Source organism: Pseudophryne corroboree, chromosome 3 (genome assembly GCF_028390025.1).
Source record: "Pseudophryne corroboree isolate aPseCor3 chromosome 3, aPseCor3.hap2, whole genome shotgun sequence".
Lineage (NCBI taxonomy): Eukaryota > Metazoa > Chordata > Amphibia > Anura > Myobatrachidae > Pseudophryne > Pseudophryne corroboree.
Window position 1 is genome coordinate 93,602,899 of NC_086446.1, and position 72,089 is coordinate 93,674,987.

At 46.4% G+C, this 72,089-nt stretch overlaps 1 protein-coding gene across 1 annotated transcript; it reads right to left on the bottom strand.

Annotated features, from left to right (window-relative positions):
- Positions 1 to 3,813: 3,813 nt before the first annotated feature.
- Positions 3,814 to 59,897, bottom strand: LOC135057514 (NACHT, LRR and PYD domains-containing protein 12-like). The gene is made up of 9 exons (XM_063963373.1): positions 59,737 to 59,897; positions 56,918 to 56,983; positions 51,296 to 53,003; positions 49,935 to 50,021; positions 47,018 to 47,188; positions 38,737 to 38,907; positions 33,485 to 33,655; positions 15,780 to 15,944; positions 3,814 to 4,279 (listed from the first exon to the last, which is right to left on the bottom strand). The coding sequence occupies exons 3-9, from the start codon at positions 52,927 to 52,929 to the stop codon at positions 4,195 to 4,197; spliced, it is 2,484 nt and encodes an 827-aa protein (XP_063819443.1). The 5' UTR covers positions 52,930 to 53,003; positions 56,918 to 56,983; positions 59,737 to 59,897; the 3' UTR covers positions 3,814 to 4,194.
- Positions 59,898 to 72,089: the final 12,192 nt, after the last annotated feature.

The window sequence follows — 72,089 nt, forward strand, 5'->3', positions numbered from 1 at the left end:
TCCTAAAAAATGCAGTTGTACCCAATGTCCACTTAACCACGGACATGTGGACAAGTGGAGCAGGGCAGGGTCAGGACTATATGACTGTGACAGCCCACTGGGTAGATGTATGGACTCCCGCCGCAAGAACAGCAGCGGCGGCACCAGTAGCAGCATCTCGCACACAGCTGAAAACCTCTTACGGCAACTGAGGAAGATCATCGCGGAATGGCTTACCCCAATTGGACTCTCCTGTGGATTTGTGGCATCGGACAACGCCAGCAATATTGTGTGTGCATTAAATATGGGCAAATTCCAGCACGTCCCATGTTTTGCACATAACTTGAATTTGGTGGTGCAGAATTTTTTAAAAAACGACAGGGGCGTGCAAGAGATGCTGTCGGTGGCCAGAAGAATTGCGGGACACTTTCGGCGTACAGGCACCACGTACAGAAGACTGGAGCACCACCAAAAACGCCTGAACCTGCCCTGCCATCATCTGAAGCAAGAAGTGGTAACGAGGTGGAATTCAACCCTCTATATGCTTCAGAGGTTGGAGGAGCAGCAAAAGGCCATTCAAGCCTATACAATTGAGCACGATATAGGAGGTGGAATGTACCTGTCTCAAGCGCAGTGGAGAATGATTTCAACGTTGTGCAAGGTTCTGCAACCTTTTGAACTTGCCACACGTGAAGTCAGTTCAGACACTGCCAGCCTGAGTCAGGTCATTCCCCTCATCAGGCTTTTGCAGAAAAAGCTGGAGGCATTGAAGGAGGAGCTAAAAGGGAGCGATTCCGCTAGGCATGTGGGACTTGTGGATGGAGCCCTTAATTCGCTTAACAAGGATTCACGGGTGGTCAATCTGTTGAAATCAGAGCACTACATTTTGGCCACCGTGCTCGATCCTAGATTTAAAACCTACCTTGGATCTCTCTTTCCGGCAGACACAAGTCTGCTGGGGTTCAAAGACCTGCTGGTGACAAAATTGTCAAGTCAAGCGGAACGCGACCTGTCAACATCTCCTCCTTCACATTCTCCCGCAACTGGGGGTGCGAGGAAAAGGCTCAGAATTCCGAGCCCACCCGCTGGCGGTGATGCAGGGCAGTCTGGAACGACTGCTGATGCTGACATCTGGTCCGGACTGAAGGACCTGACAACGATTACGGACATGTCGTCTACTGTCACTGCATATGATTCTCTCACCATTGAAAGAATGGTGGAGGATTATGTGAGTGACCGCATCCAAGTAGGCACGTCAGACAGTCCGTACTTATACTGGCAGGAAAAAGAGGCAATTTGGAGGCCCTTGCACAAACTGGCTTTATTCTACCTAAGTTGCCCTCCCACAAGTGTGTACTCCGAAAGAGTGTTTAGTGCCGCCGCTCACCTTGTCAGCAATCTGCGTACGAGGTTACTTCCAGAAAATGTGGAGAAGATGATGTTCATTAAAATGAATTATAATCAATTCCTCCGTGGAGACATTGACCAGCAGCAATTGCCTCCACAAAGTACACAGGGAGCTGAGATGGTGGATTCCAGTGGGGACGAATTGATAATCTGTGAGGAGCGGGATGTACACGGTGATATATCGGAGGATGATGATGAGGTGGACATCTTGCCTCTGTAGAGCCAGTTTGTGCAAGGAGAGATTAATTGCTTCTTTTTCGGTGGGGGTCCAAACCAACCCGTCATTTCAGTCACAGTCGTGTGGCAGACCCTGTCACTGAAATGATGGGTTGGTTAAAGTGTGCATGTCCTGTTTATACAACGTAAGGGTCGGTGGGAGGGCCCAAGGACAATTCCATCTTGCACCTCTTTTTTCTTTCATTTTTATTTGCGTCATGTGCTGTTTGGGGAGTGTTTTTTGGAAGGGCCATCCTGCGTGACACTGCAGTGCCACTCCTAGATGGGCCAGGTGTTTGTGTCGGCCACTAGGGTCGCTTAGCTTACTCACACAGCTACCTCATTGCGCCTCTTTTTTTCTTCTTTGCGTCATGTGCTGTTTGGGGAGTGTTTTTTGGAAGGGCCATCCTGCGTGACACTGCAGTGCCACTCCTAGATGGGCCAGGTGTTTGTGTCGGCCACTAGGGTCGCTTAGCTTACTCACACAGCTACCTCATTGCGCCTCTTTTTTTCTTCTTTGCGTCATGTGCTGTTTGGGGAGTGTTTTTTGGAAGGGCCATCCTGCGTGACACTGCAGTGCCACTCCTAGATGGGCCAGGTGTTTGTGTCGGCCACTAGGGTCGCTTAGCTTAGTCATCCAGCAACCTCTGTGCAAATTTTAGGACTAAAAATAATATTGTGAGGTGTGAGGTATTCAGAATAGACTGAAAATGAGTGGAAATTATGGTTTTTGAGGTTAATAATACTTTGGGATCAAAATGACCCCCAAATTCTATGATTTAAGCTGTTTTTTAGGGTTTTTTGAAAAAAACACCCGAATCCAAAACACACCCGAATCCGACAAAAAAAATTCGGTGAGGTTTTGCCAAAACGCGGTCGAACCCAAAACACGGCCGCGGAACCGAACCCAAAACCAAAACACAAAACCCGAAAAATTTCAAGTGCACATCCCTTACAGCTATATATTGTATTGAACCAATGTGATGTATAGTGATCAGTAACAATTCGTTTTTCGTTATTTACATTAATGCAGCCCATAGTCTGAAAGTTCAAGTGATTAATAATCATTATCATAATGCTAATATCATTATAATACAGGGGGTGTGGAGTAAAAAAATAAAAAGAGAAATAACAGCTACATACCAGTAAGTTTAATAATAATAGCATAAAAACATATAGAAATAAATATCTACAGGTATATCAAATATTTTTAGCACTATAAATTAAAAATAGTATATATGTAGAGAAGCAAATCAGATTGCTGGGGTTACGGTTGTTAGGTCGACACAACTTAGGTTGACACTTATTAGGTTGACCACTGAAGGTCAACAATGCCATTAGGTTGACATGGCCGTTAGGTCGACATGTAGTAGGTCGACATGTCAAAAGGTCGACATGAGTTTTTCACATTTTTCGGATTTTTTCATACTTAAAGATCCACGTGGACTACGATTGGAACGGTAATCTGTGCTGAGCGAGGCGGTAGCGGAGCGAGGCACCTTGCCCGAAGCATGGCGAGCGAAGCGAGCCATGTGAGCGGACACGGTGCACTAATTTGGGTTCCCCTTCACTTTACAGAGAAAACAACACCAAAAACAGTAAAAAACCTCATGACGAACTTTTGACCTGTCGACCTACTACAGGTCCACCTAATGCCCACGTCGACCTAATGGCAATGTCGACCTTCAGTGGACGACCTAATGAGTGTCAACCTAAGTTAGGTCGACCCAACGACCCATACCCGATTGCTGTATAGCAGTACCGTATAATGACAAGAGTTCAAATATACTGTATGAAAAAACAAACAAACAAACAAACAAACAATATAACAATCAACTGATCAAGTTATCTAGAACACTGACAAGTTAAAAGCTTAATTTAGAGTGTGTGTTATTTAATGGTCTTCAGAGCTGGCTTTATGGACCATCCTGTTGGGGAATGGGCTCTCTACTGCCCGCCATTGAAGAAGTTAAATCTTAATTTGAAGGGGCTGCAATGCCCAAGGCTTGTGGGAGGTATACACCTTAGACCAGTGGTAGCCAACCCTGATCCTCGAGAGCTACCAACAGTTAACGTTTTCCAGGCCTCCTCACAGAATCCATCTGTGGATCTTTTAAAATGTGTCAGTGAGTAATGACTACACTTGTGCACCTGCTAGGTGAGCTGAAAAACGTGAACTGTTGGTAGCTCTTGAGGACCAGGGTTGGCTACCACTGCCTTAGACATTGGATGCCCGAGAACTTTTGTATTCCATTGCCCTCACCAACCAGCCAGAAGGTAACCCATTGGTAAGGAATGCCCTCCACCAAACATGTAGTAACTGGATATAGTAGCACTCACTTGCCCAGTGTAGGTGGCAGTAGATTTTGATATAGCTCCAGGATGGGGTCTCTGAAAGCTATATCCCAAATATTCTTTGCTTCAACCTAGTAGCACCCTGTACTTCTAATCATAGCACATTGGAATGTCTCATATGCTCTCCAAAAACAAAAAAACATAGAGTCAGTCTCTTGTAGTCCTGCGGAAGCGCCCCGTTACAGCCCTGAATAGCACAATAACTATAAGTGAGATCACTGGCCGCATAATATGTCACTATGAAATCTTCAGCGTCAGACCTGGTCTATGCACTCTCTTCAGGTCCTGTATTTGTTGGTCTGACCAGCCAAGGCCAGGGAGTCTAGAAGAGAGAATCAAATGACATTGGAATTACTGTTCATTCACAACACACATCCTCATTAAGATCATAGTCAGGATATAAGCAAGCCACCTCTATCCATGCATGCTGTTACATTGGGATGCAGTCAAGATCCCACCGGACGGGATCCCGGCGGTCGGAATCCCGACTGGCACAATCCTGACATATTCTCCCTCTGTGGGTGTCCACGACACCCACAGAGGGAGAATAAATTAGTGTGCCTGCAGCGTGGCGAGCGCAGCGAGCCTGCAAGGGGCTGGGATGCGCTTGCCCCCCTGTCGGGATCGTCCCGGTGTCAGTATCCCGACTGGCGGGATCCCATTTCATTACACTGGTTCTATATTCGACATTAAACGGGTTATTGTTACTTGCTACCAGACATGAGCAAATCAAGTTTAGCCGAATCATGTATTTTGAGACTCAGCGCTGGCAAATTAATTAATGGTTGATCTTGGTTCTCCCAAAATGTAAATAAACTAGAAATTATCCCGCACCAGACTGAGATATAGAGATTAATTAGAAAAAAAACCCAACTAGCACAAATAGACCCCAATGGATGGCTATCCGTTATGTTGGAGGTGCTCCAGGAATAATGTAACAAGTACACAGTTAATCGACGTATGTGGTAGGACCCACACACGGACTCCCCACTGCAGGGGGAGCCGTGACTAGCAGCGCGAGCATACAGCGGGTGAAGCGGCACAGAACGGCTGAGATCGGTATCTTCCTTCTCTTCTCTTCCTTCCAGTTTGGACGGAGGCTCTGGCCCCGGTGGCGCATCCGGACCCTGCAAGGCTGTTGGCATCAGGGTCCGCATAACACCACAACGGGACCACGAGCCGCCGCCTGTTCTCTTTCTTTCTCTTCAACGGCACAGCCCGCGGTCTCACTCTCATCTGTCCTCCGCTCTTTGATGAGGTCAGATAGCAGAAGGGATTTTTTGACTAGAGTGCCTACTGTTTCTTTCCCTATTGCTCACATCTTTTATAGTTACCCACACCCCATTGTTTTTTATACCTATGGGTACCAATGTTCCCTTTGATATGGTAATAACCAGTGGCTTACTCAATGTCTATACATCAGTATTTATCTGTTATTCTATATTCAGCTGACACTACCATTTAAGAGGAACCTTGCTGTGGGAACACAATAAAAACCCCTTTTATTTTTCTAATTATACTTCATTGTTCCAATTAGCGAATTGTGTGCATAAAGTCTATGTGTTATTTCAGTCAGCCAAAAATACTGAGGCTGATTTGGGTTTCCTCTATATCCTTCTCTTCCCCTCTCTCTCCCCCTCTTTCTTCTACATGTACATTGACCCTTTTCCCAGTGGTGCATTTGGACCCTGCAAGGCCGGTCGGGCATCAGGGTCCACCTAACACCACGACAGGAATATAGGTTTTTGTCCATCTCTTTATTCTTCTGGACACAGCTCACGTTCCCACTCTCATCTGTCCTCCGCTCTTAGATGAGGTCAGACAGCAGATGGGATTAGTGTAACTAGAGTGTCCACTAATTCTATTTTTCTGTACACTGTTTTTGATGAAAATCATTGTTCATGGTTACAATCCCGTATGCACTCAAAGGTGCATAGTGACATATATCTGTTATCCTACGGGAGTCATGGTATATTTTCTATGATTTTGAGTGGCTACTCACAGGGCATTTATATTTTGACCATATCTCCTATATATTAGCCCAGATCTGTGACTTTGTGACTCATTTGCTAACGCTGGGCGGAGTCACAATGCTGGGCGGAGTCACAGATCTGGCCTAATAGGTTACCACACAAACCCCCATCACCCCGCCTCCTACTGTCCGGCTCTCGCCCCGACCAAGGAGACCGACTCCCCTGCACCGCCCCGTCTTCCTCACCCATTCGTCTCACGCGGGTGATCAGCGGTGTGTGGTGGAGGGAGCCGGTAAGCGCCGCCCGCCGCCTTCCTCCTCTCCTCTGCTGGCTTGCCTGCTGCTGTGTGTATGCTGGGCACTGTGCAGCAGGAGGCGGCAGCCACCGCTCAGGTGAGCACAGCGCACAGCGAGAGCAGGCAGCCCCCACCCCGATGCCTGCGGCCCATCGCCATCCCTGCTCCCGGCCTGGAGTAGCCGGACCTGCAGCTGCACGAAGGGAGCGCCCGGGTCCGGCCTCGGCCCCGCACAATGAGCTGCCCCCATCATTCTCTGCCTGTTGCTGACACAATGGCTGCGCAGGGGGCCCTGCCACTAGATGAGGATGGCCATTACTTATATCCTGCAGCTAGGGGGACATTGTGACATGTGGGGTGTGTACATGTGTTTGCAGCTACATGTGTGTGTATGTAGGGCAGTACTCTCTGGCACCCCCGCATCCACCCCTCCCCCGCCCGCGCCACCTCCGAACCACCTGCCCCACCCGCAGCACGCCCACACCCGCCCCTCCACCAACCGCAGCGTCTACAGACCTCCTCCCCCATCTGCCGCACCCATGTCCCTCCCCCACCCATCCCACCTCCAGAACCTCCAACCCCACCCGTGGCACCCCCGCACCCGCCCCTCCACCAACCGCAGCGTCTCCATACCTCCTCCCCCACCCACGGCACCCCCGCACCCGCCCCTCCACCAACCGCAGTGTATACAGACCTCCTCCCCCATCCGCCGCACCCATGTCCCTCCCCCACCCGCCCCACCTCCAAAACCTCCTACCCCACCTGTGGCACCCCCGCACCTGCTCCTCCACCAACCGCAGCGCCTCCATACCTCCTCACCCACCCGCGGTACCCACGCACCCGACCCTCCACCAACCGAATCTCCAGATCTCTTCCCCCATCCGCCGCACCTACATCCCTCCCCACCTCTGGAACTACCTACCCCACCCGTGGCACCCCAGCACCTGCCCCTCCACCAACCGCAGCGCCTCAATATCTCCTCACCCATCCGCGGCACCCACGCACCCGACCCTCCACGAACCACATCTCCAGATCTCTTCCCCCATCCGCCGCACCTACATCCCTCCCCCACCCGCCCCACCTCCGGAACCACCTACCCTACCCGTGGCACCCCTGCACCCGCCCCTCCTCCAACCGCTGCATCTCCAGACCTCTTCCCCATCTGCCGCACCCATGCCCCTCCCCCAACCGCCCCACCTCCGTAACCTCCTACCCAATCCGTGGCACCCCCGCACCCGCCCCTCCTCTAACCGCAGCATCTCCAGACCTCCTCCCACATCCGCGGCACCCCCGCACCAACCCTTTCCCCACCCGCGCCATCTCCAGACCTCTTCTCCATCTGCCGCACCCAAGCCCCTCCCCCACCCGCCCCACCTCCGTAACCTCCTTACCCCACCTGCGGCACCCCCAAACCCGCCCCTCCTCCAACCGCAGCGCCTCCAGACACCTTCCACCATCGCAAGGGGCTACGCCCCCTTCACCATCGGACGCCCCTTCATCGTGCATTTCCTACATAATAGCCCAGAGTGATGTGTGGCTAACGTGGCTAGGAGCACTCATTGGGTTAGCGATAGCGTAGATCCGCCCCCTGGTGACATCAGAGGTCACTTTACAACTTGGTGTTAGCGGCAGTGTCGGATAGCACTGCTGCGGCTGTGTGTAGGGCCCGCGCCTCCGCCACCAGAGTAACATGCACGTGCTGTGGTGCTTCGGACCACCATTTAGCCTCTGCCGAGCAGCTCCCGCAACCCGGAAGCCGTGCCGTGGAGGGAGCACCGTAGCGTGTCACCGCAGCTGGCTCAGCTGCATACTGCGCTACAGCACCAAGGAGAGGAGGCGTCTCCACACAGGAGACTACCGGCTGGACTTCAGTAAGTAGCGCGGCTGCAACAGCGGACGGTTGCAGGAGGCCGGCAGTGTGCTGCCGCTCTCCCCTTTTCTGGCCTGCACAACACATGGCCCGGCTCTGCGCTGCCTGTCTCCGGGAGCTCTGCTGCTGTGTCGCGGCTCTGCCGGTCATGACCTTGCGGCGCCATGTGTCACCTATGCTGTGCCTGTGTCCCCTATACTGTCACCTCTGCGGTGCACCACCTGGATGCACCTCATGCAATCCTGCACCACTCCCAACCGCAGCACCACCACACCCTCCCCCACCCGCGGTGGCTCCGGCCCACTACCCCCACCGCGGCACCCCTGCATCCGCCCTTCCCCCAACCACCGCACCCGGCCCACCCCCCCAACTGCACCCCCTCAACCACCCTGCACGCAGCACCCCCCCTACCACGGTGGCTCATGACTCTCCCCCGCTCCCCGCACCCCTGGACACCCTCCCCATCCGCGTCTATCCCACACCCAACACCCATCCACAGCACCTCCGGCCTCCTCTCCCATCCGCACCCCCTTCACCCTCCTCCATCCGCAGTCCCCACCTCATCCGCCCCTCTACCGCCCTAAGTACTCCTGCAACCACCCCTCCCCCAGCCGCGACACCCCCAGCCCCCCTCCACCATACTAGGTGATTCATCATGCCTTGCATGCGCTGTTCACACAGTCGCAAGGGGCTACGGCCCCTTAACCATCACACGCCCTTTGTCCACGCACTATTTAACCAATCACACAATTATGTGTGGATGTAATACTCCATATAATCAACATATTGCATGCCCAAAGGCCGTGCAAGGCTTAAGGGGGCGTAACCCCTTGCGACGGTGTGAAGAGCGCCCGTAGGGCACGATGAACCACCTAGTACTACATGTAAGGGTTATTTCTGCTGGATTTGGTGTGACTCATGTTCGCCTCTGTACAATAACAACAGTCACTTCTATTATACACAACCAAATTATTCCAGGGATCTTACTTAGTAACCTTTTTGTGTGATACCTTGTGACACCAACATTTAGATACATACTCTTAGGTTGTTACATCAGTGCTCTATCAAAGTTCTATGGTTACTTTTGAACTGCTTTGCCTATGGAATACTCTGTTGTATGGTGTGTCAAAGTCGAAAAATATAGCGACCTATGATGCCTTGTATTAACCCCATGCGCTTGCCCGCTGCACGTGCACATTCTCTCCCGTGCGTGCGCATATTCGCAGTTGCGTGACGGCGCCTCCACAGTCGTGCGCTCAGGCGCGTGGTATGTGCATTTACGGTAGAGTTTGTGTGCGTCTGGTGGGCGACTCGATCGTTACACATTTAATCCAAATAATGTATTTTATAGGTAATATTCCCTTTAATAATATCTGTAAGTATGATTAGTGTAACTGGTTCAGGGACAGAGAGATTCCTCTTTGCATGCTGGGAGGGCTCAGACAAAGGTTGGAGGGTAGTGTATGGTGTCCAGCTGTGGGGTATTGAAGGGGTGTTGTGCCTATGATTATTGGGAGGGATTCGCATAGTTCCTGCTCATGGTTATGCACAGAAGTAGAAAATAAGATTAATTGCATTCCGAATAAATTACACAAGTGCAGAGTAGGTGAATAGAATTCAGTCATTTATTTCCCACAGACTGAATACAATAGCCTTATTTACACTAAGCTTTGAGATTCTATGAAGAGGGCTTACACCTTTGTTTATGAATAGAACCAGGTTTCTCTCCAGAATAATGAGTGCTGAGTTGTCAATTGTCTCAACTGAAGGTGGGGTAAACAAAGCCCAGAGACAGAGTTTGTTTGGAAGATCCAAAACAATAGCTTTCCTCAATATAATCAGACAAAGAGGAATTTAGAATACTAACAAGTCCTAGCCATCGCCCACTTCTTGAACTAACCAATGATCCCAGGTGCAGTACATGTCCCACCCCCTAACCAATGGAAAGAGAGCACACAGTATCTATTGTAGTATGTCTTGAGTTAGTAAATAAATATAGCTTGCAATAGGCTTGGTGACACAAGACTCTGCAAGGTTTTCACACTGAAGGCTAGAGCCCTGGTCCAGGTTGCGCCGGCGAAGTCATTCCCACGTGTGTAAGTTTCTCTGTAACCAACTTATTCTCTGTTTGTATTTGCCATACTCTCTCTCTCTCTGTTATTTGTTTAGGATTAAGAAACTGTTGTATATTGTATAATTTCAGTTATACTGTTTAGGTGTTTATGTTAGTGCTGTAGTGTATAAGCTGTAACTGTTTTCCCCTTTTACATACTAAAATCATCTAGATAAAGGTTTTGGAACCTTACAAGGTATTGTGTGTTTATCATTACATTGCTAAGGGTATTCGGAGCGTCTCAATCGCTCAAGCAGCTTTTATATTAACAAGGTTAAGAAGCGTTATATCATTACAGTATAAGTATATCCCTTCATTGTGTTGCATACAAGGTTTACTGTGTGTCATCCTGTGAGCGTCTGCGCCGCTTGTGTTCCTCTTGTGGGCACAGCGTCCGCTACGCTAGCAGCGTAGCATTACGGTACTCGGACCGCCTATAGCGTGCTCGATACCCAGCGTAAGCCGTGAGCGAACATGCCGCCCGTGCGTCTCGACCACGGCCTAGCGTCTGCTACGCTAAGTGCGTACCCTTACGGTATCCCGTACGCCCATTGCGTACTGAGTCTCTTACCAATATATAGTGAATGTTATAAGATAAATAATTGGCTTTATCAGGTGACTTTTGAACTGTATTGTGTATGAAATGCTCAGCCATATGGATGGGTAGCCACCCATATTGTATTTCTGTGAATGTTATATCTGCAGCAAACTCTCCTACAATATTGAAGGGGACGTAATTATGTGTTTATGATCATTCCAATTTTATAATATTCTTACTGGAGATACAACAGAGGAGTCATGCCGATGTAATTATTAGATCTTTGTTATTCAAGCTGGGATCTAGAAGGATATACTAGTTTTATGCGCAGATTTTCTTCAGCCACAGGATCTGACGACCTATAATGTATTATGTATGCCGCCTGCTAGAATTTAGACAGATGACTGTCTTTTTGAGCTGTGTATGAATTAGATGCTCAAGTTTTATGATTACATATGATTTTTGATAAATTTTTGCCACAAGGACGAATTTCACGTCCAACATTATATTTTTAGGGGAATTCTTTAAATACTATTTGAATTATATACCCCATGTATTTCATAGTCTAATGTTGAAAAATAAAAGTTAAGTTTTAACTTTGAACAAACATTTCATCATCACATATATATTACTAAAAAAGAGTGCTCCAAACAAAGGAATCTTCTTTTATCGGTGAGCTGTGGGTCCTACCACATACGTCGATTAACTGTGTACTTCTCCCAAAATGTGGCAAATATTTTGTACATTCTGCCAATCACACTGTATGGAATGTAAACAAGCCAATCAGAAAGCATCAACACACCGTGCTGCATTAAACCCTGTGGAGGCCCCTATGCAGTCGAAATCTCAGGGCCCCCTTTGCAAATTATCTCCAAATACGTTTTTAAGTTTACCAACAGTCTACTATCTGGAAACTGTAATGTGAATCTAATGTCTATGGTTTATGTACTTTAAGTTGTTAATAGGTACTTTACATTAATACAGTATTTTTCCTATAGAGTCTTTAATGTAAAGTTTTTGATTCTTTGAGTTGATTAATTTTTTTCTATCTTTTGAAAAAATGTAAGAAAGCTTGATTGTAATTTCCTTTCAAGATCAAATCAATATTATTTTGACCCATTGTCATGGGGCCCCTAATAGGCGTGGGGTCCATAAGCTGGAGCCTACTCTGCCTAGTTGGTAATTCGGCACTGTTGACTCATATCACATGTCTATGTTCTTATGAAAGGAGCTCACAGCTGCTTGTATACTCATTCCTCTTGGATTGTACATGGGGTAGAAATCTGTGGGTCATCCTAAAAGGCAGCCAGTGCCTGTGCACAACACTTACACAAACAATATTTCAAGTACATGATGCAGAAGTTATTTTATATAAGAGAGCGAAGAGTCTTATGGAGAGAAAAGGCATCAGAAGTATAATTTAACATCTCTTTAATACTTCTACCCAAATGTCATCTACTGTAATAATGGCAGAAGAGGCTTAACGAGTTAATAAAAGAGGTGGCTCGAAAGTGATAGGTTGATGACAGCACTGCGGAATATGCGTGTGTTATATAAATAACTGGTAATAAATAATAAATAAACTTTGATAAGACATTTGCATCTTCAGATATTCCCACCGGCTGCAAAACTAGGAGTCACCTACTCTCAAAACCACTTTAGTGCTTTGAAGCATCTGGGTGGTCCAGACCAGATAGGCATACTACTGCATGGCCAAAGCAGTATGGGGGTGCCATCTGTATGCCTGGTACACCCACAGACACAATCACGTTACTGGCATACAGTATAGTGGAACAGAAAGATTTTGTATAAAACAATCTAAATCAGTGAAGGATTGTGCAAGAATTTCTGTTACTACTGTACAAATGATCAAAGGATAGAAAATTGTCCAGAAAGCAACAAAGGAGGCGCTAAAAAGATGAAAGTGTGAGTACATAAGTGGTGTCGGACTGGGCATGATGGGCCCACTAGAGGCATGAAGAGGTAGGGGTACGTTCCTGATAGCGAATCCACCAAAACTCCTCCCACTGTTGCGTTTATAGATCTCAGCGCATGTGGAGAGAATGGATAAGAATAATCATGTGTAGTACAGTATTTGTTTAATGACATACACAAGATAAAACACAGTGAAAAACAATTCTATGTTCCCCTGTTCTGTAAGAGATGCTGTAGATGTAACAATTACCAGAATAATATGAGGGCTGGTGTGAAGCAGTCCTCAACAAAAGCGTGTTATTTGAATAGTCACCACAGTAGTCCTCCCGGGATGGACCATCAGGTGTATTCGTCTGGTCACTGGAACAGTCTATCTCTCACTGGAACGAAGGGGTTCAAAGTACAGCCGACGCGTTTCAACCCAAAATGTTATGGGTCTTTCTCAAGGCAGTGTAAGGAAGTTTTCATTCTGGGCTTCCTTATAAACCCCCATCCTCCAATCAGGGGTTCCTTCCCGGAATTTTCTATCCGATAACCAATCCCAGCAGTCCTCTGTATTCCCCTATGGTATCTGCAGCTGTCACTCAAAGGATCCTGAGGGCTAGGGCTCCAGAAGTCCCACCCCCAACACAAATCTAAAACCTCCGAGCGAATGGTACGCTCGTCCCGCCGGAAGTGTATTCACCCACTTCCGCCCTCACCGCCGGCTTCCTGTTTGTCCCTCCGGAGAAAGTCTCCTCCTGGCATCCTCGGATATTCACATTAGTTCCAGGCGCGGGTATAGCATTATGATTTCCCCGCCGTAGTGTCACAGGAAGTCCGGATCTGCGGGTCGAAGTGGCGTAACGTCACTTCCGGTACAATGTTTACTGTCGGAATAGGTTCCTTTCTGCGTTCCAAAACGCTCCATCCATTGATAAAATGGAATCTCACTGAGTACGTTCATAATCAAAGTAGTTTGTGATTAAACTACAATAAAACATATTAAAAATTAATACATAATTCATAAAACATTAAAAACAATTGTCGTTTAAAAACTCATAAAATAAAAACATGATTATCATAATAATGGATCATAAATGACATTACATGATCAAAATGACTTGTGAAAAGATTTCACAATAGCTCTACACAAAACATTGTACGATTTGCGGGTATCAAATTAGTAAGGTGCAATCAAATTAGTAAGGTGCAATCAACGCCAAAGGGATACTGCCTCCCTTTTAGCCAAGTGTGAGATGCAATGTATTTTTGATTTTGATACATTGCAGCCACATGGGATCAATAATGACTTTGAACTAAAATGGTTTTTATAATTTTTATTATAATTTTTATTATAATTTTATTAAAGAAATTGTTAAGCCATTTCGACAAATGTTTCAAGTCATTTTGATCATGTAATGTCATTTATGATCCATTATTATGATAATCATGTTTTTATTTTATGAGTTTTTAAACGACAATTGTTTTTAATGTTTTATGAATTATGTATTAATTTTTAATATGTTTTATTGTAGTTTAATCACAAACTACTTTGATTATGAACGTACTCAGTGAGATTCCATTTTATCAATGGATGGAGCGTTTTGGAACGCAGAAAGGAACCTATTCCGACAGTAAACATTGTACCGGAAGTGACGTTACGCCACTTCGACCCGCAGATCCGGACTTCCTGTGACACTACGGCGGGGAAATCATAATGCTATACCCGCGCCTGGAACTAATGTGAATATCCGAGGATGCCAGGAGGAGACTTTCTCCGGAGGGACAAACAGGAAGCCGGCGGTGAGGGCGGAAGTGGGTGAATACACTTCCGGCGGGACGAGCGTACCATTCGCTCGGAGGTTTTAGATTTGTGTTGGGGGTGGGACTTCCGGAGCCCTAGCCCTCAGGATCCTTTGAGTGACAGCTGCAGATACCATAGGGGAATACAGAGGACTGCTGGGATTGGTTATCGGATAGAAAATTCCGGGAAGGAACCCCTGATTGGAGGATGGGGGTTTATAAGGAAGCCCAGAATGAAAACTTCCTTACACTGCCTTGAGAAAGACCCATAGCATTTTGGGTTGAAACGCGTCGGCTGTACTTTGAACCCCTTCGTTCCAGTGAGAGATAGACTGTTCCAGTGACCAGACGAATACACCTGATGGTCCATCCCGGGAGGACTACTGTGGTGACTATTCAAATAACACGCTTTTGTTGAGGACTGCTTCACACCAGCCCTCATATTATTCTGGTAATTGTTACATCTACAGCATCTCTTACAGAACAGGGGAACATAGAATTGTTTTTCACTGTGTTTTATCTTGTGTATGTCATTAAACAAATACTGTACTACACATGATTATTCTTATCCATTCTCTCCACATGCGCTGAGATCTATAAACGCAACAGTGGGAGGAGTTTTGGTGGATTCGCTATCAGGAACGTACCACACATGGATATTTCATTGTGACATATTGTATAAGTGGCGCCTGGTAACAAACTCAGTCTGATTTTCTTTTGTATGTATATGTCTACAAGTGTCTTGGGGAAACACTTATTTTGACTGTTGTAGTGTCCAGGAAGCCTTTTGCGCGGTTAGTGATACAACTTTTCTGTTTATCCATTATGAAGAGGTAGGGGCCCATGCTAAGGGGTGTGGCCAGCCACCAGTTCATGATCCTGCTCCACCAAGTAACTGACTCTCAGATTAAGTAACACTGTATAAATACACAGTCTCGATCCTGACCTGTAAGGGAGAGGAATGAGTCCTTAGGGCGAGGAGCCCACAAGGGATTTCTCCTGTCGCCCAGTGGACCAGTCTGACCCTGTACATAAATCTAAAGATTGGCACTCTAGGTTCACCAATTGATAGCACTGGCTATGGAATAATGGCAAAGGGACTCAGCATAACGCAAATGAAATTATTGCAGGATGGTGTCAGCATTAACCAAGTATTCTCTACAGAGAACAGACTGAGCCTACAGTAAATGAACGGCTAATACAAGAATGAACTGGACTACAGAGATAACATACTCTGCACTTATATCTGTAAGTCTGGTTCTCAAAAATTCCTTCATCTGTATAAAACTTACTAAGCGCCTTAATCTATGTACCTGATCTCTGTTAGGGCAATAGATTGCTGTATGAGTTTCTTGATGATGATGTAGCCATGGTCCTTAAATCCATTGGAAGTTAGATCTAGATGTGTGAGACTTGTGTTGTTACTCAGTGGAGCCAGTAGTGGAGCTTGTTCATCTGTCAACTTGGTATCCTCCATACTGCAAGATATGAGATAAGCACATTGTACACAATATAAATGCAACACCCTGTGAGACCCTGAGGAAGCGGGTGTGAGACCCTGAGGAAGCGGGTGTGAGGCCCAGGGGAAGCGGGTGTGAGGCCCTGAGGAAGCGGATGTGATACCTGAGGAAGTGGGTGTGAGGCCCTGAGGAAGCGGGTGTGAGGCCCTGAGGAAGCGGGTGTGAGGCCCTGAGGAAGCGGGTGTGAGGCCCTGAGGGAGCAGGAGTGAGGCCCTGAGGGACCATGTGTGAGGCCCTGAGGGAGCATGTTTGAGGCCCTGAGGATCGGGCAGTAGTGAGAGTCAGCTATCCGCTCATCCATCTTTCTCTAATCCAAATACTCCCTACACCTGTGTTCATCTCCCATGTTATTCACTACTCCAAAATCCTGGCCCTGTCCTCCTCATCTTCTAACCTACCCTACTTCTTCCTCCTGATGTGTTATTATTACACAGATTGCGCCTATGTGTGACCTGCATCTTCATTTAGTATTCAAATCCTGACCATCGGACTAATTTTTCTGTTGCTAATAGAGCCCTCACATTGAGCCTACACACAGCGACATACACTTCCCCTCTATATATGCCATAGGTTGAAGAGTATCATACCTTCAATTTTAGCTAATCCTGGAATCAGGACATGGGTGTGTGGCTGTGGCATGCTGGGGGCATGGGCAAGTCATAGTGGGCATAACTACACTCCCAATGCAGCAGGAAGATACCTTCCAACCCCCTTCAGGACTAAGGCGCCCTACACATTAGGCAATGTGCCGCCGAGGTGCCCGGCGCCGATACGGCTGACGGGCAACCCGGCGGCGGGGGGCAGTGACGGGGGGAGTGAAGTTTCTTCACTCCCCCCGTCACCCGGCTCCATAGACGTGCAGGCAAATATGGACGATCTCGTCCATATTGGCCTGCATGCACAGCCGACATGTCACCAGCGATGAACGAGCGCGGGGCCGCGCATCGTTCATCGCTGGTGACTCCACACTGCACGATATGAGCGTTATCTCGTTCATTAATGAACGAGATCGTTCATATCGTGCAGTGATATCGGCATGTGTGTAGGGCCTAACAGGTATCCGGATGATAGATAGTGTCTAGTTAGATAGACACCATATGTTAGACAGACAATAGGTCGACAGGGTCAAAAATTAGACATAAAAAAGGTAGACAGTACAAAAGGTCGACAGGGTCAAAAGGTCGACATGAAAATGGTCGACATAAAAAAGTAGACACGTGGTTCTTTTTAAATTTTACATATTTTTGGAGTTTTTCATACCTTCTCTATCCATGTCCAGCATAGAGTTGGTTATAAACCTTGTGGCGAGCCCAGGAAGCCACCGAGCCCAAAGCGTGGCAAGTGAAGTGAATCCCGCAAGGGTATGCCTTTCTACAATTGGGGGTCCCAGATGACAAAACTATCCATGCAAATCCCAAAAATACAAAAATAATTGTCTACCTTTTTTTATGCCGACCTTTTGACCCTGTCGACCTTTTGCCCCTTCTGACATTTTGTACCTGTCAACCTTTTGTACTGTCTACTTATTCATGTCTTTCTTTTGATCCTGTCAACCTTTCGACCCTGTCGACCTTTTGACTGTCTAACATGTGATGTCTATCTATTGACTGTCTAATATCACTTTCAGACAGAAATGTCTGAAAGTCCTGGCATTTACGCGGCATTTCAATGCCGGGTCATTTTGCCAGGACCTGCCTGAGCCCCTTTCACACAGACATGTAAATTTCCGGGTCGAGAATTTCGACCCGGTAATTTGCGGATTGACACAGGTATTTTGTCTGTGCGAAAAGTTCAACCTGTGTCAAAATTCCCATGTCTCCGACCCTGGTAAATTTCAGGGTCGAAGTCCCTGGAATTACAACACGGGTTGACTCTTTCACACAGAAAAAGGACCCATGTGTTTCATGAAATTACCATGTGGAACTGCTTCACCCAGTAATTTCGATTTCTGTCTGAAAGGGGTATAACTAGACACTGTCTATTTATTATACCACACCCCAGGACCAGGGCTTAAAGTGGTCCTGGAGAGGTGGTGGAACTCATTTACCCAGCCCCCCCCCTCCCCCACACCTCCTCACATTAAGCAGGTCCAGGGCCAGTGCTAGTGTTTTCGGCAACCCCCTGCAAATTATAGATTAGTGCCCTACTTCCCATACCTTATAAAGGGACATTGATCTCACAAAGAAGTAACATGGTCACAAAATAGTAATTTCAATACAAATTGCAGAACACAGTAGCACAATTTTATTCACATTACACCGCAGAGTAATGCCCCTTATTCAGGTTACATAACACAGTAGTGCCCCTTATACACAATTCCCACAGTAGTAGTGCCCCTTACACATAATGACCACAGTAGTGCCACTTATACAGATAATGGCCACATAAGTGCCGTTTATACACAAAATGCCCATAGTAGTAGTGCCACTTATATACAGAATGCCCACAGTTGTGATGCCCTTTACACATAATGCCTACAGTAGTAGTACCGCTTATATACAGAATGCCCACAGGAGTAGTGCCTCTTACACATAATAGTAGTGCCCCTTATACACATCTCTGCCTCTGTCACTCCAGCAGCTCACCGCCTGTGTCCCACCAGCAGCTCCATGCCCTGTATCCCTCCTGCAGCTTCCCCACTTCTATTGTCACTCCAGGCCCCCTCTCAGCTTGTCTTCAAGATGCACAGAGCTGCTACTCTTCAAGGCTTCTCTTCACTTCGGCAGGGGTGACAACATGACCTCACATACGCCGTGACAGAAAAGGAAGCTACTGGGCCCTGAGGAGTGGATGAATGCTGTCCAACAGACACAGCATGCATGTGTACCAGGAGGGGTGGGCTGTAGATGGAGGAGGACCATGGAGCCACCAGGACCTGAGGAAGGGGGAGGCGGCTGCAGCTCATCAATAACACATCTATGGATATAGGTGATGCGGCAGGTTTTTTTTGTTGGAATTACTGTGCAGGGAAATGGAGGTGGTGGAACTAGTTCCCCATACCATTAGAGGTGGTGGAACTCAGTTCCACCTCTTTCCCCCCCACTTTAACCCCTGCCCAGGACTAAATTGGGACAGTTTAGGAGGTATTGATTTGCCTAAGCTACAAACACTGCAATTACTCCGATTTCTGATGTTTGCTGCGGTCCCTGTACATAAATGCCAGACATACTTAATATTTGTGGGTACCCCTTGAAAATGGGAGTTTTCTGGGGCTATCCTGCAAATATTAATTGCTAAATGGGCTCTATAATGATTTTTTTATTATTAATAAAACGGTCAGTAAAACAACCAATCAAAACTCTTCTGGCAGTCTAGGGTAGTCACATTAGTGTGAGCTGTCACTTGACTTGTTGCCATTGGTTACCGAACAACATCTTAGTTTTTCTTTTAATTGTGTCAGCCCAGCTGAATCCCAGGCTCAATCCTTTCTGTACTCAGGTATAGCTCTATTATACTCACAGTACTGTATGCTCTCTATGTGGTATTAAAACAGGGATGGGGAACCTTCGGGACTCCAGCTGTTGTTGATCTACACATCCCAGCATGCCCCGCAACAGTTTTAGCATGGCCAAATAGCAAAACTGTAGCAAGGCATGCTGGTATGTGTAGTTCAACAACAGCTGGAGGGCCGAAGGTTCCCCATCCCTGTATTAAAAGAAGAAAGACTATTTGTACAAAAGATTTAGGGGTAAATTCACTAAAGCTTCTAAAACTGGGAATTGGTGATGTTGCCCATAGCAACCAATCATATGCTGTCTATCATTTTCTAAAAGGCAATAGAGAAATGATAGTGGAATGGGCCCATTTCTTGACGATTAACCTGTTTCCCTTGTAAACAAGGACGAGAGGGTGTTGGAACTTGATTAAACTCCTATGTTCTATGTATTCCATACTTATCTACTTTCAATTTCTCCTTTCCGGGAGAAGCCCGGAGAGGAGACGATGCAGGAGACTTCGGGGGCAGGACCAGGCTGTGACATCTTCAAGCCCCGCCCATTCATCGGGAAAATGCAGCGATTCGCAGGTCCGTGGGAAGGGGGCGTGGCTAAAATGATGTGATTCGCGTCATTTGAACCCTTTTCCCTCCCCACGGACCCGCGAATATGGGAGAGTATGTCTCCATACTGCCCGCATCAATTCTTGCGAGCAGGATGCGGGAGACCTGCCTACTCTTCCGGAGGTGCGGGGGGCTACCCCAAAAAACGGGAGCCTCCTGCAACTTCCGGGAGAGTAGGCAAGTATGATGTAGTCTTGTCTATCAATCTTATAGCTATTTGTGTCAAACTTGCCCCACAGGTGTTATTGTACCCAATGATTTAAAATAAGAATCTTGTATTTCCCAGTAATATACAAGTCATAGGTACACATGGGGCAATATACTTAGAATGATTATGTGAGCACATGCCTAAAACCAGGCACTCGAGTTGCACCATCCAAGGCTCACCAAGCACTTCTTTGTGAACACTGCTATTGTTATGATCTGGCTCAGGGCCGGCGCTACCATTAGGCAGCTTTATGCAGCTGCCTATGAGCGCCGGCCACTGGAGGGCGGCACGCCCCTCCTGAATTAGTTGTACCTAAAATCTTAATGTGCAGGGCTGGCTAGTGGCGGCTGCAGTGCGGGTCTAACCAGCCGCAGCGACCACTATCAGTCACCCCCGGCCAGGGTGAACTGCGTCTGTCGCGCCCCCTGGGCTGATGGACCCTGGAACAAGCAGGAGCAGCAGCGCGAACTGTTGGCCGCCCTCCTGCTCCTGGCACCCTTAAGTTGTAGTTACCTGACCCTGGCCGGCTCCGCCTCCTGCCCTGCCACTGCATGCTCAGTGTATAGAGGGGAGTGCTGCCACGGAACCGCGCCGCACATATACAGTAGGACAAACAGCCCCAGCCACAGTCAGCAATAATATATATATATATACATATACATATATATATATATACATATATATATATATGTATATATATATATATATATATATACATACATACACACACTCAAGATCAGAATGTGGGACCCCCTGGGCTACCAGCTTCCATGATGTAAATGTAAAGGGAATACCAGATTCTGAACTTGAGTGTATATATATATATATATATATATACAGGGCTCGAAGTGGAACGGTATACAACGGTATGGCATACCAGCACTTCTTCGAGCACTGTGTCTGAAGACCCCCGCTGCATCGAGCTCTCGTTCCTGACCACGGCGCCGCTACTATTTCAAATCTGCCTCTCTTACTTGGCTGCCGGTCTGCAACAGATTTGAAATAGCGCCGCGGTGATAGGACCCGCTGTGCCGCCAACCACAGCAGGGCGAAGGGGTTACTAAAAGACCCCCTCTCGGGTGGGGATACATAAAAGGACCCACTCACTGCCATTCAGTGGCTGCCTGAGAGCTGACAGGGCTGCGGAATAAGCGAGACATGGGGAGGCAGGGAACTTTAGCGGGAGGAGCAGAGTGGAGACTGGGGACACGGGGAGGAGCTGCCCCCAAGACCAGCCGCCCTGACAGAGAGAGGGGTACATCGTCCGGACAGCGAGGCCGGAAGAAGCGCCGCACCGCAGCTACCAGCGAGCCCCATGGCAGACAAGGAGGGAGGGTAAGTGTGGACTGTGCAGAAATTTTACGGCTCTTGTGCAGGAAACTCTAGAGGTGAGATCACAGCCGCCCTTTCACATAAGGAGGAGCGTCAGTGTGTGGCACCCTTGGTGCCCGTCTTCATCACCCAGAGTCCAGCAGAGCGGCAAAGGTTCCATGCACCTCACCCTATGCTGTTCCCTCTTTCTCCCTGTCTCTCTTTTTCTCCCGGCTCTGTCTCCCTGTCTCTGCGTCTCTCTCCCTCTGTCTCTCTCTCTCCCTGTGTGTGTGTCTCTCTCTCCCTGTCTCTCTGTATCCCTCTCTGCTTCTCTCTCCCTCTCACTCTCTCCCCCTTTCCCTCGCTTCTCTCTCTCCCCATCTGTCTCTCCCTGTCTGTCTTCTTCCCCTCTCTCTCCCTGTCTCTCTCTCTCTCCCTGTCTGTCTCGCTCGTCTCTCCGTCTCTATATCCCTTTCCCTGTCTATTTGTCCCTGTCTCTATCCCTTTCCGTCTCTCTCCCTGGCTTCTCTCTCTCCCCATCTCTGTCTCCCTCTCCCTGTCTCTCTCCCACGTCTCTCTTTCCCCGTCTTTCTCTCCATCTCTCTCTCTCCCTGTCTCTCTCTCACTTTCCCTGTCTGTGTCCCCATCTCTGTCTCCCTCTCCCTGTCTCTCTCCCGCGTCTCTCTTTCCCCCCTTTCTCTCCATCTGTCTCCCTCCCTCGTCTCTCTCTCCCTGTCTCTCTCCTTCTCCCTGTCTCTGCATCTCTCTACCTCTCCCTCGCTTCTGTCTCCATGTCTCTCCCTGTCTCTCTCTACTGTCTCTCTCACCCCCTCCGTGTCCCTGTCTATGCATCTATCTCTCTGTCTCCCCTCCCTCGCCCCTCTCTCCCCATCTCCGTCTCTCCCTTGCCTCTCTCTTTCCATCGTCTCCCTCGTCTCTGTCCCTCCCTCATCTCTCTCTCTCCGTCTGTCACTCTCTCCATCTGTCTCTCCCTATCTCGCTCTCTCTTCCTCGTTCATCTCTCTCATCTCCCTCTCTCCCTTGTCTCTCTCTCCCTCATCTCTCCCCCTCGTCTCTCTCTCCCCCTCCCTCTTCTCTCTCTCTCCCCCTCCCTCGTCTCTCTCCCTCATCTCTCTTCCCCTCTCCCTGTCTCCCTCTCTCTGTCTCTGTGTCTCACACAGTAGGAAGGGGACTTGGCTCAGAAATGGAGGAAGGGGGTGATATCACTCACACAGGAGAAGTGTGTGTGTGTGTGTGTGTGTGTGTGTGTGTGTGTGGGGGGGGGGGGGGGGGGGTGCATGGCTCACACAGGGGAGCCGGGGTTATCACTCAGACAGGGCAAGGAGTCAGTAAAATACTAAAACATTTTTGCAAGTAGGGGGTACATTTTTCTTGCCTCTGGGCAACTGAGCTGAAGTTACGCCACTGCTTACCCTGCTGCCTTTCTCCCTCCCTAGTCCCTACTGTATGCCACTGCTATCCCTCTCTCTGTCACTCTCCCTGTCCCTATGTCCCTGCTGTCACTTTCCCTGTCCCTCTGTCACTTTCCCTGTCCCTATGTCCCTGCTGTCACTCTCCTTGAATTTTGTTTATTCCATGTGGCATAATGTGAATTTCGGCTCATTCAGTGTGCTATAATGTGAATTTCGGCTCATTCTGTATGCTATAATGTGAATTTTGACTCATACCGTGTGCTATAATGTGAATTTCGGCTCATGCTGTGTGCTATAATGTGATTTTCGTCTCATACTGTGTGGTATAATGTGAGTTTCGGCTCATACCGTGTGCTATAATTTGAATATCGGCTCATACTGTGTGGCATAATGTGAATTTCGGCTCATACTATGTGCTATAATGTGATTTTCGTCTCATACTGTGTGGTATAATGTGAATTTCGGCTCATACTGTGTGGTATAATGTGAAAGGGGCACCAGTACTAAATAGTATAAGGGGTCCTACTATTGTGGTGCATAATGTGTATAAGGGGTATATATGATGTTGTAAACTACACTGAAGGCCATGCCCCCTTTTGAGTAGCCACGCCCCCTTTACCAGAGGGGCATGCATAATTGCAATCATCACTTTTCCATACACCCACATCAAAATTTCCACTTCGACCACTATATATATATATATATATATATATTTACTTTTCATTTTAAATTTTTAAAAACAGGAAAGGGGATACGGAACACAAAATCAATATATACGGAGGGGTGTAACTAGCCAGTCGTAGCTCATGGACTGCAAGCTAATCATAATGTGACATAATGTGTAAGGGGCATTACTATTGTGTGGCATAATGTTATAAGAGGCATTACTGTGTGTGTCATAATGTGTAAGTGGCATTACTGTGTGGCATAATGTATAGGAGGCATTACTTTATCGCATATTGTGTTATAAGGGGCACTATTACTGTGTGGCATAATGTGTATAAGGAGTACTACTGTGTGGCAGGACGTGCATCGACTCTACTGTGTGGTTTAATGTAAATGGGCTCTACTGTGGTGTAACGTGAATAAGGGGAGCTACTCTGTGATGTAACGTGAATATGAGGCACTACTGTGTGACGCAACATCAATAAGAGTCACTACTGTAACGTAACGTGAATAAGGGGGGAAAGTAGGTTTACATTTTGCCTAGGGTGCCGAGAAACCTTCCACCGGCCCTGGTCTGGCTTCGCCACTAGGATCAGATGGATGACTCAGAAATCAATGTTCAAGTAAAGGGCCCACGTTTGGTTTATGGATCAGCAAAGTATATTAGGAGTACGGAAGAAGCTCCATTTATAAATAGGTGACAAAAGCACACAGGTATAAGGACCTAAACTGCAACGGAATAAATACGTATTCCCGGCGGCAGGATGCCAGCTGCGGAGTGAGTGCAAAGAGTCCCCTTGTGGGCTTGCTGCGCTCGCCACGCTGCAGGCTCAGTGGTTCGCTGCGCTCGCCACAGGATCTATTCCTACTCTATAGGTGTCGTGGACACCCACATGTGGGAATAGCCCCTGACGGGATTCCGGTGTCGGTGTCCTGACCGCCAGGATCCTGACAGCCGGTAAATTAAGTGCATCCTGCTGCAACACCCAGTCCTGGGCTTTACTATGCAGAAACAAGCTCTCATCTTGTGCTTTCCTGGCAAATGAGCTGTTTCTGTTTATTCAACGGCTTTCCTTCACAGGTGGTGGCGGTAAGACATTGCGGCTATCGGCCAGCTACAGAATTTTGCACTATGGTTGACAAGGGGACATTCGCTTTTAACTGCGGCAGAGCCATGCGAGAAAACGTTGTGGGTGGAAAAGGAGGTCAAGTAAAGTCAGGTACATACTAACTAGAGATGAGCGGGTTCGGTTCTCCGAGATCCGAACCCCCCCCCCCCCCCCCCCCCCCGAACTACACCTATTTTACACGGTTCCGAGGCAGCCTCGGCTCTTCCCGCATTGCTCGGTTAACCCGAACGCAGCCGAACGTCATCATCCCGCTGTCGGATTCTCGCAAGAATCATATTCTATATAAAGAGCCGCGCGTTGCCGCCATTTTCACTCGTGCGTTGGAGACTGAACGGAGAGGATGTGGCAACGTTCTCTCCCTGAAAAGCTCCGGAATCTGTGCTTAGTGTGCTGCAAATATCTGTGCTCAGTGTGCTGAAAATATCTACGTTCTCTGCCTGAAAACGCTCCATATCTGTGCTCAGTGTGCTGCAAATATCTGTGCTCAGTGTGCTGAAAATATCTACGTTCTCTGCCTGAAAACGCTCCATATCTGTGCTCAGTGTGCTGCAAATATCTGTGCTCAGTGTGCTGAAAATATCTACGTTCTCTGCCTGAAAACGCTCCATATCTGTGCTCAGTGTGCTGCAAATATCTGTGCTCAGTGTGCTGCAAATATCTATGCTCAGTGTGCTGCAAATATCTGAGCTCAGTGTGCTGAAAATATCTACGTTCTCTGCCTGAAAAGCTCCATATCTGTGCTCAGTGTGCTGCAAATATCTGTGCTCAGTGTGCTGCATTTTGGTGACCAACAGTATATAGTTGTACAGTACAATAGGCCATTGCTGTATCTTGCAGCTCCGTATCACTGCAAGTATCCATTCCATATCTGTGCTGCATTTTTATGAGCAGTATATATAGTAGTACAGTGCTGCATTTTGGTGACCAACAGTATAGTTGTACAGTATAGTAGGCCATTGCTGTATCTTGCAGCTCTGTGTCACTGCAAGTATCCAATCCATATCTGTGCTGCATTTTTGTGAGCAGTATATATAGTAGTACAGTACAGCATTTTGGTGGCCAACAGTATATAGTTGTACAGTAGGCCATTGCTGTATCTTGCAGCTCTGTGTCAAGTATACTATCCATATCTGTGCTGCATTGTTGTTGTGAGCGGTATATAGTAGGACAGTGCATCATTTTGGTGACCAACAGTATATAGTTGTACAGTACAGTAGTCCATTGCTCTATCTTTCAGCTCTGTGTCAAGATACTATCCATATCTGTGCTGCATTGTTGTTGTGAGCAGTATATAGTAAGACAGTGCAGCATTGTGGTGACCACCAGTATACATATACAGTAGTACAGTACAGTAGTCCATTGTTGTATCTTGCAGCTCTCTGTCAAGTATACTATCCATATCTGTGCTGCATTGTTGTTGTGAGCAGTATATAGTAAGACAGTGCAGCATTTTGGTGACCACCAGTATACATATACAGTAGTCCATTGCTGTATCTTGCAGCTCTGTTTCAAGTATACTATCCATATGTGTGCTGCATTGTTGTAGTGAGCAGTATATAGTAAGACAGTGCAGCATTTTGGTGACCACCAGTATACATATACAGTAGTACAGTACAGTAGTCCATTGCTGTATCTTGCAGCTCTGTTTCAAGTATACTATCCATATCTGTGCTGCATTGTTGTTGTGAGCAGTATATAGTAGGACAGTGCAGCATTTTGGTGACCAACAGTATTCAGTTGTACAGTACAGTAGTCCATTTCTGTATCTTGCAGCTCTGTGTCAAGTATACTATCATATCTGTGCTGCATTGTTGTTGTAAGCAGTATATAGTAGGACAGTGCAGCATTTTGGTGACCAACAGTATACAGTTGTACAGTACAGTAGTCCATTGCTGTATCTTGCAGCTATGTGTCAAGTATACTATCCATATCTGTGCTGCATTGTTGTTGTGAGCAGTATATAGTAAGTGCAGCATTGTGGTGACCACCAGTATACATATACAGTAGTACAGTACAGTAGTCCATTGCTGTATCTTGCAGCTCTGTGTCAAGTATACTATCCATATATGTGCTGCATTGTTGTTGTGAGCAGTATATAGTAGGAAAGTGCAGCATTTTGGTGACCAACAGTATAAAGTTGTACAGTACAGTAGTCCATTGTTGTATCTTGCAGCTCTGTGTCAAGTATACTATCCATATCTGTGCTGCATTGTTGTTGTGAGCAGTATATAGTGACCAACAGTATACAGTTGTACAGTACAGTAGTCCATTTCTGTATCTTGCAGCTCTGTGTCAAGTATACTATCCATATCTGTGCTGCATTGTTGTTGTGAGCAGTATATAGTAAGACAGTGCAGCATTGTGGTGACCACCAGTATACATATACAGCAGTACAGTACAGTAGTCCATTGCTGTATCTTGCAGCTCTCTGTCAAGTATACTATCCATATCTGTGCTGCATTGTTGTTGTGAGCAGTATATAGTGACCAACAGTATACAGTTGTACAGTACAGTAGTCCATTTCTGTATCTTGCAGCTCTGTGTCAAGTATACTATCCATATCTGTGCTGCATTGTTGTTGTGAGCAGTATATAGTAAGACAGTGCAGCATTTTGGTGACCAACAGTATACAGTTGTACAGTACAGTAGTCCATTGCTGTATCTTTCAGCTCTGTGTCAAGTATACTATCCATATCTGTGCTGCATTGTTGTTGTGAGCAGTATATAGTAAGTGCAGCATTGTGGTGACCACCAGTATACATATACAGTAGTACAGTACAGTAGTCCATTGCTGTATCTTGCAGCTCTGTGTCAAGTATACTATCCATATATGTGCTGCATTGTTGTGGTGAGCAGTATATAGTAGGAAAGTGCAGCATTTTGGTGACCAACAGTATAAAGTTGTACAGTACAGTAGTCCATTGTTGTATCTTGCAGCTCTGTGTCAAGTATACTATCCATATCTGTGCTGCATTGTTGTTGTGAGCAGTATATAGTAAGACAGTGCAGCATTGTGGTGACCACCAGTATACATATACAGCAGTACAGTACAGTAGTCCATTGCTGTATCTTGCAGCTCTGTGTCAAGTATACTATCCATATCTGTGCTGCATTGTTGTTGTGAGCAGTATATAGTGACCAACAGTATACAGTTGTACAGTACAGTAGTCCATTGCTGTATCTTTCAGCTCTGTGTCAAGTATACTATCCATATCTGTGCTGCATTGTTGTTGTGAGCAGTATATAGTAAGTGCAGCATTGTGGTGACCACCAGTATACATATACAGTAGTACAGTATAGTAGTCCATTGCTGTATCTTGCAGCTCTGTGTCAAGTATACTATCCATATATGTGCTGCATTGTTGTTGTGAGCAGTATATAGTAGGACAGTGCAGCATTTTGGTGACCAACAGTATATAGTTGTACAGTACAGTAGTCCATTGTTGTATCTTGCAGCTCTGTGTCAAGTATACTATCCATATCTGTGCTGCATTGTTGTTGTGAGCAGTATATAGTAAGACAGTGCAGCATTGTGGTGACCACCATTATACGTATACAGTAGTACAGTACAGTAGGCCATTGCTGCATCTTGCAGCTCCATATCACTTCAAGTATCCATATCTGTGCTGCATTGTTGTGAGCAGTATATAGTAGGACAGTGCAGCATTTTGGTGACCAGCAGTAGTAGTACAGACAGTACAGTAGGCCATTGCTATTGATATATTACTGGCATATAATTCCACACATTAAAAAATGGAGAACAAAAATGTGGAGGGTAAAATAGGGAAAGATCAAGATCCACTTCCACCTCGTGCTGAAGCTGCTGCCACTAGTCATGGTCGAGATGATGAAATGCCATCAACATTGTCTGCCAAGGCCGATGCCCAATGTCATAGTAGAGAGCATGTAAAATCCAAAAAACTAAAGTTCAGTAAAATTACCCAAAAATCAAAATTATAAGCGTCTGAGGAGAAGCGTAAACTTGCCAATATGCCATTTACGACACGGAGTGGCAAGGAATGGCTGAGGCCCTGGCCTATGTTCATGGCTAGTGGTTCAGTTTCACATGAGGATGGAAGTACTCATCCTCCCGCTAGAAAAATGAAAAGACTTAAGCTGGCAAAAGCACAGCAAAGAACTGTGCGATCTTCTAAATCACAAATCCCCAAGGAGAGTCCAATTGTGTCGGTTGCGATGCCTGACCTTCCCAAAACTGGACGGGAAGAGGTGGCACCTTCCACCATTTGCACGCTCCCTGCAAGTGCTGGGAGGAGCACCCACAGTCCAGTTCCTGATAGTCAAATTGAAGATGTCACTGTTGAAGTACACCAGGATGAGGATATGGGTGTTGCTGGCGCTGAGGAGGAAATTGACAAGGAGGATTCTGATGGTGAGGTGGTTTGTTTAAGTCAGGCACCCGGGGAGACACCTGTTGTCCGTGGGATGAATATGGCCATTGACATGCCTGGTCAAATTACAAAAAAAAAAATCACCTCTTCGGTGTGGAATTATTTTAACAGAAATGCGGACAACAGGTGTCAAGCCGTGTGTTGCCTTTGTCAAGCTGTAATAAGTAGGGGTAAGGACGTTAACAACCTAGGAACATCCTCCCTTATACGTCACCTGGAGCGCATTCATCAGAAGTCATTGACAAGGTCAAAAACTTTGGGTGACAGTGGAAGCAGTCCACTGACAACTAAATCCCTTCCTCTTGTACCCAAGCTCCTGCAAACCACACCACCAACTCCCTCAGTGTCAATTTCCTCCTTAGACAGGAACGCCAATAGTCCTGCAGGCCATGTCACTGGCAAGTCTGACGAGTCCTCTCCTAACTGGGATTTCTCCGATGGATCCTTGAGTGTAACGCCTACTGCTGCTGGCGCTGCTGTTGTTGCTACTGGGAGTCGATCGTCATCCCAGAGGGGAAGTCGGAAGACCACTTGTACTACTTCCAGTAAGCAATTGACTGTCCAACAGTCCTTTGCGACGAAGATGAAATATCACAGCAGTCATCCTGCTGCAAAACGGATAACTCAGGCCTTGGCAGCTGTGTTGGTGTTAAACATGTGTCCGGTATCCACCGTTAATTCACAGGGAATTAGAGAATTTCTTTAGGTAGTGTGTCCCCAGTACAAATACCATCTAGGTTCCACTTCTCTAGGCAGGCGATACCGAGAATGAACACAGACGTCAGAAAAAGAGTCACCAGTGTCCTAAAAAATGCAGTTGTACCCAATGTCCTCTTAACCACGGACATGTGGACAAGTGGAGCAGGGCAGACTCAGGACTATATGACTGTGACAGCCCACTGGGTAGATGTATTGCCTCCCGCAGCAAGAACAGCAGCGGCGGCACCAGTAGCAGCATCTCGCAAATGCCAACTCGTTCCTACTATAGGCAAGCTATGCTTTGTATCACCGCTTTCCATAAGAGGCACACAGTTGACAACCTCTTACGGAAACTGAGGAACATCATCGCAGAATGGCTTACCCCAATTGGACTCTGCTGGGGATTTGTGACATCGGACAACGCCACCAATATTGTGCGTGCATTACATGTGGGCAAACTCCAGCACATCCCATGTTTTGCACATACATTGAATTTGGTGGTGCAGAATTTTTTAAAAAATGACAGAGGCATGCAAGAGATGCTATTGGTGGCCCGAAGAATTGCGGGCTACTTTCGGCATTCAGCCACCGCGTGCCGAAGACTGGAGCACCAGCAAACACTCCTGAACCTGCCCCTCCATCAGCTGAAGCTAGAGGTGGTAACGAGGTGGAATTCATCCCTCTATATGCTTCAGAGGATGCAGGAGCAGCAAAAGGCCTATACGATATAGGCAAAGGAGGGGGAATGCACCTGTCTCAAGCGCATTGGAGAATGATTTCAACGTTGTGCAAGGTTCTGCAACCCTTTGAACTTGCCACACGTGAAGTCAGTTCAGATACTGCCAGCCTGGGTCAGGTCATTCCCCTCATCAGGCTTTTACAGAAGCAGCTGGAGAGATTGAAGTAGGAGCTAAAACGGAGCGATTCCGCTAGGCATGTGGGACTTAATTCGCTTAACCAGGATTCACGGGTGGTCAATCTGTTGAAATCAGAGCACTACATTTTGGCCACCGTGCTCGATCCTGGATTTAAAGCCTACGTTGTAGATCTCTTTCCGGCAGACACAAGTCTGCAGAGGTTCAATGACCTGCTGGTGAGACACTTGTCAATTCAAGTGGAACGTGACCCGTCAACAGCTCCTCCTTCACATTCTCCTGCAACTGGGGCTGTGAGGAAAAGGATAAGAATTCCGAGCCCACCTGCTGGCAGTGATGCAGGGCAGTCAGGAGCGAATGCTGGCATCTGGTCCGGCCTGAAGGACCTGCCATCGATTACTGACATGTCTACTGTCACTGCATATGATTCTGACACCATTGAAAGAATGGTGGAGGATTATATGAGTGACCACATCCAAGTAGGCACATCAGACAGTCTGTACGTATACTGGCAGGAAAAAGAGGCAATTTGGAGGCCCTTGCACAAACGGGCTTTATTTTACCTAAGTTGCCCCCCTTCCAGTGTGTACTCCAAAAGAGTGTTTAGTGCCGCCGGTCACCTTGTCAGCGATCGGCGTACGAGGTTACTTACACAAAATGTGGAGAAGATGATGTTCATCAAAATGAATTTGAATCAATTCCTCCGTCGAGATATTCACCAGCAATTGCCTCAAGAAAGTACACAGGGACCTGAGATGGTGGATTCCAGTGGGGACGAATTAATACTCTGTGAGGAGGGGGATGTACACAGTGGAAGGGGTGAGGAATAGGAGGATGATGATGAGGTGGACATCTTGCCTCTGTAGAGCCAGTTTGAGCAAGGAGAGATTGATTGCTTCTTTTTTTGGTGGGGGCCCAAACCAACCAGTCATTTCAGCCACAGTCGTGTAGCAGACCCTGTCGCTGAAAGGATGGGTTTGTTAAAGTGTGCATGTCCTATACAACATAAGGGTGGGTGGGAGGGCCCAAGGACAATTCCATCTTGAACCTCTTTTTTATTTTATTTGTCTTTGCATCATGTGATGTTTGGGGCCAATTTGTTTAAGTGCCATCCTGTCTGACACTGCAGTGCCACTCCTAGATGGGCCAGGTGTTTGTGCCGGCCACTTGGGTCGCTTAGCTTAGTTATCCAGCGACCTTGGTGCAAATTTTAGGACTAAAAATAATATTGTGAGGTGTGAGGTGTTCAGAATGGACTGGAAATGAGTGGAAATTATGGTTATTGAGGTTAACAATACTATAGGATCAAAATTACCCCTAAATTCTATGATTTAAGCTGTTTTTGAGGGGTTTTTGAAAAAAACACCCAAATCCTAAATCCGAATCCGACTAAAAATTTTCAGGGAGGTTTTGCCAAAACGCGCCCGAATCCAAAACACGGCCGCGGAACCGAATCCATAACCAAAACACAAAACCCGAAAAATGTCCGGGGCACATCTCTAATACTAACCAATAATTATTGGGTTGGTCAGACTGATAATTTGATAGTATCTATCTGTGCAGGAGCGTTAGATCCTGTGAAGCTGCTAAAAGGGTTCACATGCTCATGCAACAGTCAGATCAGCAGGACCATATAGAGTGTACTATATTGTTCCTGGCCTCCTGACCCTGTTGTAGAAAGTACACACTGAGCAAACAAATGACTGGGTTATGCATGGAGGAACTGGGTCAACAGCTGCTTGGCAAGTTATGAAGACTGGCAACTGGCAGCAGTAAAATTGGAGGCTCAACAATACGGTACACAGGATGTGCAGGAGCATGGATTATGTATGACATGGGGGAGATGTACTAAGTATTCGAAAGAGATAAAGTGTAGAGAGATAAAGGGGTCTATTTACTAAGCCTTCGATGGAGATAAAGTGGTCGGAGATAAAGTACCCAATCAGCTCCAAACTGTCATTTTTCAAACACAGCCTGTGGCATGGCAGATAGGAGCCTATTGGCTAGTACTTTATCTCCATCGACTTTATCTCTTAGTAAATAGACCCCAAAGTACCAGTCACTCAGCTCCTAACTGCCATGTTACAGGCTGTGTTTGAAAAATGATAGTTAAGAGCTGAATGGTTGGTACTTTATCTCTTTCCAAGGGTTAGTATATAGACCCAATGTGCTCTCTCCTGTAAATTGCACGGATCTTAGAAATCACTGAGCAGTCCTTTTATGCATATCACACAAATCCAAGATAACTTCTAATCTCTCTGATAACTTTCCAAGTGAACGCTGGAGTGATGACATCATTATAAGCGATGACATTAAAACTCACTGTTTATTTTGAATATTATATTTGTTATTTGTTAAACCAATGTATTTTTGGAGGTAGGGCATACAGAATGATATGGTACGGTTCCCACCTCCATGTGAATGGCACCTGATACTGTGGAGCTTAATGAACATGTGACAAAGGTCAAGGATATGAAGTAAAACATAGCAATCAATCAGGAGCCACCTTTTAGCAGTCTAGTGCAGTCAGGATAATGAGAAATATTATCTGATTGGTTGTTACGGGTTATAGAACATATTTTTCTTTGCACCAAGTTATTGGGAAAACCTCAATGTTTTTACCGCTGTCCCATGTAAGGTAAGCATGGCTCCATTTCCATTCAATATTTACTGTACATGCCTCACGCATGCATAGATCTGTTGTACTTACACTAGTTTCTCTATCCGGCAAGCTGGATTGGACAGAGCTGACATCAGGTCACCGAAGTGAGGACCAGCCAGGTCATTGCCAGATAGGTCAAGCTTCCTCAGGGACTGGTTACTGCGGACTGCAGAAGACAACTCGGAACAAGAGCGCCCTTCTAGACCAGTTTGCCTTAAGCTGTACGAAAGCAACAATGGTAAAAAAAAAAAGTTATAAGAGCCACAAAACCATAAATCATGGTACAATCTAGGGCCTGATTTAAAGTTGTACGTGAGTCTATAATATTAATTTTGGGACCTTTGTAAGTAATTGGAAGCTGCATCATACCATCTAGACACTGCCTAGTGCCTATGCAATGACATAGCTGTCCCTCAGAACTCAGCAAGAGAGAGACTTGTGAGGGAAGCCACAGAGAAAGCTATCACTTTGAAGGAGCTACAGGGTGCAGTGGCTGAGACTGAAGTGAAGGTGCAGCATTCACTCATATCAAGATTTCTTCATACAAATAGCTTATTAGGGAGGGTGGCTAGAAAGAAGCCACTACTGAAGACTACATGAAAACACATCTGGATTTTGTCAGAAAACAACACAGTGACCCAGTTAAAATGAACTAAGGTTTGTGGTTAGATGAGACAAAAACAGAGCTTTTTGGCCCCAATTCAAAACACTATGTGTGGCACAGACCAAACACTGCCCATTCCTCAGCAAACACCGTCCCAACCAGTGGCAGACTTTAGCCCCTGGAAGTTCGGCAAATCCAATGAGCCAGTTGGAGTCTGTGCACTTAAAGCATTATCTGCTAACAGGACAGGCAGTCCAAAGGGGAGATGTTTTCTGACTGTGTGTAACAACAGGGACGGATTCTTCTTTAGGAAGCTGAAGCCGTGGTTATCTTGTGGGCAGAGACCCATGTACACCAAAGGTTTAAGACTCGTAGAACTCAGCAGTAGGTCTTCTTGCCTATAATAGCCACTTTTCCCTTAAGGCTAGATGCGTCTACCAGTACTGGGATGCCACCAGGACTTATGCTACTGAAGTTAGTACAAGCTTAAACCAGAGTGACCCGAATCAATGCTGGTAAGGTGAAAGACTACAGAAAGGACAAGGAAGCTGAAACTAGATGATATAGGGCGAAGAGAAGAGACAAAGATGATGAGTTTGAGAATATAAACTGAGCACAGTATGAGAGAACAGGTGTGTCAAGAATATGAACCAGGCAGATAATATGGGAAGAAGAGGAATGAGGTGGTAATGAAAGGACGGAAAGAACTACTACTCAAACAAGCAGGAAAAGTACAGGTAATGAGCTACTGCATGACAGGGATACCAAGCTAATGCTAGTATGAGTATGAAGAATGACCAGGGGTTCCGGCACACAGATTGGGTAAACAATACATAGCAAACAGATAGAGAATTAGATAGTTACAAAGACAAGCAGTTCTGGATAATGGAACAAATACAAACTAAACACAAAATACTGTGGATTGGACCGAATAAGAACCAACTTAGGTGCTACAACCAGGAACTCTTGTACTGAGAGACAAAGGATCCCGCTGCGACCAGGCACTATGACCAGCAAGGAGTAAGAGGCAGACACAAGATATAAAGGGATCATGAACTAATCACACACACAGCCCAGCCAAGCTTCCCTTAATTAAATATACTGTGCAGCTATCCCGCTGCACATACCACCAGTCCCCGTCTCCCTAGCAACCCTGACCGCCGCACTGGCCGGGGAGTGGAAGTTCGTGATGACTGGACGCTGCAGAAGTCATGGGCTGCAGCAGCTTGTGACACTGCCAATCCTGACCACCTGTTAATAGAGAGAGCGTTTCCAATAGGAAGCCACTCCCCTGCCTTTACCGTCAGCTCTACATAGCTTTTGGCGACTGCAGTCCCCAGAATCCAGCATTTGAGTGCATGGGGTATATTTACTAAGCTCTCGATTTTGACCGATTTTTATTTTTTTTCAAAGTGTCATCTCGGGAATTTACTAAACAGAAATCTTGGCAGTGATGAGGGCATTCATATTTGTTTTGACGGCAGTGATCACAAATATGAATGAATACACCATCGGTCAAACACGCCTGTTTAGGTATACAACTCGGTAATTTACTAAGAATTCGTATTCACAATCACTGCCGGCAATAGACAAACACTGCCGGTAAATGTTACAATTCATAAAAAAAAAAGCAGCTTTCAAATAGACGTGCTTTTTTTAATCGTATTCTGATAGGCATGCACGGATCAGTGAGATCCGTGCATGCTTATCAGTGGGAAGGGGTACTTACCTATGTTGACACGGAGCACCTTGGTCCTCTTGTCCAGTAGAATCCACGGGGTACCTGTAAATAAAAATTATACTTACAAACAATCCGGTGTAGATCTGTCCTCTTCTTTATCTTTGTAATCCACGTACTTGTTGAAAATAAAAAAACGAAGAACCCAGTCCATGCTACTAAAGGGGTTCCATGTTGACACATTGAACCCCTTTCCCCGACTGGCGGGACCCCCCGTGACTTCTGTCAGTGAAGGTCCCACCAGCCAATAAGGGAGCGCCACGTCATGGCACTCTCCTGAATGGCTGTGCGCTCCTGCACTGTCAATCAGGAGTAGCGCACTGGTTACAATGTAGCTTAGCGCGGCTCCATTATAACCATTGATGGGAACTTTGCGGTCTGCGGTTAACCGCGAAGTTAATTGGGGTCACCCATTAGGTGACCCCAATTAACTTTGCTTGCTGGGACTTGTAGTTCTTCTACAAAAAACAATATTCTTTCATTTTACACAATGGCTATCAGCCTCCATTCCACCTCCCACGGATTGGGGGGACAGCCTCGGGATTCACCCCTGGCCCTTGGTTGGCTGGAGGGGGGGACCCCTTGATTTAAGGGGTCCCCACTCCTCCAGGGTACCCCAGCCAGGGGTGACTAGTTGGGGGGGTAATGCCACGGCCGCAGGGACCAGTATAACAGTGTCCCCCGGCTGTGGCATTATCTCTCTGGCTAGTGGAGCCCGGTGCTGGTTTAAAAAATATGGGGAACCCCTACGTCTTTTGTCCCCCGTATTTTTTGAACCAGGACCGGATGCAGAGCCCGGTGCTGGTTGATTAAATATGAGGGGGACCCCAGTAATTTTTCCCCCTGTATTTTTTCAACCAGGACCGGCTCAAAGAGCCTGAGGCTGGTTTGCTTAGGAGGGGGGACCCCACGCATTTTTTTTTTAACACTTTACACACTTCATATAATGTACACAATGAAGCCCTGCACGGATCTCACTGATCCGGCCGGGATTCATTGTGTTAAGTCCAGCAGTGTTTTACTAATCACTCCCGTAAAACACTGCCCGACAATACGAATCACATCGACATCGGAAAATACAAAAGAAGACAACTCGGCAGCTTAGTAAATTACATGCACTTAATTCAAAAAGTAAAAAAAAACACGACCGATACAATTCGAGATTAATCTCCCACCAAATCGACACAAATACGAATCTTAGTAAATATACCCCCATGTGTCATTTCGCCAATCTTTGTCGCCAATGATCCCAACATTGTTGTGTGGAGGTTGTAGCAATATGCTGTTGGGATGCTTTTCCTCAGCGGGGACTGGGTATCTTGTTAAATTTGAAAGATGGATGGATAATGCAAAATACAGGAGATACGTACTGCAAGACAACCTGCTTCACTCTGCTAGAGCTTGGGAGGAAGTTCACCATTCAGACGGACAAAGGCTGTAATTCAGAGTTGATCGTAGATGTGCTAAATTTAGCACATCTACTATCATTTATTCTGACACGCGGAGGGACGCCCAGCACAGGGCTAGTCCGCCCGCATGTCAGGCCCTGCCCCGCTGGTCAGGTACAAAAGCATTGCACGGCGGCGATGCTTTTGTACCTGGCGAGTAGCTCTGTACCTGCGCAGCTCCAGTGCGCTGGCAGGGAGCAACCCACCGCGTTCCGGGTCATAGTGGCTGTGTGTGACATCACGCAGCTGTGGCGGCCTGCCCCTCCAACAGTCTGGACATGCCTCAGTTGTCCAGACTGCACCCCGCTAACGGTGTTCTAATGCCGTTGGCATGCCCCCTCCCGCTCCGGGACCGCCTCTGCCTGTCAGTCAGGCAGAGATGATCGCAGCCAGTGAGATGCTGATAGGATATCACTGGGCTCCCGGGGTGCGCGTTCGCACTTCACAAAGTAATTCAGACTATGATAGCTGCCGCTGCAGCGATGCAGTCTGAATTACCCCCAATGATCCCAAGCAAAAGGCCAAGGCAACACTTGAATATTCTACAATGGCCAAACCAAAGTCCAGTTCTCAATCCAACTGAGAGTCTATGGCACATAAAAAATTGCAGTCTAAAAGCGTCATCCAACCAAAGTGAAATAACGTAGAGCAGGTCTGCAAGGAAGAAAGGGCAAACATCTCTCCCAAACAATGTGAAAACCTTGTAGACCCAAACAGACTCACAACTGTTATTGGCAAAAATTGGTCCTATTCTACCAAATACTAGTCTGAATGGGTTGAATACATATCCCAGGACAATTCTTCTGTGATTTTTTTATACTATGTAGACAAATAATGAATTATGAGTTTAAAAACTTACTTTAAGAGCCTACTGGTTCGTTATAAAAACTGCTGGAACAAACTGCGTGTCATTTGTAATACAGATAAATCTGTTGACTTTTTAAGGGGTGGAATACTTTTACAAGACGCTATAGACCTGATTTTGAGTCAGATGTATCTTTTACCACACAGTGGATGCGCAGAGGCGAAGTTACTCTTCTTTGCAAGCCTACGATCGGTTCTGAATTGGATGGATCTCAGGCAGATCTTGCTTTGTGTGAAATGGACTGAAACTGTTCCTCAAATGGGCAGCAACACGCAAGAAATGTGTCACATGGGAGTGTAAGGAGAGCGTCGTGGATATGCAGCTTTGTGCGACTCTGAGTCCTGAGTACGGGGAAGGGCAGCTTGTCTCAGACAGATGTCTTATACCCAGCACTGGGGTTGGTGCAAGTGCCAATACTCCTGCCTGAAGAAGAAATGATTCTCGCATTAGCTGGCATCACCAAAACGACTTAATTCTGACTCAGAATCAGGCCCAGTATGTGCTTGTGTCATACCTATATTCTCTCATAATTAATGCAGCTTTACTGACAAAGAAAATAACCTATTAATGGCAGACACATAAGGGTACTCTCTCTAACTCCTACTGATACCACTTCTCTCATGTGACAGGTCCTTGTATACTCACAATAATTCCTCTATCCTACACGTTGGACTGGACAGAGCTGTCACAAAGTCATGGAACTGAGGACCGCCCAGACTGTTGTGGGACAGACCAAGTATCCTCAAGGACTGCAGCTTTGTTATTGCGGATGCCAGCTGGGAGCAGGAACTGTCCGTCAGATTATTGTAATTCAAACTGTAATAGAAAATGAGAATAAAATGGGCGTGTTATATGGTTTGCAGGTGGGCGCAGGCAATACAAAAAACCAACCCCCCCCCCTAAAATATATATACTTTTAACCAACTTTGAATCGCTATGCACCACAGCACCTTATTCTGCACCAGAAATGACCTAATTCTAACGCATTATTAGTTAATGCTCAACCCAGCCCAGTGCTATCAGGTGCTAAATAAATGTACAAACTATGGGGGTCATTCTGAGTTGACCGCTCGCTAGCAACTTTTTGCAGTGCGGCGATCAGATAGTAGCTACCTATGGGGGAGTGTATTTTAGGTTTGCGAGTGTGCGAACGCTTTTGCAGCTGATGGCACAAAGACGTTTTTTGCAGTTTCTGAGTAGCTCTGGACTTACTCAGCCGCTGCGATCACTTCAGATTTTTTGGTCCCAGAATTGACGTCAGACACCCGCCCTGCAAACGCTTGGACACGCCTGCGTTTTTCCAAACACTCCCAGAAAATGGTCAGTTGACACCCACAAATGCCCTCTTTCTGCCAATTATCTTACGATCGGCTGTGCAAATGGATTCTTTGTTAAATCCATCACCCAGCACCGATCCTCTTTGTACCCATACGACGCACCTGCGCAATGCGGTGCATAAGCATGCGCAGTTTTGCCAAGATTTAACCTGATCGCAGCGCTGCAAAAAGTTGCTAGCGAGCGATCAACTAGGAATGACCCCCTATGAGCTTACACTTTACTATACTAAACAGTGGCATAGCCAGAACTTAGTTGGGCCCATAGCAACATTTTGAAGGGGCCCCTAGGTACCACCCAATGGCAAAAAATGTGTATAACACATGTAACTTTGTCTGGGAAGGTGGGCCCCTCACAGCTCTGGGCCCCATAGCAGCTGCACTGCCTGCACCTATGGTAGCTGCGCCCTTGATACTAAATGAACCCATGTACTATTCAAAAATAGTGATACAATGTAAAAAGCAGAGGCAAGGAATTTGTGACAAGGAGTCCATCTTTAGTTCCCCTGATATTTCACATACTCAATCACAATTTATAGAAAAAGAAAATAACATAGATAGATAGACAGACATATATATTTATATATATGTGTGTGTACTGAAAAGAATGTTCCAGCATGAGTCAAAATTATGCAAGTTCCCTCAAGAAACTATAGAGCAAGGCTTAGGGGTGTATTCAATAACTGTTGGAAGCTGCCATCTTCATGGAAAGACAGCAGCTTCCGACAGAAATAGGTTGGAAGGGGTTCCGACCTATTCAATAGGGGCTGATTTGATTCCGACAAGTCAGGAATTCCCGACTTGTCGGAAAACATGTGTATCGGCGGAATAGCCGTGATCTGCATGCTTCTGTCGGAAATGGGGCCAAATCCGACAGGTTTTGTCCCCCTTTCCGACAAACTCTATCCGACTTAAAAACAAGTCGGATTGCGGTGAGGAGACGATCGGTGCTGTGGGCGGCTGGGGGAGCTGAGATCGGCAGCCTGCGGGAGGAGCTGGCTGTGGGGGGATATGTCTGCGGAGGCGGGGGGGGAGGCGCTGCAGGGAGAGAGGTGCCAGGCCTCTCTCCCTGCATCGCCTCCCCCCGCCACCACATGCATGTCCCCCCGCAGCCAGCTCCTCCCACCGGCCGCTGATCTCTGCTCCCCCCCACTGCCATCCCGCTCACGCCCGCCGCCGTTAATCCCCCCATCGGCCGCCACCATCTGCACCCCTGGCCGCTGCTCTCAGCGCATCCACAGCCGCTAACAGCAGCGGCAGCACAGGACCCTGTGTATGCCCAAATCCGACAGTCAGATTTGGGCGTCCATTGAATAGGGGTTGTCAGATCCATTCCGACAACTGCATATTGGAATGGATCCGACTCTTATTGAATATACCCCTTAATCTGTCTCAGCCCAATACACTCCCAGAGGTGAGTCGCCCTCCGACCTGTGCCTTCTGCACATCCGCAGCTATAGTGCACAACAGGAGCCCAAAGGAGACCCTATATGGGACAACTATGCTCTGTGGCTGGCTAAATTCAAGCCTGCATTTCACCCGGTTTTAACCTTTTTAAATCATAAGTGTCCCATCCTGTTTTCATGTTCCATTCCCAGTTCCTGTTCCATTCCCGGTACCCGTCTCTCTGTGCTCCATTCTGTGTTCCTTCTGGCCGGCTCCACTGCTATCTGCTGTTCCAGTGTCTGCACGCCATTCAGTGTATTCCAGTATTTGCTCCAGTGCATTCCAGCTTCCGTACCGGGGAACCCAGACAGAGGGCTGTGACCTGCGTGCCGGTGCCGGTGGACGCATCTCCTTGCAGATGTCCCCGGTGAGTCTCTGCCAATCCTAAAGTATGGGTTCAAATCCACTATCTATCTGTGATTATTTTTTTTTTACACAGGCTGCCTTAAGCTGCACCCTGCAGCCAGTAGCGCTGTTGCAGAGCTGCCTGGAGCTTCCAGGGAACGCACCAGCATGCACCCTGCCGCTTGTGGAGCTGCCCGGTGACAGGGAGCCACAGCAGGATGGCAGCTCAGGAAGAATCTCACAGACGCCAGCGGGAGACACGGTCAGCAGGAGATCAGGGAGCGGGAGCCCGTCAGCGGTTACTGAGAGATGCCAGCCCGCATACCTGATCCTCAGGGTCCCACTGATCCATGAGGCACGGAACCGGTGTCCCCTTTGAACCCCCCTGTTACCGGGCCTGCTCCTTCTTCTACTTACCTCTCCCTTCTCTGTATTTGGCTACACGTGGGAAGTTTTGATTAAGTCTACCTTTCGTCTCATACTGTAGGTCACACATAGAATGCTTGTCCATCTCATCTCGTCCATTGGTGGTCATTCCGAGTTGTTCGCTCGGTAATTTTCTTCGCATCGCAGCGATTTTCCGCTAATTGCGCATGCGCAATGTTCGCACTGCGACTGCGCCAAGTAAATTTGCTATGAAGATTGGTATTTTACTCACGGCATTACGAGGTTTTTTCTTCGTTCTGGAGATCGGAGTGTGATTGACAGGAAGTGGGTGTTTCTGGGCGGAAACTGGCCGTTTTATGGGAGTGTTTGAAAAAACGCTACAGTTTCTGGGAAAAACGCGGGAGTGGCTGGAGAAACGGAGGATTTTCTGGGCGAACGCTGGGTGTGTTTGTGACGTCAAACCAGGAACGACAAGCACTGAACTGATCGCACTGGAGGAGTAAGTCTCGAGCTACTCAGAAACTGCACAGAGAAGTCTTTTCGCAATATTGCGAATCTTTTGTTCGCAAATTTGATAAGCTAAGATTCACTCCCAGTAGGCGGCGGCTTAGCGTGTGCAAAGCTGCTAAAAGCAGCTTGCGAGCGAACAACTCGGAATGACCACCATTGTTGTTTATTTTCACGTTATGATTGTTCTTTCGTGTTTATGTCACTATATTTGTAATTTTACCTTTATGTTGATGTTGTGTCCTATGTCCTTCCACATACTTTTGGATAAATAAAAGATTTATCTCAGTCTGAATAACTACATGGGATTTTTTATATGATGTTTATATTAAGTGGTAGTAAGTTATGTACATTATGGCCATCAATTAACTGATCATTTGCAACATAGTAGCATTTCTTGTACCTAGAGAAACACTTGTCTGCTAATTACTCTGCGGTGGAAGAATTGCATTATACATGGTAATAATCATTCATCAAAGCAATACGAGCTTAATTAATAGAAACAAATAACATATTATGTGTTCTCAGTTATATAATACCACTATTTTTTTACCTATTTTTTCTTACGAGAGTCATCATAAGTGTAGTAAGGTTATACTGTATTTTAGGGTATCCATCGACAGGTACAACAGGTGACTTGCATTAAGGTTCAAAACGAGGAAATTTTGACATGACAATGGTCAACACTCAAATGGTCGACAATTCATTTTTTTTTTTACATGTTTTCCCAACTTGGAATACGACTGAGAATAGCAACCTTGCCGGAAGCATAGCGAGTGAAGCGAGCCTGAGAGGATACATATTTCCACTGGTTGTGGAGCACATATGATGAAATATACAAAACGACACCCAAAAACCCGCCCCAAAACACACTTGTCGACCATTTCTGTGTTGACCATTGACATGTTTAGCTTTTGACCCTGTCGACTTTACCCACAGTGTAACTTTTTACATGTCGAATAAAGGCATGTTGACCATGTAGGGTCGACCAAATGACTGTGCACCTAGACACTGTAGATCTTCTATACCACACCCATATTACAGAGGATTAATCCTAATATTACGTAAAATGTATATCCTTGTGAAAATTCATGGATAAGGCCATTAAAGTTTTATATTTGGCTACAATACTATTGAGAGAGCAGTGCTCTTTAAATTTCACTTTTTATCACTTATTCACTATAGCACTTTGTTTTATCTGATATTTTGCTGGCCACTATTATTTTAGGAGCCTATAATAAAAGTTATATTTAACTACTAAGATCCCTATAGGTGTATGTAGAGCTGGATTAAAGGAGGGGCGATAGGGGCGATCGTACCGGGGCCCACCCACATAGGGTAATCTGACCCGGCAATTCGGACACCGACTGCCGCTGTTCAGGCTGCATTCAGTGCAGCACAGAGCGGCTCCCGAGTCCTCTTATCAGCAGGGTGAAAGGACTCGGGAGCTGCTCTGCACTGCTCTGTATACAGCCTCATCATTGCAGGGTAAGAGAGCATGGGAGTTGAGGGACTGGTTAGCTGTGTAGCCCTGCCCTATATGCAGTCTGAGCAGTGGCAATTGCACGGTCAAAAAGTACGGTGGTAAGCACCTGGGTGCAACAGAGAAGGGGGTGGCATGCTTGAGCTGGAGTGTACTGTGGCCATATGTGGGGTGGGGGTTAGGGTGTGTGTGGACAGGGCCAGGGGTCAGTTTTTCAGAGGGGGCTCCCACAATGTAGGTGTTACGGGGCCCCCTCAAGCCTTAATCCAGCCCTAGGTGTAGTAATTGATCAGTTACAGCGCCTTACTGTACATAGGAATTCCGTTCCCTTTTTTCTGTTTTTCTAAAATCTTTATTTCTGCTGTGACATGAAGGCAGAAGGATCAGAGCATAAAGTGGGTGTGCGGGATAGCAGTTCATTTGCTGACTAGCATGCAGAGTCTACAAGGCAATGCTTGGTGTGTGTCCATTTGTGTTAGGGTCTCCTGCCCTGTGCTGCCACGTCGTCATGGCAACCGGGAGACAAGTGCTAGCGGAGTAACCTGAGCGCAGCTGATACTCCGGTTCGGGTCTTGTGCTGTGCAGTGGTTACAGGCTCTGTGCACGGCAGGGGATCCGGTGCTGGTTTTTGTGCTCACAGTCTGTGAGGTCTGAGTGGGGCGTGGACAGCACCTGCTTTATAAGGCCTCTTCTCAGGTTAAGCAGATGCTGCTGAATCTTTGTTGGTTAGTCAGTTCCTGAAAGTTAGCCAGTACTGTGTAGCTTTGTATTTGTTGTTGCTTACTGCAAATAGGCCTGGGGATTTGGTACTACACTCTGCCAATCCAGACCTAGCAGTAAGACTGGAGTCAGTCGTTTAGCTTGCTGGGGTTCTTTTACTACTCTGTGAACTTAGCAAGTTTGCGGCTGTATTCTAAGACTTGCCTGCCTAAATCCTGTCTCACTGTGCAAGGTGTCAGGTGTCAGTTTAGTGGCAGTAAGCTGAACCTGTGCACTGCAAGTGAGAATTAGGATTGAGGAGACTCTCCTTGTGTCTATCATTCCATCTCTGACCAAGGAGTTTACTGCCACACCCGTTGGTAACCCTTTAGGGTTTTGCTGTTGCCCTTAGCAACAGCATTTCGGGTTCTCTACGTATTAAAACACAACATCTTGCTTTTCCCATCTGAGCATTACTAATACTAGGGAGACACCCAGTTCCTTAGCCTCTGGGCTTCTCTGTTCACTTTGTGTGTATTTTGTTACCCTATCACCTTCTGTGTACGTAATGTCATATTCCCCAGTCTGTCTGTGAGTTCATTTGTTTTGCATACCTATCCGTTCAGACACCAGTACATTCCTGCAGGCACTGGTGTGCATAACAGTTCAAACACCAGTGCATTCCTGCAGGCACTGGAGTGCATAACAGTTCTGACACCAGTACATTCCTGCAGGCACTGGTGTGCATAACAATTTGTGGGCGTGTGCAGAGATTGGGTGTACTGCCATTAGGGAGAGGAGTTATAACTGTGAGGGGGCATTTGGAGAATGGCATGTGCGGGGTTACCTACCCATCCACACGACCGTGTTCTCTGGGGTACATGGCGGCGTGACGCGACTACGGAGGAACTTGCATCCAGAAGGATTCAAGTTCCTCCAATCAGCAGGCGGCAGTTTGAATTTGGCGCTAACAGCGAGCCAATCCCAGCTCACGAGATAGCAGCCAATGGGGATCCATCACAGCGAGCCAATCAGAGCTCGCATATCATAGCTCCGCCCCTTCCCAGCATCTTATATCAGATGCTACGAAGCGGGAGTGTTCATTTGGGCGCTGGCGACGAAGAGAAGAAGACCTCCTGGAAAAGAAAGAAGACTTGGCGGAAAAAGAGAACCAGCGGCAGCAGAGGAGAAAGCCCCAGGGGAGCCCAGAAGAAGGCAGCCGATGGCGGGAAGAAGACCAGACGCTGAGAACTGGAGGAAACTGCAGTATGTGGGAAGCAAAAGAGCTGACGAAGCTCCCCACTGTAGCTCCTCCCTCCAGTACTGGTAGGCGGCCATGGGCCACCAGCACTTACATTTGAGTCCTCCCTAGACCACCAGGGTCGCCAGGCATTAGGCCTGTGGGCACGGTCAGGACACAGGTATGTGGACAAAGTATGCAGGCATTAGGCCCTAGGCTAAATTCAGGCAATAGGCCCAGATCACCCAATCAGTCTCCTGTTAGGCGGGCACTAGGCCCATGGTTTAAAGTCAGACCTAAGCTCCAGGACCAAAACTACATGCCCCACATAAAAGTGGTTCTGGGTACTAGGCCCAGACCAGACTGTCGTGCTGGCAGTGAACAGGCCCATACGCCTAATCCTTGGTAACATTCCATAAGGTGTTTTGTGCACTAGGCACTGCAAAAGAGTGCCCCTTGTTAAGTAGGTGATAGACCGAGCCCCCCTGGAATGTCCTGAGCAGCAGGCCCAACTATCAAGTGTATGTGAGGTGGCAGTCTTTGCGGCACCCACTTTCCAGCTTTTTGAAGTTGTATCCCCTGTGTGTAGGAGCGATCTAGCTCGACCGACGAAGCTGTAGTTTATTGTCAGAATCCTGTGTTAGCCCCAGATAGATAGGGTCTGCGAAACAGTGGAGAGCAGATAATAAAAGGGATAGTGTCATGATACATTCTTGTACGGGGCTGTGTTGTTGTTTTCGTGCAGTGCCAAGTTATTAAAATTGTTCTGTTTAGTTTGTTGCACCACACATGCCTGGAGTTAGTTGAAGGGCTCTTTTGTTATAATTAGCATAGTGGTGTTACACCAGGATAGAAATAGGCCGTGCACGGTTGTTGTGGTATTTTGTCTCCTTACAGGGTCCTGTAAGTGGAGCAGCAGGTGAAGTGCAAGATTGACGACGGTGAGCATCATCTCTGTCTGTGTGTTTGTCTCTACTCTATACCTATCCCCCTTTCTTCTGGGTGGACAGTGGACCTTGCATCCCGGTGCAAGGTTGAATTTTCATCTGGTGCGCAAGTACCAATAGGTGATAATTCAGGCTCTGAGGCCAAGAGTGCCAAGGATGACCCTCACTTAAGCCTGACATCCCTATTTGTGGCTATCCCCAGGCTCGGTGGGTGCTTCCATTTCCTTTAGGAAGGGTCGGTTCTCGCCCTATCTACTTCCTTGCAGAACATCATGTCCGGATCCAGTTGAGGTTCCAGGTCCGTCAGAATTCATACGGCTTGAAGGTGAGAGGGTGTGAAATCAGGTAAGCGGCCAGTCTACACCTGCACGGCAGCAGGAATGGCATCACACTGTCCCTCACATAACCACTCATACACAGATTCTATGTATTTGTCAATACCCTGCTTTGAGCAACATGATTAATGTTTTATTCTTATGACAGCCAGAATGGAAAGCTTTATACAGCTCCTTCCCTTTCCTGAACTTTGTATACTCACAATAATTCCTCTATCCTACATGTTGGAGTGGAAAGAGCTGCTGTCAAGTCACAGAAATGAGGACCCTCCAGAGTGTTATGAGACAGATTAAGTTTCCGCAGGGACTGGTTTCTTCTTATCGCACATGCCAGCTGGGAGCAGGAACTGTCCGTCAATCTATTGTGATCCAAACTGTAGAAAAAAAAAAGAGTCGGAATAAATAAATGGGGTTATTTTGTTTGCCCTGCACCAGACACAAATTCTGAAAGTGGCCTCATATAGGTGGAACCAAATCAACTGTAGGCAGGGATAGTATTCCTAGCTCTAGCCTCATCAGTCGCAAGAGAGGTCACTGCATATTAGTTAGATGGAGTCCCAGCAATGGTGGATCCTGACATAGCTAGCACAGAAGCAGGAGAAGCATTGTACTGGTAGCTGGAGCAAACACTAGTCAGCGCACCAGTGGGTGGAGCACTCCCATTGGTTATGTGAGTGGTGCTGCTTAATCCAGCAGCAGCTGGGAGTTCACACGGTTTTGCAATCATTTGATAGTAATTTTTGCCTGGGAAGTCCTTGCTATTGGATGAAGCCTCACCACCATCAAATAGAGCATTCTAAATTGGGCATCTAATAAGTCCAATTGAATGGAGCGGAGGATTTCTCAGCGGTGACATGATATGACGTGGTGGTGGCCATAGCCAGATTAAGGGGGGATGCAGGGCATACTGTACCCTGGGCCCCCCTCTGTCAAGGGCCCCCCCAGCCAGAGCATACTGACATCACTAGCTCTCCTATTGTGCAAGCTTATCCTCCCTGCCTGGGTGTCAGGGTCTTGTGTAACCTGTTATCTAATGAGAGCGTTCATGTCTAGAGAGAGACACACACAGAGAGTCCTCCTGAGTCCTGTCCCAGTGTGTAAGTAGTTTAGAGGCTGCTGCTATTCTTGCATGTGATAAGATAAATTATAGATTTTATTTTTCTATGTGTATTTTAAGGTTAAGTTGTTTTTGTTCCACTACAATATTTTTATAAAATAGTTGTCTCTTAATTAGGTGGAGCTATAAACAGTACCCGGGCATTATTAAACTATTAGATTAAATCTAATATACACCTTTGGTTTATATTTAATATACACAATCCATACCTTCCACCATGACCCATTCCAGGAGGGACAAAATGTTCTCTACCTAGAGTTCCCTCTTAATTTATAATTGTAATCATTTTTGTTGAAATACCTTTTTTTATCAATTAAATAGTTCAACACAGGTGACGCCAATGATACTGTATATTAAAAGGGAAGTCCAGGTAGAGAGCATTTTGTCCCTCCTGGAATTCATCATGTTGAGAGGTATGCACAATCTAATATACACCCTTACCCCTTCACCAGGGCTCCCCCTGTCCTAAGTGCCCCAGGCCCCCCCAAGGCTTAATCCGGCCTTGGCGGTGGCATCCAATTAAGTTGTGCCTAGGGCAGAGCCGGCCCTAAGCAATATGATGCCCTAGGCAACATTTTGGCTGGTGCCCCCTAGCACCACTGCTGGTTCCGCCTCTGATCCTACGCCCCTTTCCCAGCACCATCACCCCTCACCCATAGCAGTCCTTATTTTGGTGTTTGTAGGGGCATGGCCACACAATAGTAACCCCAATTCCAATAATGCTACACAGTACTGCAACTTTATTCACATTTGATCATGCGATAGTGTCCATAATTCATATTACATCCCACAGTAGTATCACTTTACCTTATATATGTTACTCCTCACAGTAGAGCCCCTTATTCACATTACATCTCACTGAATTGCTCCTTATTCACATTACACCACACCCTATTGCTCTTTATTCACAATAGACAACACAGTAGTGCCCTTTCTTTGTGCAACGCCACATAGTAGAGCACCTTATACACATAATGCCACACATAGTACTGCATTTATACACATTATTCCACACAGTAATGCCCCTTACACATATGAGACACATTATTAATGTCCTTATAAACAAAATGCACCTTACACATTATGACAACCTTTATTAATGCCCTTTTACACATAATGTCCCTTACACATATGCCGCACATTATTAATGCCCTTATACACATAATGACACACATAGTGCCCCCTGCACATTTGCTGCACATTATTAGTGCCCCTATACACATAATGACACACGTACAGTAGTACCCTGTCACACATATGCCACACATTATTAATGCCCTTATACACATAATGACACACATAGTGCCCCTTACACATATGTTGCACATTATAAAATGCATTTTTACATGACACACATAATGCTCCTTACACATATTCTGAACACTACTGCACAACCAACCCACTCACATGCACACAGCACTCACACTGCCACTAACACTGTGACCTCTGCCTCTGCTTGGAAACAGATGTGTCCTCATAAAGGTTGCCTCAATGTTAACGTCGGGCACTCTTTTTTTAATGAAAATACATCTTATTTTCATTGCTCTGTGGCTAGGATGCACAAGCAGCTTCTGCTGATTAAAATGATATGCAGCATGCCCATATACTGTGTGAGACTGTGGTTGTATCTGCATATGAAATGCTACACACAGAATATAGGCATGCCGCATATCATTTTAATCATCAGAAGCTGCTAATGCCCCTGGGCATATCAAATGCCCTAGGCAATTGCCTAGTTTGCCTATGCCTATGGCCGGCTCTGGCCTAGGGGCCGATTGACTCTTAAATCTGTCGCTGGCTATGTGACTGTGTCAGTGAATGACACATCAAACAGGGGTCACTCGTAGGTAGTTGGCAGACATACCTGGCCAGCCACAGGGAGAATAAGAACTTATCAAGTGGCCAGCAGGCAGCCCCGCAATGCCACCAGCTCGATAAGGTCTATAAACTGACCTTTTGTTGGAGGAGATAGAATTACAGAAGATGCAAAGAAAAAAACTCACCACAGGTGTTGAATCCGGCACTCATGATGCTCTAATGCAGATGTTATAAACTGAACATTTGAGTCCTTCAGGCCAGTGAAGGAGAGGCTGGAATACAGATTAACAGGAGATTATATTATGCTAGTTACAATATAAGAGACTCATATCAGATATGGGCCATTGGGCCATGAAGAACCACCAGCAAAGCTTCATGAGGCCTTGACATAGAATCTACAAGTGTCTGGAGGTTTGCAGTAAGGATACAACAATGCAAAAAGTCCATCAACTGGTGTTTTGTTAGTGGCACCAGCCCAGGGTGTTCTTCATCCTTTTATGATAGTAACCATCTAATCACCTTAGCCACTGTTTCTGTGAATTATCTCCAAGTAGAGCAGTTGTCTGTGCTTTGGACAAATGTACCTTAACACACTCCTGCCTCTAAGTCACAGAACCTATAATAATGAACACATTGAATGTTCATTTTTTTCAATACACTTTATAAAACTTCTAATTTGATTTGGTTGCTAACAGTATATTACACTTCAATAAATTGTGTATATAAAAAAGTGTGGTGTTATAAGGTGTGTTAGTTGTAGGGTGGCCAATCCCGGGCCATGTTTTCAATCCCAGGTATTGGGATTGAAAAATGGTCAATCCCGGGATACCCGGGATTGGCTTGTTTCCTGTGTGGCCACCCCTCCGCACCGACCCACACACATAACTCACCATACTACACGGGCGGGAGGGTGGGTCACTTCCTCCGGGTGCATCGGGTGACGGGCAGCTGGGACCTCTGACTTCACGTCACACTGCGCAGGGGGAGCCAGGCAGCGTCAGAGCCTCCTGAGGACGCTCAACACTGCCTGGCATTAGAGAAACTAAGGGCCTTCTGATCCTGAAATTCTCGGGATTGCATCTTCTAATCCCGGGATTGAAGCTTCCAATCCCGGGATTGAAGCTTCCAATCCCGGAATTGAAGCTTCCAATCCCGGAATTGAAGCTTCCAATCCCGGGATTAAATCCCGGACGATTTTTGGCCTAAATCCTGGGATCCTGCCGATCCCGATCCCGGGATTGGCCACCCTAGTTATTTGCTATCAAATGGAAATGTATCTGTACTGTACAAATACTATTCTGTTGACAACAAGAACACAGACAAACAATGGTAGCTGCTCAATCATTCCTGGAGATAATTATATATCAGGTGCTAGAAAAGGGGAATGGTCACAAACAAACAGCAGACAGAGGAAGGGGGGGGGTGCTCCCCCCCCCCCGGTATTCCCACAGCACACTAAAAATTACCTGTAACAATACCTGAACAATACTCTGACAACAAGAACAAACAAACAGCTTCTTCTCATATATAATTTATACAGTCTTACTTGATGATCTTGATAGTGTGTAGAACTGAAGCCAGTCTCTCCCAGCACTCACTCTGCACAGCACACTTGCAGAAATCGAGCTTCTCTGTCTCTCTGCAGGATTCAAGGACAAAGGCTAACGAGGTACAGTCCACAGGTGTTAGATGAAAGACTTTGGGAAATGCAAAATTCCTATTTGACCCCAAACATTCTTTTACTAGAGTCCTATCCTGGGACTCAAAGAGGCAAGCAAATATATTTAGACATTTACCCATATCAATGTCTGTGTCATGTGGGACATCAGCAATAGACGCCTGTAGCCAACTGGTTACATCTTTCAAAGCTGTCCTGGAAAACTCAAAACTCAAAAGGGATCTGGTAGACTTATCCAAAAAACCACAGAGGAAGCAAAGAAATATTTTAGCTCGGCTGTCTGCATATATGTTCGTTTTGCCAAGTAAAGTTTGTAACTTCTTCTGAGAATAGTCAAGATAATGGACCAAAGCAGCAAAAAACTCTTGGAGGGTGAGATGCAGAAATGAAAAGTTCACATTAGAAGAATGGCCAGCTTCTATCATGAAACTTGAGAAGAGATGTGAGGAAGTGTTCACACAAAATGATCCCAGGTCTCGTTCGTCAAATACTAGTATTTGGTTTTCCACTCCATGTTCTGCCATCCGTCCAATAGATGCCATCAGTTCTGAAGCATCACTTATTCCCTGGCTGTGATTGGTCAAAATGTTGCTAACAAAAGTCCCAAAAAGCTGAGTCAGTGTTTTGGGAAATGAAGACATCAACTGATCATTGCTGGGTCTTTGGGTTGTGAAAAACATTGATAGTACTGTGCAAAGGATCCAGCAGTAGGATGGGATGTAGCAGAAAGTGTATAGTGTGTTGTTTCTCTTGACATGATCAAATGCCATTTGTGACAATACATTATTTTGGAAAAATTGGTCAAAGTACATCCGCCTTTCTCCTGAAAAGAATCCCATAATTTCACATACTCGTTGAAAAACATCTGTATTTTGTGATGCTAGCTTAGCTATCTTAGTAGGGCGGCTGGTCATTATTAAAGAACAGCCTTCGAGAAGAGACTTTCTCAACAAGCTAACCACAATCATACCAATGTTTACAGATTGTTTTATATTATCACACAACTGGCTTGGCGTAAAATCCATGTCATGGCTACTTTCATCTAAGCCATCAAATATAAAGAGCAGCTTTCCTGGATCTTGCAAGATGTGTCCAAGGTGTCTCTCCAGATGTGGGAAACGCCCACCGATCATATCCTCCAAACTGACCTCATCTAGTTTGTTGAGATGCCGGAATTTGAAAAAGAAGACAAAAGCGAATCTCTGGTAGAGTTTTCCAGTCACCCAGTCATAGACAAACTTCTGCATCAGAGTGGTTTTCCCCACGCCGGGCACTCCACACACCATCACTACACTAGGCACGCATTCGGTTTGCCGGGACCATCGGAACAGTTTGTTAAGGCTTATGTGCTCCAGCATAACCGATTCTTTTTTCATTCTATGCTCATGTTGTCTCCCAGTTTCAGTCAGTTCATCCTGAGAGCGCTGCCTGAAATGATCAATGGACACGACAGTCATGTTCACATAACGCTCGGAAATGTAGAAACTTTGCTCTTCCTGCATTGATCCCGGGGGTCTGTGCTCCACTAGTCTTTCCGTTTTCTCTAGAAGAAATTGCTTGTGCTTTGCCTGAAGAACTAAAGAGGAAACAAATAAACCCAATAAGAACAGACAAATGATTCTTACAGTAATAAACCCAATAAGAACAGACAAATGATTCTTACAGTAATACATACTGTATATTACCTTAGTCTAAATTCGTGTCTCACTTTAATTCCAATAATGATTTTAGAAGCTATCCGTGATTAAAGGTTCTGAATGTTATCTTGCAGAAGAAAAATGAAGACTAAGAGGTCTATTTATCACCATCCGCATCTGATGATGCGGATGACAGGTGATAAACTCGACCCAACACGCAATGCGATAATTGAGTACATCACATGGATGTATCAATTATCGCATGCAGGGACAAAGCTTGCGGTTAAGCTCTGTCCCTGCGATGACACTCTGCAGCATCATTGGGATATTTTGCGTCATCGCCGCTGCTGCCGCCACCTGGTATATGATGCCACAAGCTTAGCACACCTATATTTGGGCAGTTTCGCCCATTCCTCTTTGCAGCACCTATCAAGCTTCATCAGGTTGGAGGGGAAGCGTTGGTGCACAGCCATTTTCAGGTCTGGGCTCTGGCTGGGCCACTCGAGGACATTCATAGAGTTGTCCTGAAGCCACTCCTTTGATATCTTGGCTGTGTGCTTAGGATCGTTGCCCTGCTGAAAGATGAACCGTTGTCCCAGTCTGAGGTCAAGAGCACTGTAGGGATGGTATTGGCCTGGCGATGAGCGGTGCCTGGTTTCCTCCAAACATGATGCCTGGCATTCATGCCAAAGAGTTGAATCTTTGTCTCATCAGACCAGAGAATTTTGTTTCTCATGGTCTGAGAGTCCTTCAGGTGCATTTTGGAAAACTCCAGGGCTGCCATGTGCTTTTTACTAAGGAGTGGCTTCCGTATGGCCACTCTACCATACAGGCCTGATTGGTGGATTGCTGCAGAGATGGTTGTCCTTCTGGAAGGTTCTACTCTCTCCACAGAGGAATGCTGTAGCTCTGACAGTGTGACTATTGGGTTTTTGGTCACCTCCCTGACTAGGGCCCTTCTCCCCCGATCGCTCAGTTTAGACGGCTGGCCAGCTCTAGGAAGAGTCTGGGTAGTTCCAAACTTCTTCCATTTACAGATGATGGAGGCCGCTGTGCTCATTGGGACCTTCAAAGCAAAAGATATTTTTCTGTACCCTTCCCCAGATTTGTACCTTGAGACAATCCTGTCTCAGAGGTCTACAGATCATTCCTTTGATTTCATGCTTGGTTTGTGCTCAGACATGCACTGTCAAGTGTGGGACTTTATTAGGTGTGTGCCTTTCCAAATCATGTCCAATCAACTGAATTTACCACAGATGGACTCCAATTAAGCTGTAGGAACATCTCAAGGATGATCAGTGGAAACAGGATGCACCTGAGCTCAATTTTGAACTTCATGGCAAAGGCTGTGAATACTTATGTACATGTATTTTCATAGTTTTTTATTTTTAATAAATTTGCAAAAATCACAAAAAAACTTTTTTCACGTTGGCAGTATGGGGTATTGTGTGTAGAATTTTGAGGGAAAAAATGAATTTATTCCATTTTGGGATAAGGCTATAACATAACAAAATGTGGAAAAAAGTGAAGCGCTGTGAATACTTTCCGTATGCACTGTAAATGGGCCTCTAAACCCATAACATTTTACCATCTATTATTACTATTGTGTGATAAACCTTCTATCAGCGATAATGCCGGGTGTGGTTCATAGGGTCGACCACACTTAGGTCGACAGTGTCTAGGCATACTTGCCTACCTGACCCTCTCCATGAGGGAGAAAATGCTCTGTTCCTGGACTTTCCTGGCAATGTATGATTGCCATCACCTGTGATGAGCTAGTTAATTGATAAGAAAGGTGTTTCACCACAGGTGATGGCAATCATGCATTACCAGGAAAGTCCGGGAACAGAGCATTTTCTCCCTCATGGAGAGGGTCAGGTAGGCAAGTATGTGTCTAGGTCGACCACTACTCCTTGACAGTGACTAAGTCGACACCTAAAATAGGTCGACACAAGCATTAGGTCGACTTGAGCAAGGTCGACATGAGTTTTAAAAAAAATTGGTGTTGTTTTCTTCGTAGAGTGACCGGGAACCCTAATTAGTGCACCGTGTCCCCTCGCATGGCTCACTTTGCTCGCCATGCTTCGGGCAAGGTGCCTTGTTCCGCTTCCGCTGCGTTCAGTACAGGTTACTATTCCCAATCGTAGTCCACATGGATCGTAAAGTATGAAAAAGTTAAAAAAAGAAAAATTGTGAAAAACTCATGTCGACATTTTGTCATGTCAACCTAGTACATGTCGACCTAGTGACCATGTCGACCTATAAGCCATGTCGACCAATAGTGGTCGACCTAATTACTGTCGACCTAAGTGTGGTTGACCTAGAGACCGGATACCATAATACCAATGAACCTTTTCTATATATCTACCCAATATTGCCTTCAAAGGATTTTATTGACCCCCTGCAACTTTTTCTAAAGATACTGACACAGAATTGTTCGGTAGATCCAATTGTCTCCAATGGGGCCCTCATTCCGAGTTGATCGCTAGCCGCTGTTGTTCGCAGTGCAGTGATCAGACAAAAAATCGGCACTTCTGCGCATGCGTATGGTGCACACTGCGCACAAACTACGTACTTTCACAAAAGCCGATGCAGTTTTACACAAGGTCTAGCGACGCTTTTCAGTCGCACTGCTGGCCGCAGAGTGATTGACAGGAAGTGGGTGTTTCTGGGTGGTAACTGACCGTTTTCGGGGTGTGTGTGTAAAAACGCAGGAGTGGCTGGGGAAACGTAGGCGTGGCTGGCCGAACGCAGGACGTGTTTGTGAGGTCAAAACAGGAACTAAACAGACTGAAGTGATCTCAAGTTAGGAGTAGGTCTCGAGCAACTCAGAAACTGCACAATCTTTTTTTGTAGCAGCGCTGCGATCCTTTCGTTCGCACTTCTGCTAAGCTAATATACACTCCCAGAGGGCGGCGGCTTAGCGTTTGCACTGCTGCTAAAAGCAGCTAGCGAGCGAACAACTCGGAATGAGGGCCTGAGTCTCATAAAGAGACATTGCTGGAGGAAGCGGACAGGTGCTGGGAAACAAGTTGCAGTTTTAATTTATGTTTTAGTTATGCTTGTTTTTTTAACTTGTGATACTGTTTTTTTTTTTAATATACTGTATTTTATTAACGACTTTGTAGCCTGATACAAAAATACATTCAAGTATCATGTTATCTGAATAACATTGAAGTGCGAATTAGTACAATAAGACACAGATACATGTTGACAAACAATCAGTATACATTGTATAAAATAAAAATCCCAGTCAAAAATACAAAAAGACATAAGATAGAGGATAGAGGATGTAGGGAGGATTCTGTTGACACAGCGAGCTGACATTGTTTTTAGGAGTTGGGGGTGCGGGTGCTCACACCTCCTACCTGTCAGATGGATCTTGAGAGGAGGTTGTAACTTTTGTGTGCAAGCTGTGAGTTGCTGGGTGTGTCGTAGAGAGAGGTTGCCGGCACCGCACACACTCCTGGTCTACACATGCTGCTGGCTCAGCTCATAGCTCTGTTACCCGGAGCTGCCAAACGTCCATCTGGTTGTTAGGGAGCATGTTGCGTGGTTGTTAAGGGACTTGGAGCAGAAGGTGGCAGCATGGGAAAGGAGGAGAATGAAAAGGGCCGGCACAGGGAGAAGAAGAGGTGGCACAGGGAGGAGGAGGAGATGAAGCAGCACAGAGGAGTAGGTGAGGCAGCACAGAGGAGGAGTCTTTCTGGTAAGGAGATGATGGGGAGGCATGACAAAGCAGGGGAGGCTGTGGAGCAGCAATGGTTCCACCCCCAGGTCTCTGCGCTCTGTGTGCCAGCACCGCTCGTACACCCCTAGTTACGGCCCAGAATGTAACATATTAATAATTTACCTTTCAGTTCTGGAGTCAGGTTGTGTCCATGTTCATCCAACAGTATCTTCTCAACGAGAGAGTCACCTGAATGTAAGAGAATACCTTATTTTAACACATGATAACTAAGATGATAATGTATTCAGTACCTCTATTACATATGCAGGACAAAAGGAAAATCATTGTTTTGCATTGTTTGGCAATGTTTAGGTTCATTGACTAGGACCTGTTAGGGCAATATCTGTATAGTGATAGTAAAGGGTGGTACACACTAGACACTCTATAGAGTTGTGTGCTGAGCGATCTATCACAGACCGGGGGGCCACTCATTTCACACAGCGCTGAAGTGAGCGACCTGCTAGACTGAATCTGCATGCAGGCTCAATCTAGCACCGGCGATAGCGCCGCGCATCGCTATTGCTGGGGGGCATACACAAGATAGATCCGTGCTTAACTTCTAAGCAATCTAGTCAGATTGCTTAGATTTTAAGCACAGATCTCTCCGTGTGTACCCCCCTTAAGATCCCTATAACTGCTTTACAAGGTCTTCACCTACAGCAAGCCTCCTTTCCCAGAGAGCTGAATTTGCCCCCAGGTCTGCAAGCTCCAGATAGTAGGGATATATTATCTCAGGGCATTGCAAATAGAACTGAATGAATGGATCATTAAGGGAGGCAGGCAGATGGTAGTAGTTGTGTATGGACAAAATATATGATGGATCTTAGGTTGTCAGATAAAATGTCTGTCGGTCTGATAGACATTTAGGGGTCTTTGTACTAAGCCTTAGAGAGATATACTGTAAAGTGGACAGAGATAAGGTCTATTTACTAAGCCTTGGGTGGAGACATGGCCGGACTGGCCATCTGGCACTTCTGGCACATGCCAGAAGGGCCGATGGGCAAGTGGGCCAAATCAGTCGTTCAGAGAGCCGGGAAGGCCGCGCGCAGCGCAGCCTCCGCTCTCTGGTTCCATGGTCTACATGGAAATGGGGGCGTGCCGCAAGCCCATGCTGCCGGACTTGTGGCGCATCCCGCCCCCCCAGCAACCGTATCCATGGTAATGGGGGCATGCCACGAGTCCACGCCCCCATGACTAGCAGCACGCCCCCATACGTCATGCGGTGCCCCCCCTGTGACACGTTCACAAATGCCAGGGCCGAGTCGAGGCCCCAGTCCGTCAATGGGTGGAGATAAAGTACCAGCCAACCAGCTCCTAACTGTCATGTCACAGGCTGTGTTTGAAAAGTGACAGGAGCTGGTTGGCTGGTACTTTATCTCCATACAAGGCTTAGTAAATAGACCCCAAAGTACCAGCCAATCAGCTGATAATTGCCATGTTACAGGCTGTGTTTGAAAAATGACAGTGAGGAGCTGACTGGCTGGTTCTGTCCACTTTATCTCTCTCCAAGGCTTAGTACATAGACACCAAATGACAATGTACATGCAGCATTAGACATGTTTCATGTGCTGAAACAATTAAAGAACAGGTTTTGGACAGAGAACAGGCTGCTGTTATAAAGCACTAGCTGAATACCTGTGCTTCGCTACGGGATGAGGTTGGCAAATTAGAATTATAGTAGTTTGTTAATTTACGTTGGTTGGAGCTCTAGTATATAGGCATATGCTTTGTGTAGTGTCCAGACCCCTTTTTGGTCCCCCAAGGGACCCTGCTCATCCCACTATACAACTCTCAGTCTGTGTCTTCTTGCTGCTTTCATTCCCCTCCTCACATCATGTCAGTGCCCCTGTGAAATTTTCGATTTATTTACAGTTTCTTATACAGTGCAGCACATTATGCATCTCCTGATATACTCTGTGCTGCTGGGGGACCCTGCTACTTCCACTATATAACTCTCAGTGCGTGGGTCCGTGCTGCCTCCATTCCCCCTACTCACATCATGTCACTGCCACTGTCACATGCAGCCCTGTCCTGCTTGACATATCATGCATCTCCTAATATACTCTGTGCTGCTGGGGACCCTGCTCCCCCCACTATATAACTCTCAGTGTGTGGCTTCCTGCTACCTCCATTCCCCTTCTCACATCATGTCACTGCCACTGTCACATGCAGCCCTATCGTTACTCATATATCATGCATGTCCTGATATAGTCTGTGCTGCTGGTTCACCCCTAGCGGTGCTAGGTGTGTGTTATCCCCACAGTGTTTGTTCCCAGATTGTAAGTCATATGTGTACCAAGTTTGGTGTAATATGGCCCAGGCATTCAGGATTTATGCTGTCTCCTGAAATACTCTGTGCTGCTGTGCCACCCCTAGGGGTGCTAGGGGTGTCTTACCCCCACAGTGTTTGTTCCCAGATTGTAAGTCATACACCAAGTTTGGTGTAAATTGGATTTATGCTGTCTACTGAAATACTTTGTGCTGCTGCCTCACTCCTAGGGGTGCTACGGGTGTCTTACCCCCACAGTGTTTGTTCCCAGATTGTAAGTCATATCTGTACCCAATTTGGTGTAAATTGGTCCAGGCATTCCAGAGTTATGTTGTATCCTGATATACTCTGTGCTGCTGTCTCACCCCTAGGTGTGGTAGGGGCATTTTACCCCCACACTGCTTGTTCCCACATTGTAAGTCATATGTGTACCAAGTTTGGTGTATATTGCTCCAGGCATTCCAGAGTTATGCTGTCTCCTGATATACTCTGTGCTGCTGTCCCCCCTAGGGGTGCATTACCCTCACAGTGTTTGATGCCAGGTAGTAAGGCATATGTGTACTAAGTTTGGTGTAAATTGCTGCAGGCATTCCAGAGTTATGCTGGGACATACATACATACATACATACATACATACATACATACATACATACATACATACATACATACATACATATTTTTAATCCCGATGGTCAGTAGACCAATGCCGGGATTCCGGAGCTTGCAATGCCAACAGGGATGAGTTGGGGCTGTTCTCCCCTCTTCCCTATCCTCTAACACACAGGTTCTCAAATTCGGTCCTCAGGACCCCACACAGCACATGTTTGCAGGTCTCCTCACAGGATCCCAAGTGAAATAATTAGCTCCACCTGTGAACCTTTTAAATTGCGTCAGTGAGTAATTAATACACCTGTGCACCTGCTGGGTTACCTGCAAAACATGCACTGTGTGGGGTCCTGAGGACTGAGTTTGAGAACCTGTGCTCTAACCCATAAGTCTACAAACTCGGTCCTCATTATCCCACACAGTGCATGTTTTGCAGGTAACCCAGCAGTTGCACAGGTGTATTAATTACTCAGACACATTTTAAAAAGTCTGCAGGTGGAGTTAATTATTTCACTTGTGATTCTGTGAGGAGACCTGCAAAACATGCACTGTGTGGGGTAATGAGGACCGAGTTTGCAGACCTATGCTCTAACCCAGAGGTTCTCAAACTCGGTCCTCAGGACCCCACACAGTGCATGTTTTGCAGGTAGCCCAGCAGGTGCACAGGTGTATTAATTAATCACTGACTCATTTTAAAAGGTCCACAGGTGGAGTTAATTATGTCACTTGTGATTCTGTGAGGAGACCTGCAAAACGTGCACTGTGTGGGGTCCTGAGGACCGAGTTTGAGAACCTGTGCTCTAACTGTTAGAGCATAGGTCTGCAAACTCGGTCCTCATTACCCCACACAGTGCATGTTTTGCAGGTCTCCTCACAGAATCTCAAGTGAAATAATTAACTCCACCTGCGGACTTTTTAAAATGTGTCTGAGTAATTAATACACCTGTGCAACTGCTGGGTTACCTGCAAAACATGCACTGTGTGGGGTAATGAAGACCGAGTTTGTAGACTTATGGGTTAGATCACAGGTTCTTAAACTCGGTCCTCAGGACCCCACACAGTGCATGTTTTGCAGGTAACCCAGCAGGTGCACAGGTGTATTAATTACTCACTGACACAATTTAAAATGTTCACAGGTGGAGCTAATTATTTCACTTGGGATCCTGTGAGGAGACCTGCAAACATGCACTGTGTGGGCCCACGAGGACCAAGTTTGAGAACCTCTGCTCTAACCCTCCCTTCCCACAGCCTAAGCCTAACCTCCCCGTATAGTGCCTAACCCTAACCTCCTTTCGGCTGTGCCTAAACTTACCCCCCCTCCCCGAGCCTAAACCTAACCCTTCCTGATTGGCTGATTGGCTGGTACTTTATCACTCTTTATCCATCTTCACATTATCAATTTTTAAGGCTTAATATAATTTTTAAGGCTTAATGGTATTCTACCATGCCACACAGTGCTCACTAATATCCTATTCATTATCCTGTTTGCGTTTCCATATACAGAATTTAGCAAAATGACATTTTACCTGTCTATAGACCTTTAGTTGGGAAGCATTCGATACCCGGCTGTCGGGATGCTGGAGTGCAGCATACCGGTGCCGTGATCCCGACCGCCGGGATACCAGCAACTATTTTCCCTCTTGGGGTGTCCACGACCCCTGGAGGGAGAGTAAATAGCGTGGCGTGCGTAGCCTGCCACCGTGCCCGCAAGAGGCTCTTTTGCATTTGCCCCACCGCCAGCATTCCGGTGGTCGGGATCCCGGTGCTGGTATGCTGGGCGCCAGAATCCCAACAGCCGGGATATCGTAGTACTCCACTTTAGTTACCTGTGTGTATAAGTTCATCCAGCATGGTGAGGATGTTAGGATGTGGGCTTACAGTCCTTACAGCATAGATACTTTTCCAGAGTCCTATTGCAGCTTCTTCTCCGGCATGTAGCACATCTTCTACCAACTTCTGAGCGAATTCATGGTCTTCTACTATTGACATATAACCCTAGAGGAAAAACAAGAACACAAACGTCATGTCATCGACACTACATAAAGAAAACCCAACTTCCACGCTTATGGTGCTGGGCTGGCACTGGGGACAACTAAAACAAGTAGTAAAAATACATCATTTGTAAATTGCAGTTAAGAAATGAATTTCCAGAGGACTTTAGTCCTCTTGTGTGCGTACATTTTTTCAAGTTTATGATCTGCCAATTATCCTGTAATTAATTAATTAATTTCTTAAATTATGTCTGTTTGTATTGCCAGAATTTACAAAAAAAAAACCATGTAGGCAGAGGCATAACTCTGGGAGGCAATGGAGTCGGCTGCCGCCGGGCTCCTGCCCTGAAGGTGGCACCACTCCTCAGGGATGTTGGGGACTGGAGTCCCAGCAGGCATTTGTAGCCATGGATAGAGCCACTGACATACCTTAGTGGTGTAAGCTGTCTCACTCTTCTGTGCACATCTGCCCCCTTCCCCCGGCAAGTACTACAGTCACCTGCTGCTGGCCGGTGGCTGCCATTGTGCAGGGGGTCTCTGCTGGTGGTTTCTGGCCCCTAAGTTTCCTGTGTGTGTTCTGCTGCCGCCTATCCCTCCTCAGACCCTGCCCATCGAAGACACCCTGACGGTTCCTACGACAGACACCCAGGCCCCAAAGTACAGGCTGGGAGTTACTGTGTGTGTGAGAAGGAGAGGGGGGGCTGTTTCAGATATAGGCTGCATGTTACTCTGTGTTTGTGTGTGTGTGTGTGTGTGTGTGTGTGTGTGTGTGTATCTCTGTCTTCCTAGGGGGGGCACCAACATTTTTCTTGCCTCTGAGCGCCTGCGACGAACTTACGCCACTGCATGTAGGAATAGGGGCTTTGATGGGAGCCCATTCCTGCGATGTGTAATTATGTGATGACTTTACTTCTGGTTTCATACCCTACATATAGAGATTACTTGGGAGGAATCCTGTTGATCCCTCTCCTGAAAATGTTTGTGAAACGTAGTGCATGGGCTGCAATGGCTAGCATTAGCTATAAGGGTAATACTACATTTTCTGGAGTATGGTAAATTTCACAATTTAGCAGCCCACAAAGTAACAGATCTGCTTTTGTAAACAAAAATAGGGGACCCTCCTGCTTAACCACTTGTTTGGGTGTTCCCTGACATGGTCGCATCTGGTGCGACCAGTCAGAAACACCCACCGTTCGGCTGCAGGAAGCAGTCACACAGCAGCTGTCACTCTCAGAGGGACCTCCCAGACCCCACTGCTGCCTGGTTCCCACCCCCCAATGTCTGCTGTGCAGGTGATCACTGTTGAAAGGGCAGCCCGGCAGCGCACCCCCCATCCCCTGGCTGCAGGGGAAATGTAATAGAAGCCGTCCTTTTCTTCCTTAAGTACAATGGAGGCTGCAGAGAATAGCACCCACCTAAAAAATTAAGTTCACGATAGTCGCGATGTTCTGATCGTCGATAGTCTGATTTCATGACCATAGATGTTTAACCAATGTTCATTAGAAAATGTCTAAAAAACTTTTTTTCTAAATAAAATAAAATCGTGTTCGATATGTTTAAAATAGATGTTCTTAACCTAGCTCCAGGCATGGACTGGGGCTCCAATTCGGCCCTGGCATTTGTGACGTGTGTGCCGAATGTGCCACGTCCCGGGGGTGCGTGGACACGAGGCATGGGGGCGTGCAGCGAGTCAGGGGGCCTGGACTTGTGGCACATCCCCATTTCCATGGAAACACATGCATCAGAGAGCTGCGCGTGGCCTTCCTGGCTCCCTGTGGGACCTGACTGGCCCACCTGTCCATCGGCCCTTCTGGCATATGCCAGAATTGACAGATGGGCAGTCTGGCATCATAAAAAATGTGACAATTTCTGTCTGTTTTTTTGAAAAAAATATTAGCCCATTATGTGGTAAAATCCTGCAGATCCTGAATTTTTCATTTGCTATATATTCCTCTGGATTTTTTTGTTGTTGCTAGCATACTGAAATAAATGTATTATTTTTATTCCTATTATTTATTTGGGACATTACATTGATACAGTTGGCAAAAGTCTGAATAACATAATTTTTTCTATGAAGTTTCCAAAGTTATTTTAACATGAAGTTTGCACATAGCTGGATGACATCTCGCCACCTCAATCTTAATATTTCAAAGACAGAGTAAATGTTTTTTCCACCGGCCAATAGTAGGTACCAACCTGACATCTCTATCACTTTTGAAAACTTGACTATCTACCCTACCCCACAAGCTCGCTGCCTAGGTGTCATCCTTGACTCTGATCTGTCCTTTGTTCCCCACATTCAGTCTGTCTCAAGATCATGTTACATGCATCTAAAAAACATATCCAAAATACGACCATACCTTACACAAGACACTGCTAAAACTCTAATCCACGCTCTCATTATCTCCCGCATTGATTATTGCAATAGTCTCCTAACTGGTCTTTCCAAAACGAGACTCTCACCACTACAATCCATTCTAAATGCAGCGGCGATGCTAATCTTCCTCGCTAGACGTTCATCGTCTGCAGATCCACTCTGTCAGTCCCTGCATTGGTTACCTGTACTCTACCGTATTCAATGTAAAATTCTTTTACTCACACACACAAGGCCATTAACCAAACTACACCAACGTACATCACTTCGCTTATCTCAAAATATCTCCCAACCTGACCTCTTCGCTCTTCACAAGACCTGCGTCTCTCATCCACACTCATTACTCGCTCCCACTCATGATTGCAGGACTTTCATCAGGCTGCACCCACTCTGAGGAATGCCCTACCACGCACAATAAGACTCTCCTCTAGTCTCCAAACCTTCAACCTTCCCTGAAAACTCACCTCTTCAGGCAAGCATATCAAATTCCAGAACCGCCCACATAACTTTCATAAACCTTCCTATCAAATTTCATCCACTCTGCACAGTCCACACGTATCTTCACATGTCTTCTTATTCTTTACTTTCCCTTTCTCTCGAACCCGGTTCATCATTGCTGTATGACCATACAGTATCATACAGCCCACCAAGAACCTTTGCAATCTGGTGGACAACTATGCAATAGATAGCACCTTTCCTTGTGTATATACTAGAGATGAGCGGGTTTGGTTCATCAAGATCCGAACCCCCCCGAACTTCACCTATTTTACACGGGTCCGAGGCAGCCTCGGATCTTCCCGCCTTGCTCGGTTAACACAAACGAGTCCGAACGTCATCATCCTGCTGTCGGATTCTCGCGAGATTCGTATTCTATATAAAGAGCCGTGCATCGCCACCATTTTCCACTCGTGCATTGGAGATTGAACGGAGAGGACGTGGCTGCGTTCTCTCCCTGAAAAGCTCCATAATCTGTGCTCAGTGTGCTACAAATATCTGTGCTCAGTGTGCTACAAATATCTGTGCTCAGTGTGCTGCAAATATCTGTGCTCAGTGTGCTGAAAATATCTACATTCTCTGCCTGAAAACGCTCCATATCTGTGCTCAGTGTGCTGCAAATATCTGTGCTCAGTGTGCTGCATTGTGGGCACTGGGGACCACCAGTATTATAGTAGTATAGTACAGTAGGACATTGCTGTGCATCTTGCAGCTCTGTGTCAAGTATACTATCTCTGTGCTGCATTATTGTGAGCAGTATATAGTAGGACAGTGAAGCATTTTGGTGACCAGCAGTATACATATATATATATAGTACAGTACAGTAGGCCATTGCTGTGTATCTTGCAGCTCTGTGTCAAGTATACTATCTCTGTGCTGCATTATTGTGACCAGTATATAGTGGGACAGTGCAACATTTTGGTGACCAGCAGTATACATTAGTGATGAGCACCGGAAATTTTTCGGGTTTTGTGTTTTGGTTTTGGGTTCGGTTCCGCGGCTGTGTTTTGGGTTCGAACGCGTTTTGGCAAAACCTCACCAAATTTTTTTTGTCGGATTCGGGTGTGTTTTGGATTCGGGTGTTTTTTTCAAAAAACCCTAAAAAACAGCTTAAATCATAGAATTTGGGGGTCATTTTGATCCCAAAGTATTATTAACCTCAATAACCATAATTTCCACTCATTTTCAGTCTATTCTGAACACCTCACAATATTATTTTTAGTCCTAAAATTTGCACCGAGGTCGCTGGATGACTAAGCTCAGCGACCCAAGTGGCCGACACAAACACCTGGCCCATCTAGGAGTGGCACTGCAGTGTCACGCAGGATGGCCCTTCCAAAAAACACCCCCCAAACAGCACATGACGCAAAGAAGAAAAAAAAGAGGCGCAATGAGGTAGCTGTGTGAGTAAGCTAAGCGACCCTAGTGGCCGACACAAACACCTGGCCCATCTAGGAGTGGCACTGCAGTGTCACGCAGGATGGCCCTTCAAAAAAAAAACACCCCCCAAACAGCACATGACGCAAAGAAAAAAAGAGGCGCAATGAGGTAGCTGTGTGACTAAGATAAGCGACCCAAGTGGCCGACACAAACACCTGGCCCATCTAGGAGTGGCACTGCAGTGTCACGCAGGATGGCCCTTCCAAAAACTACTCCCCAAACAGCACATGACGCAAAGAAAAATGAAAGAAAAAAGAGGTGCAAGATGGAATTGTCCTTGGGCCCTCCCACCCACCCTTATGTTGTATAAACAGGACATGCACACTTTAACCAACCCATCATTTCAGTGACAGGGTCTGCCACACGACTGTGACTGAAATGACGGGTTGGTTTGGACCCCCACCAAAAAAGAAGCAATTAATCTCTCCTTGCACAAACTGGCTCTACAGAGGCAAGATGTCCACCTCATCATCATCCTCCGATATATCACCGTGTACATCCCCCTCCTCACAGATTATCAATTCGTCCCCACTGGAATCCACCATCTCAGCTCCCTGTGTACTTTGTGGAGGCAATTGCTGCCGGTGAATGTCTCCACGGAGGAATTGATTATAATTCATTTTAATGAACATTATCTTCTCCACATTTTCTGGATGTAACCTCGTACGCCGATTGCTGACAAGGTGAGCGGCGGCACTAAACACTCTTTCGGAGTACACACTTGTGGGAGGGCAACTTAGGTAGAATAAAGCCAGTTTGTGCAAGGGCCTCCAAATTGCCTCTTTTTCCTGCCAGTATAAGTACGGACTGTCTGACGTGCCTACTTGGATGCGGTCACTCATATAATCCTCCACCATTCTTTCAATGGGGAGAGAATCATATGCAGTGACAGTAGACGACATGTCCGTAATCGTTGTCAGGTCCTTCAGTCCGGACCAGATGTCAGCATCAGCAGTCGCTCCAGACTGCCCTGCATCACCGCCAGCGGGTGGGCTCGGAATTCTGAGCCTTTTCCTCGCACCCCCAGTTGCGGGAGAATGTGAAGGAGGAGATGTTGACAGGTCGCGTTCCGCTTGACTTGACAATTTTCTCACCAGCAGTTCTTTGAACCCCAGCAGACTTGTGTCTGCCGGAAAGAGAGATCCGAGGTAGGTTTTAAATCTAGGATCGAGTACGGTGGCCAAAATGTAGTGCTCTGATTTCAACAGATTGACCACCTGTGAATCCTTGTTAAGCGAATTAAGGGCTCCATCCACAAGTCCCACATGCCTAGCGGAATCGCTCTGTGTTAGCTCCTCCTTCAATGTCTCCAGCTTCTTCTGCAAAAGCCTGATGAGGGGAATGACCTGACTCAGGCTGGCAGTGTCTGAACTGACTTCACGTGTGGCAAGTTCAAAAGGTTGCAGAACCTTGCACAACTTTGAAATCATTCTCCACTGCGCTTGAGACAGGTGCATTCCACCTCCTATATCGTGCTCAGTTGTATAGGCTTGAATGGCCTTTTGCTGCTCCTCCAACCTCTGAAGCATATAGAGGGTTGAATTCCACCTCGTTACCACTTCTTGCTTCAGATGATGGCAGGGCAGGTTCAGGCGTTTTTGGTGGTGCTCCAGTCTTCTGTACGTGGTGCCTGTACGCCGAAAGTGTGCCGCAATTCTTCTGGCCACCGACAGCATCTCTTGCACGCCCCTGTCGTTTTTTAAATAATTCTGCACCACCAAATTCAAGGTATGTGCAAAACATGGGACGTGCTGGAATTTGCCCAGATTTAATGCACACACAATATTGCTGGCGTTGTCCGATGCCACAAATCCACAGGAGAGTCCAATTGGGGTAAGCCATTCTGCGATGATCTTCCTCAGTTGCCGTAAGAGGTTTTCAGCTGTGTGCGTATTCTGGAAAGCGGTGATACAAAGCGTAGCCTGCCTAGGAAAGAGTTGGCGTTTGCGAGATGCTGCTACTGGTGCCGCCGCTGCTGTTCTTGCGGCGGGAGTCAATACATCTACCCAGTGGGCTGTCACAGTCATATAGTCCTGAGTCTGCCCTGCTCCACTTGTCCACATGTCCGTGGTTAAGTGGACATTGGGTACAACTGCATTTTTTAGGACACTGGTGAGTCTTTTTCTGAGGTCTGTGTACATTTTCGGTATCGCCTGCCTAGAGAAATGGAACCTAGATGGTATTTGGTACCGGGGACACAGTACCTCCAACAAGTCTCTAGTTGGCTCTGCAGTAATGATGGATACCGGAACCACGTTTCTCACCGCCCAGGATGCCAAGGCCTCAGTTATCTGTGATATTTCATCTTCCTCGCAAAGGACTGTTGGACAGTCAATTGCTTGGTGGAAGTAGTAAAAGTGGTCTTACGACTTCCCCTCTGGGATGACCATCGACTCCCAGCAGCAACAACAGCAGCGCCAGCAGCAGTAGGCGTTACACGCAAGGATGCATCGGAGGAATCCCAGGCAGGAGAGGACTCGTCAGAATTGCCAGTGACATGGCCTGCAGGACTATTGGCATTCCTGGGGAAGGAGGAAATTGACACTGAGGGAGTTGGTGGGGTGGTTTGCGTGAGCTTGGTTACAAGAAGAAGGGATTTACTGGTCAGTGGACTGCTTCCGCTGTCGCCCAAAGTTTTTGAACTTGTCACTGACTTATGATGAATGTGCTGCAGGTGACGTATAAGGGAGGATGTTCCGAGGTGGTTAACGTCCTTACCCCTACTTATTACAGCTTGACAAAGGCAACACACGGCTTGACAAATGTTGTCCGCATTTCTGTTGAAATACTTCCACACTGAAGAGCTGATTTTTTTGGTATTTTCACCAGGCATGTCAATGGCCATATTCCTCCCACGGACAACAGGTGTCTCCCCGGGTGCCTGACTTAAACAAACCACCTCACCATCAGAATCCTCCTGGTCAATTTCCTCCCCAGCGCCAGCAACACCCATATCCTCCTCATCCTGGTGTACTTCAACACTGACATCTTCAATCTGACTATCAGGAACTGGACTGCGGGTGCTTTTTCCAGCACTTGCAGGGGGCGTGCAAATGGTGGAAGGCGCATGCTCTTCACGTCCAGTGTTGGGAAGGTCAGGCATCGCAACCGAAACAATTGGACTCTCCTTGTGAATTTGTGATTTCGAAGAACGCACAGTTCTTTGCTGTGCTTTTGCCAGCTTAAGTCTTTTCATTTTTCTAGCGAGAGGCTGAGTGCTTCCATCCTCATGTGAAGCTGAACCACTAGCCATGAACATAGGCCAGGGCCTCAGCCGTTCCTTGCCACTCCGTGTGGTAAATGGCATATTGGCAAGTTTACGCTTCTCCTCCGACGATTTTATTTTAGATTTTTTTAGTCCTTTTTTTACTGATATTTGGTGTTTTGGATTTTACATGCTCTGTACTATGACATTGGGCATCGGCCTTGGCAGACGACGTTGATGGCATTTCATCGTCTCGGCCATGACTAGTGGCAGCAGCTTCAGCACGAGGTGGAAGTGGATCTTGATCTTTCCCTATTTTTGGAACCTCAACATTTTTGTTCTCCATATTTTAATAGGCACAACTAAAAGGCACCTCAGGTAAACAATGGAGATGGATGGATACTAGTATACTTATGGATGACAAGCGACTGCCGACACAGAAGTAGCTACAGCCGTGGACTACCGTACTGCGTCTGCTAGTATAGACTGGATGATAATGATATAAAAAATATATATATATCACTACTGCAGGACAGGTATATATTGTATAATGACGGACCTGCTGGACACTATCAGCACTGCAGACTCCTAAACTACTAGTATGAAGAAAATAGAAAAAAAAAAAACCACCACAGGTAGGTATACAATTATGGACGAGCGACTGCCGACACAGAGGTAGCTACAGCCGTGGACTACCGTACTGCGTCTGCTAGTATAGACTGGATGATAATGATATAAAAAATATATGTATAACTACTGCAGGACAGGTATATATTGTATAATGACGGACCTGCTGGACACTGTCAGCACTGCAGACTCCTAAACTACTAGTATGAAGAAGATAGAAAAAAAAAAACCCACCACAGGTAGGTATACAATTATGGACGAGCGACTGCCGACACAGAGGTAGCTACAGCCGTGGACTACCGTACTGCGTCTGCTAGTATAGACTGGATGATAATGATATAAAAAATATATATATATCACTACTGCAGGACAGGTATATATTATATAATGACGGACCTGCTGGACACTGTCAGCACTGCAGACTCCTAAACTACTAGTATGAAGAAGATAGAAATATAATGAATGACGGACCTGCTGGACACTGTCAGCAGAATGCGTTTATAGAATAAAAAAAAAACACCACACGAGTGTTTAACTTTTTCAGGCAGACAATATACTGGTGGTCACTGCTGGTCAGTCACACTGGCACTCTGGCAGCAAAAGTGTGCACTGTTAAATATGTACTCCTGCTATAACTGCTCCCCAGTCTCCCCCACAATTAAGCTGTGTGAGCAGTGAGCACTACTCAGCACAGTCAGATATACATAGATGATATTATCATGCAGCACACTGAGGCTGAGCACAGATATGGTATGTGACTGTGTATCGTTTTTTTTCAGGCAGAGAACGGATTATATTAAATAATAAATAAAACTGGTGGTCACTAGTATAACTGTCAGCAAAACTCTGCACTCTCTGACTACTCCTAAAGCTCCAGTAAATCAAATGTCTCACTCTCTATCTAAACGGAGAGGACGCCAGCCACGTCCTCTCCCTATCAATCTCAATGCACGTGTGAAAATGGCGGCGACGCGCGGCTCCTTATATAGAATCCGAATCTCGCGATAGAATACGAGCCTCGCGAGAATCCGACAGCGGGATGATGACGTTCGGGCGCGCTCGGGTTAGCCGAGCAAGGCGGGAAGATCCGAGTCTGCCTCGGACCCGTGTAAAAAGCGTGAAGTTCGGGGGGGTTCGGTTTCCGAGAAACCGAACCCGCTCATCACTAGTATACATATATAGGACAGTACAGTAGGCCAATGCTGTGTATCTTGCAGCTCTGTGTCAAGTATACTATCTCTGTGCTGCATTATTGTGACCAGTATGTATACTGTACTGTGCGACGTGTGTTATACGCCTGGTGTTTTTATACATCCTGTAATCTGTACTGAGCGATGTGTGAGATACACCTGGGGATTATACACCCTATATTATTATTATCCTTTATTTATATGGTGCCACAAGGGTTCCGCAGCGCCCAATTACAGAGTACATAAATAATCAAACAGGAAAACAGCAACTTACAGTTGATGACAGTATAGGACAAGTACAGGATAAATAAACATAGTTACATCAGCAGATGACACTGGAATAAGTATCAGGTGGCAGAAGACTGCTAGATGTGGTACAGTTGAAGATTATTAAAGTAAGACAAAGGATAAGCACATGAGGGAAGAGGGCCCTGCTCATGAGATCTTACAATCTAAAGGGGAGGGGTAGACAGACATGGGTGACACAGATGGGGTACATACAGAACGTGGAACAGAGGGTTAGGATGAGATTTGGCTGGGTTTGGTGAAGAAGTGGACCCCCAGAAGGCACAAGTCAATACTTAACATTGCAACATTTTACTGGGCTATGCAGGAGAAAATTAAAATAGGAAAAAAAAAAATAGAATCGATAACTTCTACCGCTTTCAAAAAGGTCAATGGAAGCTGAAATAATGGACAACTACCTCATGGAAGCCAGATACAGTATACCAAACAGTACTTAGCAGAGTTAGGAATGAGTGCTTATGAAATACAGTAACATTTTGTCATAATATTTCAGAAACTGCATGGCTGGTCTCTTGCACTCTTTTGCTCTAATACACCAGCTGCTTTAGGATTTATATTCAAAAACATTATGTCTCCATAATCCCAAAAACGTCAGTCTTCTTGAAAAGTGGTTTGTTCCTTTGTAAGGGAAAGAGAACAAATGTTCTTAAACAACGGTTTCTCAATTTCTTTTTCCTCTGGGAAGGGATTGTGGATTCGCAGGAATATCTGAGCATTTCTGTAATCAGAAAGCAGCGACTTTCTACAAATGTTTACGAATAATTCCTGTGATTTTGTCATTTTCTTCCAGTG

Coding starts and splice junctions, on each gene's coding strand:
- LOC135057514 (XM_063963373.1), bottom strand. CDS start 52,929: ATGCAGGAAGAGCAAAGTTTCTACATTTCCGAGCGTTATGTGAACATG. Junction 15,945..33,484: donor TGCCGGATAGAGAAACTAGT/GTAAGTACAACA, acceptor CATATCTTGCAG/TATGGAGGATACCAAGTTGA. Junction 4,280..15,779: donor ATTGCCCTAACAGAGATCAG/GTACATAGATTA, acceptor TCTCTCTTCTAG/ACTCCCTGGCCTTGGCTGGT.